The sequence below is a fragment of the Dunckerocampus dactyliophorus genome, chromosome 9 (assembly GCF_027744805.1).
Source record: "Dunckerocampus dactyliophorus isolate RoL2022-P2 chromosome 9, RoL_Ddac_1.1, whole genome shotgun sequence".
Lineage (NCBI taxonomy): Eukaryota > Metazoa > Chordata > Actinopteri > Syngnathiformes > Syngnathidae > Dunckerocampus > Dunckerocampus dactyliophorus.
Window position 1 is genome coordinate 11042216 of NC_072827.1, and position 72089 is coordinate 11114304.

The window sequence follows — 72089 nt, forward strand, 5'->3', positions numbered from 1 at the left end:
CAGATGATTTCATAATTACAGTACGTGGAAAACGTGAGCTCCGTGCCACAAAAAAGGTACAAAAGTGAGGTGTCAAATTCAAATAAACACTTTGTTATCTGAGTTATTAGTAAATGACTCGTAATTAGAGTGATGCCAAGGGGGAAATAAATATTCTTGACTGGAATAAAGTTTGTATGTTTATACTTTAAACCGCTAACTTCTGCTACCCACGATATTCTGGGACCTTTGGTTATTTAGCGTGTCTGCGTGTGCCTGTGTGTGCGTGTGGTGAGACTGTGAAGTACTGTGACCTTTAGATACAAGAGAACGACAAACACAAGTGCAACGTGAGAAAAGGTGGGGTTTTCTCAAGAGCAGATCACCCAAATTCTGCTCATTTTTCAAAATACAGTAGAAGTCACGTGTAACTCTGTTAACGGTGAAGGCACATGACACATGTTTTATCTATTATCATCCGTAATACGTTATTTCTACATTTTAAAAAAGCAAAGTAAAACTGGGATATGCGATTTACGTGTTTTCTGAGCAGTATAGAATACACCAACATTTGTGCAGTTAAAGTAGAGCACGGTTGCTGATTAATGTATTTATTTATTCGATTTTTATTGAGGAAAAACAGTACTAAGGACATAAAAAATACATGTCATATAACTAGGACCTGTATGTCTAACTATGGGCAGTAAATTGGTCTATTGACCACTGAATTAGGTAATATAGGCAAATGCTAAGGGTGCCACAAAGGGTGCCACAAATCGGGGAAAAAAATTAACCTTCAATATAATTATATTAAAACTCGTTGTTACTATTAACTCTTAACATGCAGAAGCTCAGATTGATTCATATTAAAGCAATGCCCGATTGATATTACTACAAATGATATCAAATAAGTCTCAACTATACGATTTAACAAATAGTTGTATATACATACTGTAGTTCCAAGTTTTTGTGTGGTGACGTAAATTGTTGTATTGCTTAATGACAGAATTTTTATTCTTTTGGGTGTTTACATTGTATTTCGGATCGTTTTGTATTAATTTGTCATTTGTTAAGCATGTCAATTGGGTGACACGTTACCTTACAAATTAAATATTCAGTTTCTTTGGGAAATAAGTCGAAGATGGAGGGGGTACCATGTAAAATGTAGGGCTTCTAGGGTGCTACAATTCTATAATTCACATTGTCTGTACATTTCGCATATAATTCCGTTTATTGTAAGGCGCATTTATTATAATTGTCATGTAATGTAACAAAAATGCAGTGCATGTACATGATCAGCGATCAAATCACGGCAAATATTGAAATATGCGGCTGTTTTTCAAGTGTTTTAGTATTAATGTCTTCTCAAAAGGAACTGATAAATTGGTAAGACACAGTTTGGTAGTTTAAATAATTTTTATTATAACAATATGTCTGACTTCTGGTTTTTACTGAACAGGCAAGACAGTAAAATATAGCTTTTTTTCCCCAATAAGAGAAACCCGGTCCTTAAAAAATATACATATTCTTCACAGCAGGGTGCCGTCATTTCATGTTGGTTTTGTTCAAATTCACCCCTCAACACAGTATTTTAGATTTAAGACATTACTAGAGATGCTTCATTTTGTTTGATCATTAAATCCGTAAAAATATACAGGCTATGCAAATACCTGAGCTCCCTCACATCACACATTCTTCATGAATCTGAGCACCCATTCAGTGCCTTAGTATAAAAACAAATACAATACAATAAACCTGAACCCTGTTGTTGTCTTGTTTGGAATATTGTAAGACCTTTTAAAACAACACAGGGACATTTTTTTTTCAAACATTTTGTTGTGCACATAAACATAAAATAAACAGCAGTGACTTCTTAGAGTTTCAAGTAAATTCTTCACTCACAGGGAGAGCTGACGTCTTCCTTTGCCTTTCTTTCTGTTCTTGTAAGCAAGCTTTAGTTGTGACCCTGTTAGATAACAGAAAAGTACATTTCACAGGTACGACACGTAAACAAATTCCTCTGCCATGATTTTGTACACGGTTAAAGACTGATGGTTGCTAAGCACCGGTGAAAAAAAAAGGGGGGGGGGGGGATAAAAGCTGCCTTTTGATCACATAAACTGTAAGAAAAAAAGATGAGGTTAATTAAGTTGAGTTGAGAATATAGTGGATCCCTCGCACACACGATTCAGCATTCACCGCACCGAAAATGTGTGAATTTTTAGTCATTAAAAAAAAAGGGGTTATCTTTTTTATTTATGTGTGTTGTTATTTTTATGATTTTTTTTTTTAGGTGTGTTTGTATTTTTTTTTAAAATAAAAAATAGTTCTCTCCAAAAATAGGCATTCACAGCACAAATTAGCAAATTTTGGTAATTTTTTTTCTCAGAAAATAGGCATCCGCAGCTCAAATTTGAGAACTTTAACTTTTTAAAAATTATTTATTTTATTTATTTATTTATTTATTTATTTTTTGGAATTTGTGTTATTTTTCTATGTTGTTCTTTTTTTCCCCCCAAAAAATAGATCTTTTTTTTGGCCAGAAAAACATGTCATTGAAGTTGCTAATTTATAAACACGCACAAAATGTACATGAAATACCTAACATGTATGCTGAATTGACTTAACCAGGAGGCATTTTTTAGGGCTTAAACCTGGATTGTGCTTGTATGCACGTAGCTTGTTAGCTTCACAGTCAACCGAGCAGCAGGATTTGGAGGGGGAGGAGCGAGCCGTGTGTCAAAAATAGACATTTTTATGTCCGTATCAGTTACTCACGGTTTGCTTTTTCACCATTGGCGGGGATCTACTGTAATAGTCTGCTTCCACTGATACAAAACTGTCATTCACAACAAAACTATTCATCAAGCACGTCAGCCAGCATACAGTACATCTTCATTTGTGCCTTTTCTGTTTCACTCAAAGATATGACTCAAATGGTGCCTGGTCGTGGATGCATAAATAAAGTGCAAAGGTCAACCATACACCACACATTCTTCTCCGTTCAGGCTGCATTGTTGCCTCTCAGAGGTTAAAATTCCTTCAACATTCTAAAGATGATGGACAAGACCATTAAAGGAAAGTAGTCTCTCATGTTAGACCCAACTAGTAAGCTGTTTAGCTGCTGATGGTACCTGCATTTTGTACTCATGACCTACCAGAGTTGGACAATATTCACAGAATTCATTTTTGTTCCTTCAAACAAGTCCCTTTTGGAATGTAATTAACCAGATGACAAAATAAGCAGCCTAATACCAGGAACATGAGGCCAATTATACCACAGCAAGAATGCAAAAGCCAGAATATACACAAATATTTGTTGAAAATCTCATAATTAAAGCTTTCCGAGGCACCATTTAAAGCATTATGTATAGCAAGTCCCCCAAACACAGCGGGAAATGTACATTATGCTTGAATATACAAATACACAATTACTCAAATATACACAACTCCATACACCCAAATGTCAACATGATAAATTAAACCGCATTAAAAAGGCAGAACTGACTAATGTATGAATAAGTTTTCCATAGCCCACCTTATACCTGCAAGTTAATACAGACTTTTTCCTTTAGCCCAATCAAGCTACAAATAGACCTCCACTTGTATGAGCAGTCCACTATGTGACAAGTGCAGGACGATAGTCAAGTAAAAGCGTGTCTAAAAGCAATCCTTCCTAGTTTGGTTTCTGTTTGATTTTAATCAGTGAGTAATTCTATGCTTTAAAGGAAAACTGCACTTTTTGGATTCATCACATCATCATCCACAGTCCTTATGTGAGACATGAACACACGTCTTTCTCTTTTTTTTCCAGATAAAGAGACAGCTCATGACTGCACGTAATGGGATACACCTATGCAGCCTACAAAGACCACGATTAAAACACCTCCAAAAGGTTGTATGGTTTCATACACATGCTGTGACCATGTAGTAACAGGTTCGTTCATAACATGTAACATTTACAGTATTCTGCCGTATTTTGGTCCTGGTTAAGCATGACTGGAATTTCTTTCCTGGGCGCATTGATTTCATATACATGAAGAACGAACGCTGCAACTAGCATTAACTTTTCCAAACTCAAAAACAAAAACAACAGCAGCATCAGCAGCGGGAGCTCCAATATGTAGCGTTACCTTTTGATAGTGCCGAGGCATTGAGAGTGCGGCGCTGATGCACTGCAGGTGAATGTGTGGTCAAGCTAGTTGCTAGCCGGCTAGATGGTGTGGTGTGGCAAGGTGTCAATACGCCAGTAATGTACTTCGATCGGCGTACCAATATTAACAATAATAATAATAATAATAATCTCCTTCCTGAACTACCACCTTTCGTGGTGAAGGAGTTTGCGTGTCCCAATGATCTGAGGAGCTAAGTTTTCGGGGACTTTCTCGCCCCTGGTAGGGCCACCCTTGACAAACAGGTCCTAGAGGAGGGACCAGACAAAGAGTGGCTCAGCACAGCCCAATGAAGAGACAAAACTTTGGACCAAGATTTCCCTTGCCCAGACACGAGTCACTGGGGCCCCCCTCTGGAGCCAGGCCTAGAGGTGGAGCACGATGGCGAGCGTTTCGTAGCCTGCACCCATGGGGTCCGGCCGGGCACAGCCCGAAGAGGTAACATGGGTCCCTCCTCCCATGAGCTCACCACTCGTGGGAGGGACTAAAGAGCTCGGGTGCAGAGTGAGGTAGGTGGCGGCCGAAGGCGGGAGCCTTGGCGGTGTGACCCTCGGTTGCAGAAGCTAGCTCTAGGCACGTGGAATGTCACCTCTCTGGTGGGGAAGGAACCTGAGCTGGTGCGCGAGGTGCAGAAGTTCCGGGTAGATATAGTCGGACTCACTTTAACACACAACAAGGGCTCTGGAAGCAGTCCTCTTGAGAGGGGTTGGACTTTATTCCACTCTGGCGTTGCCAGCAGTGAGAGGCCACGGGCAGGGGTGGCAATTCTGGTTGCCCCCCGGCTCAGGGCCTGTATGTTGAAGTTTAACCCAGTGAGCGAGAGGGTAGTTTCCCTTCGCCTTCGGGTGGGGGGACGGGTCCTGACTGTTGTTTCTGCTTATGTGCCAAACAGCAGTTCAGAATACCCGCCCTTTTTGGAGTCCTTAGAGGGAGTACTGGAGAGTGCTCCCTCGGGGGATTCCCTTGTTTCTGCTGGCGGACTTCAACACTCACGTTGGCAGCGACAGTGAGACCTGGAGTGGTGTGATTGGGAGGAACGTTCCCGCTGATCTGAACCCGAGCGGTGCTTTGTTATTTGACTTCTGTGCGCGTCACAGATTGTCTATAATGAACACCATGTTCAAGCATAAGGGTGTTCATGTGTGCACCTGGCACCAGGACATCCTAGGCTGCAGTTCGATGATCGACTTTGTGTTCACACTCGGAAAGGGGTGGAGTGCCATCTCCAGGTCGTGGATGAGATCCTGCCCCAAGTGGAGGAGTTTAAGTACCTCGGGTTCTTGTTCATGAGTGAGGGAAGGATGGAATGCGAGATCGACAGGTGGACTGGTGTGGCGTCTGCAGTGATGCGGACTCTGCATTGGTCCGTTGTGGTGAAGAGGGAGCTGAGCTGAAAGGTAAAGCTCTCAATTTACCGGCCGAGCTACGTTCCTACCCTCACCTATGGTCACGGTAGTGGCCAAAAGGACAAGGTCGCGTGTACAAGCAGCCGAAATGAGTTGTCTCCGTAGGTGAGAAGCATTGTCACCCGGGAAAAGCTCAGAGTAGAACTGCTGCTCCGCATTGAGAGCAGCCAGATGAGGTGGCTTGGGCATCTGGTCAGCCAACCGGTAGTAGGCATCGGGGAAGACCCAGGACATGTTGGAGAGACTATGTCTCTCTCTGCTGCCCCCGCAACCTGACCCAACCCGATGGATGGAATAATATCAATCTCGCTGTAGCTTTGTTCATATGCACGACACATTATATGTAAATGTAGCGTTGTTAGTGTTTTTTTGAGTATTTTTCAGAAGGCTTTATAGGCGGAATAAGTGTTTCCCATTACTTGGATTCTTAGCTCGGCCTTTTTAGCTGCTCTAGAACTACATCTTGAGAATGCATAGAAAAGAAATAGACATATGTGTTCATATCTCACATAAGGATTGTGGATGATTGTGGATTCCAAAAAAGGACAGTTTTCCTTTAAGTCCAAAATAAATGGAGATTCATTCCTACGGAGGACCAGTAATTAATATGTGAAATTACTCTTACCAAGTTTATTTCTAGTTGACGTTTGCAAATGACCCTAATTTAAAGTAAACACGTTTTTTTCCTCTGTATAACCTTAGCGGTTAGCTGTGAGCTAACACACTTGGGTGGTGTAGGCTAGGAGCTAACAAAATGTTAGCTAACAGACATGGCCAACATAGTTGATTTAAGTAGCTCACCATGACAAAAATGTATCATGTTTTATTTACTTTGATATTGTAAGGCAACTTTTTCCACCATTTTATCCCGTCCCTCAAACAGGAGTAGTCTTTGTTTCTACGTTATTTTTTTAAAGTAAAGTCAATTTACTTTTGCAGATGATACTCACTCAAACTCAACTTGAAAAAGTGAACAGATACCAGCTGCAAAAGTAAATCGACTTAATGTTGTACGGCCTATTATTAGTAAAAAAGAAATCTGCATATTTAAGCAAGTTTAAAATGTTTTTTTCCTAAATTAAACATTTTCAAAAACCGCTAAATGACCTAAAATACAAATATAAGGCATTCAAGGGACACGTTCAATGGATGATATGTAGTATTCTACACTGGTCACTAGGTGTCAGTAATGTTACATTGATAGCCACCGCAGGAAGTACTATAAAAACAGGATTTAAAATGTCATAAACAGCTTTTCTGTGCTCTTAACAATGAAAATATTCCATTTATAAATAAGGAATCCTACTGTGCGGAAATTCACTTATCACTGCCGGGTCTGGAACCGATGAACCGCACTAAACGAGGGATTACTGTATTAGATTAGTTGTAATTCTATTAAAAGCCAACAGAATCATTCATAACATGTATTGATTCACATTAAAGGTGCCTAAATACACATGCAGAAACTCGAGCAGGGAGAAATGTCTAAAAATATTGGTGTTAAGATGTAATAATAGATTATTATGCAATAGAAATTTGATTCTTAAATAATGCCAACATTAACGTAAACACTGTAACATCGCAGAGTTAAATAGTGACGATAATGGCACAAGATTCTGCCAATACAGATGGATACAATGAGAAACAACATTAGCACAAGCAAATCAAGTGCCGATGGACACCAAGCAGCATCGGGTGACCAAACAACTACTTGCAGCACAAGCTTGTCTTTGTTAAGTCCCATAGCGCTGTTTCACAATTCCGTCTGCTTCCGTCTACATATTTCCGACAGATGGTGTCATATGGCGGCAAATTTTTTTTGTCCATGGACGGTAGACAGTACAGCATGAGTAATGTCTAAATGTATCTTAAAATACATCTGCTCATGTATGAATAACGCTTTCACTGAGCCCAGCTTACGGCACACCGAACACCTGAGAAATGTCTGTTTAAAAGTATGAGTCACGAAAGACAGACAAAAACTCGCAATCTTGACTCTTTTGTAGTTTTTACACAACAGTCGCCTTTTCACGATGTGATCCCACGCTCCAGGCATGACTAATCAACTTAAAATCACTCAAACTGTTACAGTAACTACTGTGCGAGCACCATGGCTCATTTCGAAAGTATATTTGGATCACTATTACCTTGGAATACTATTATTTTGGGTAACAGTGGAACCTCAGTTAGCGTGTTTTTCAGTTAACGGCAAAAATTTATAGCCAAATTTTTCCTAGGTTTGCATACATTTTCCCGTTAGCGTACAATGTGGCGCACGTCTTGTCCTGTTATTATTACACTGCCTGAGTCCAAATGTGTTCTCCATGTATATTTATCACAAAACGTTCTTGTTAGCACTTGTGAATACATGGAAACAGGAAGTTAGCACTGTTGCGCCTCCATGGACGTGTATGTAGCCAAAGAAAGTTGCAAGTTGCAACATTTTGATAAAGAAGGTGAGAAACTTTATTGAATTGAAGAAATAACTCATGGCAAAACACGAATGTGGTGTCCAAGTGGATCTCGCTGCCACATCGCCGTCTTTGTCAGCAGTCATGATAAATAAATGTTCAGTTTTCCCATTTATATGCATTTCAAAGTGTTTTCTCCAGGTAAAAGTATAAGTGTAAAACTATAAAAACGTGTTCTGGATTAGCATTTTTGGTTTTCTGTAACGAATGAATTGGATTTATATTATTTCTTATGGGAAAAACTGATTTGGTTAGAGTATGTTTCGGTTAGAGACGGACCTTCTGGAAAGGATTAATGACGGTAACGAAAGTTCCACTGTACTATCTCAGTTCCACCCGTCCGATAGCCATGAATGTCAACAACCCGGTAAGTAACAGTGAAAAACCAATCCAAAGCTTGGTGTCAGAAAGTTTCTTTAAACCAGATGAAAAATGAATAAAAGAGTTTAAAAAACGTACGCCTTCCTTTTTCAGACGGAATTGTAAACATCACAGTGGGACAGAGCTTTTATGAAAGAGTTACTGAAAGTGTATTAAGGTCAAATGGAATAAAAAAAGCAATATCACCATGAAGAAGTTGTAATATTTTGAGAATTAAATTGTAATTTTTTTTTTTTTAAAGTGAATTACAAAATTTCCAAACAAATTTACATACAACAGTCTGAGACCCAGAGCCACTGGTCCTCTCTCTGTAAACTCTTTATGATTGCATGTTGCTCCAGAAAGTACTTCTGGTCAGTAAATCCTTGAGAAGTCTGTTTTAGTAAGCTTTTAAAAAGGTTTCAGAACAAGTCATTTGATCAGCGCACACTGCTATCAAGCCTTCATATGATTGTTCAGCTGTTCAGATTCACAGTAAGTAGCTGAAAAGTCTGCATTCGTGCTACGTACTGTAGGACTGCAGCACAATTAAAGGTCTAGGAATAAGAATGAAAATGCTCTCCTTACTTTAAATCTGTAAGCATCCTTTCACTGGAATGTATGCTCACCACGGACAATATGTGAGGAGAATTCATAGCGGTCTTTGCTGTGGTGACCACAGATGTTACACTCCAGTGGATTTCTGTATCCATGGCAACCCATGTGGATCGTGTACATGACATGGTCCAAGAAGAGCACTTGGCAATGGTCGCACTGGAAAGCTCGCAACTCCCGGCCTTCTCGTCCAAACACCCGCACCGCTTCCTGACTGGCGAGCCTCTCAGTGGATTCTCGCAAGACCCCAGCCCCGATTCCTGACCCACTTCTGGGTGACACCTCTGTCGCATGATCACCCGAATAAACCGCGGGACTTGAGCGCGATCTTTGGCTTGGAGGGAGATTGCTACCGGGGTTGGCATGTCGTTCCTGAGGGCTGCTGCGGGCCGAGTCAGGGGACTCTCCTCCACTGATACTTGGCGATTCTTCTTGTCCTGACTGGGTCGGTCTACCCTGCCGTGCAGCAGGCCCATTGGAGATGGTGTGGCTGGGAAACTCCGAAGATAATGGTGGCTGAGGTGGCAGTAAGTCCATGTTCCCTGTACGCTCCGCTCTGTGGCCAAGAGGCAGAACATGATGATAGAGCGGGTTGACCATGGGCACAACCTCAGTCATGGAGAGAGGGTGCCCTGGGTGTTGGATAATGGGGCGAAGTGTGTCTGATCCCAGGTAAGTGATGGCATTACTCATCGCCTGGTCCATCATGTGAGGTGTGAATTCAGGCTGCTTCTCAAACTTTAGGCCCATTTCATATCCCATTTCAGGGTAGCTGTAGCGCACCATTTTTTCACCTGTATAAAACAGAGCAGGGAGATTACTGGGGAACCAGAGATTCTCACTTTCTTTAACATCAAATCAAAAGTTGGCCGGTAAAATGCAATATTGCAACACGATCGGACAGCGTTTGAGATGTATCGTGTGAAAACTTAATAAGAGATGTGCGAGTCACGAATGAGTCGTTCAAAGCTCGCTCGAGCTGGGCCGGTGGAACATGTTTCACATGTGCAAGTTTCTACAAAGCCCAATTCAGGCAAGTTTCTGCGCATGCGGGTGAACCGAGTGAATTCAATACCTGATTCACGTCAGTGAGTGACTGTAAAAGGAATGGCGTTTCCCATCACTATAACTTAACTTGAATGTTTTCTGCTGCATAACACCTACTTTTTGGATTTGCATTCATATTATCACCAGCTGTTAACAGACGGGATGTCACAAAGAGCTCCTCAAATAAACACAGTTAGGAAAAGAAAAGGCTAGTTGTTTCTCCAACACAAGGGATGAGAAAACAATGAGAAAGCGCTTCATACGCCTGTATCAGATTTAAATTATTTGTTGTGGTTATCCCGACTCCTGTTGCTATTATTTTAACTTTTCAGCTGTACCAGGCCAGAGTTTGTTTGCACCCAGAGCGAGAGCCACCCCTTCAAAGACATCTACTGTATGTGAGAAACAAACCAATCAAATATGAACACACCCTAAGTGTCTTAATTGGCGGGATTAAAATGTGGAGCCAGCCAAAATGCCACAGTTAGGTATGGTGTTCAAAGTTGTCGCTTCTCTGTCCGTTGTTCTCGTGCTGCAGGTTTTGCGCACAATTCATTTTTTGTTTTTGACCTTAGAATTTGTGAATGCAAATGAAATTATCCTTGGTAGCATTTTGACTCATCCCAGTGTTAATCACTGCCACCCTCCAGCACTTTGCAACTCAAAGAAATGTAATCCACACCCTGGTTGTTTGTTCTTAAACCTGATTGGATGTTATCAGATGTATTCAATGAGGCAGATTCTGTGGGAAAGCGTGTTGTCTTGCTGTAAATGACTTAACAATGGTCACGTTTGAATGGACACACACTGTGCTCGACACACTCACTGAAAATCTAAAGTATTTTCAAGTCATTGGACTAAAATCCTGAGTCATTGATGTCAAAGTCCAAGTCTGCAACTCGCAAGTCTTTGATGATATTATCAAGTCGAGTTCGACTCAAATTAGACTTGAGTCAGAGTCGCATGACTTGAGTCTTTAAATTTTGTTCAGTTTGTTGTAGGGATTCACTATATTTTTTTCCCAAACCGATACCGGTAACTTTCTGCTTCCCAAGAGCAGAAACCATTATTACTATACTACTATACTATAGTATAGTATTCTATAGTACTATACTATACTACTATACGATTATATTTTTTTTAAATTTAGATTGAACTGTAATTTGTGCACACCTGGAAGTAAGAAACTCAAATATAAAAATAACACAAGTCAAACAATAGGGTAAAGAAGTCCCACACATGATTGTTTACAAGTGAGCTTAGGGGTGTTGTGAAGCAGGTCACAGAAAAGGAGCACTTGATTTGCTCACCTTAGCACAATGACACACCACAGTACGGGTAATCGTGCCTAATTGGAGAGTTGTTGTTTTTTTTTTTACTATTGGCTATTGGTTATTATATTTTTATGGGAATCACGACATAATTCCTCATATTTGTCCTACTTTGTTCACTTCCTGTATAGAGAGGAAAAGTTTTAGTGCCCGGTCAAGGAAAAGGAAGAAAAACAAGTTTAAATAAAACAGGAGTCCAATTTAATACAAGTAACCAAATAGGAATACATTTAGATTTCATGTTCAAATAAATGATTTGAATAAAATTGAATATAGATACTGAATGTTTGCATAATGTTTGCATAAATAATGACAAGTAAAACAAGACATTGATGTCATCTTCAATATTTGTCCATTTCCTTGATGTCTTTGACAGCAAGTATTCCTCCGGTCCTGAGAGGTTCGATAGGAAGTTTTTTAATAGCCACGAAAGAAGGTACAATTTTAAAAAAGCAACCTAAAAATCCTGCGCTAAATATCCTGCCTTGCGCTAAATATTTGATGGGTGCAAGTATGAGGCTTGGAAAGCCCCATCCACCTACTAATACATGCCAAACCCTCCACAATAGGGATGCGGTGAGCTGTTGTCTCTCAACAAGTTGCAAGTAGCAAAGTTACAGGTGTACCTAACCACAGAATGAAAACCATTTCCTCTCCTCTCGTGGTTGGCCTGCTCTAACGTCCTCAATCTGTGTACCTAATGCGTGCCAAAATAATATACAACGTCGTGTTGAAACACAGACAAACTTAATTTAACTTGTTTAGAAGTTTTGAAGTTACAATGTGTCTGTGATTGGCTGGCGACCAGTCCAGGGTGTACCCCGCCTGTCGCCCGAAGTCACCTGGGATAGGCTCCAGTATACCCCCGTGACCCTCATGAGGAGAATAGAAAATGGATGGATGGAGTTACAATGTGTGCCCGCAAACTCTGAGACAAAAGTTATATACCTAAATTTTAGGGGTGCAACAATATCTGTGTATCACCTGTTCGAATCGAATACTGCAACCCACACATAGACGTCACATGACATCTGTCAGCTGACATGAAAAGCTGAAGCAATCAGCAGCTTCAGTTGTGGCTGGCGGCAGTTCGCGTCTCAAAATGGCATTTTTCAGCGATATGATCCAAATTACGGATAAAATAAGTCAGCGGTAAGAAGCATTTACATACATTAAATACAATACAATATATACAATAAAAGTCCTCATAGCATTTGTAGCGGCTGGTTCCATGAAAAATCTTTTAAAAAAGTCAATTTCACCAAGCCCGCCCTTAAATTCATTACAGAAATTCTTCACTTACTTGTTGTTGCTATTATTTTATGATGGATTGAAAAATGTACGCATTGCTTACGTTTTTTATGTGCTGCCTTGACTTTGTCTGTATCGTCATTTCTAATTGTAATAACAAACTGGATGTGTACATGAAGCTCCGTAGTTTAACTGAAATACGAATCAATCTATGAACAGAACTATCGATCAATTATGTGTAATTGTCTTTATTGCCATGTTGGATTGAATTGTGAAGTCAATGAAGTTAATGAAGAAGATGGTGAAAAAAAAAGAAAGATGAGGAGTACCTTGCAAAACCAAGCAGCGCCAGAAGTCGCATAAATGGTAAGAAGTATTTTATTTATTGTTGGCTAGCTTCAGTGTAACAACGTTACAAAAAGAATAAATTCAGAGACTTATTATATTCTAAAATTGTTGGTCTTATTTACGCATTTAGTTGTGCTCAGTGTTAAAAAATATTATATGACTCTCACGGAACTACAATACATCCCTATGTATTGTATATGTATTGTTATGTATACTGTCATGAAGTTACGATGAAAAATGTATTTTTTAAATTGATCCAGGTTGTGAAAAAATATTACATTTGTTGTCTGGGCAGTCAAATTATTCATTCAAAAGCAAATACTAGCATATTGCTGTCAGCCATCTTTTTGTTTGCTTGACTTTGATGTTTTGAGGTATTGCTTGGACTGAGAAAACTAATACCTCATCCATCCCGAATGAGATTGCCATTTTTTCCTTGAGCAATTTGACATCCAAAGACAGACAGCCAGCGCAGGGTAAGAATATAAAGCCTTTGTTAGCCTTTGGGCCCAAAATGGTCCCTCCCTGCAATAATGCAAATTATTATTCACTCTTTTTTTACTTCACTAATATATAAAGTAATCCCTTGTTTATCACGGTTAATTGGTTCTAGACCTGACTGTGATAAGTGAATTTCTGCGAAGTAGAAGTCCTTATTTTTAAATGGGATATTTTTGTAGTTATGGCATGGAAAACCTGTTTATGGTCTTGAACATTATTAGAGCCCTGTAGACATGAAGTAACACATCTGTAGTCACTTTTACATTCGTATTACCCAATGTAGCAGACATTATAAGACATATAAGACGTATAAGACATAAATAGAATGGATAAGAAGTGATGTTGGGGTTTAGTTTTAGCTAGATTACAGCCACAACAGTAGCCCGTGTTGTTATTATTATCATTATTATTATTATTCATTATTATGTTATTATTAGCCTGTTGTTCCAGCAATTAAGTCTGTTGCTTGTCTCACCGAGTGATTACTGACACCTAGTGACCAATGTAGAATACTTCAACTTCTTAATTCCTTTTATTTGTATTTTAATTCATTAATACCTTAGTCACACTAGAGGTACAATGAGCCAGCCCGTCAGAATGACAATTTGTAGTTTATTCCTGGATATTTAAAGTGCATTCTAAAAATGTTGACTGCATTTTGAGTACATTTATTGGCCATTGTCGTGGCCGGCCCCCATGTTTTGAGCATGCTGAAAACAATTGAGGTGGATTGTAAGTGGAAAAATATTGAACTGCACTCTGACTGCATTGTAAATATCCTTGCGGTATTCCAACAGCATTCCAAACATTCTGATTGCATTCGAAATCCCCCCCCCAAAACGTCACTATGAAGCTCCTTATTCACATCAGTCCATACGCCAAGGAAAAAAGGAGACAAGGTAACTCCACCAGCGGCCACCGGTGTGGACAGTGCAGAGGTGCTGAAACCCAAGAAGCCCTCTGAAACGTCGCTCACGATTGACGCGTCGCTAATTCACATCACACTATGACGCCAAAGAAAAAAGGAGCCAAGCTTACGAATTTCAAATCCTCTCCTGAGTGTGGCGCAAATTTCAAAACTTTTTCATTCCGGCTGATTCTGCTTGATTCGTGCTCAGTGTAATGGGGGCTTTAGCCATTTTTCTGCTTGACTATGCTTAATTTAGGCAGAAAATACATAAAATGTTCTTCAATATGCATATTTTGTGACTAATAATAGGCTGTATTCAACCACGAAACGGCATTATTTATTAATATATGTTTGAAAAAAACGGCATAGACTGAAACCACGAAATTTGAAGCGAGGGATGACTGCATATATACATTTTTTGCAATAGACGGGATCGGGAAATTTTCAAAATAATAATTAAAAAAACAAATTTCCCAATCAAGTTTCACCGAATTAGCCTTAAAAGTGACCGTTAGTTTGAGAATGAACAATCAAATAAGCAGAATGTACAGGTCTGGGGACCTTGGTGCCTAATCAAAGTGGTTCCTCCCCCCCATCCTTTCATTTTCTGCTTGCGCCACTCAGTGGAAAAAGTCTGCATAGCGGTGATCTGGGTGGATGAGGCTGGCGGTGTTGTAAATACCCACCCACAAATTTCTGGGGAGTGGTGCTCTTCCTCTTCCCGACGTTACTGTGCAGTCTTTCAATAACAAGTGGACGATCAAACGTCGTCATGGGCCTCGGGTCTTTAGGAACCTCACCTAGGAAAAATAATATAAGTCATTTTCATAAACATCAAACATGTTCAATCGGCTGCACTGGCTTGTTTCTAAGGCTGATCAGTCAGCCTGTGGCAAGGTTTCAGTCTTAGAAACACACTTTACCTGCGTAAGAGCCCGTGTTGGTAGCTGGCTCCAAGCCGATGCTGTGCAGGTAACTATGACAGCGTTCTCTATGCTCCTCCAGGGAGCTGCGCTGTTTGTAGCTCCGCCCACAGTAGTTACACTTGTGAGGTTTGCCAACTGAAAGTGAAGACGTTCATATTAATTTAAGATGCATTGACAAATGAGTGCCGGTAGTATCAAGTGAGTTAATGAAAACAGTTCAAATACCAAACGTACACCTCATTCTCCTTGTTAATTGGTTCCTCATTTGCATTTTTCATTGCTCTGTTTAATTCTACACAGTCTTTTAAAACTTAATTTAATAATTACTCTCGAAAAAAACTAAATGAGTTGTGTGTTAAATCTACCACTGCCACACTAATTGCCAGTACTTGCAATTATGCTCTAATTATATATCATTGACTAAAAATATAAATGAATAAATTCAATTGAGATGATGCAGCCCTCGAAAGATGAGTTTCAAGACTTTTGCGGGATCTGAAGGATTCGTATTGTGTCATTCAGTAATCTTGTGGTCTGTTGCCATCGACACAACTCGAAACTATTGCTCATTGTGTATTTTTTTGTACGAACAGATACAAAATGCGGTGGCTAATAACAGCAAGTTTCAATATGATTCAAGTGTGGGTTGTTATTCCTGCAGGGCAAGACATTTTTACCTTTGCATATTGAGCAACCCACTGACACACGACATTGTGCAAATGTCAGACAGACCTTGACAGTGAATCTTTCAGATGCTATTCTTAATCATGCGATAGTCCACCACTGCAGTCTTCAGAATCACTTGACTGCACTAAGCTGATAGGGTGGATTCAACATTCACAAACCTGCGCAAATTTGGGGATTTTTTTACTCCACAATATTAATTTTTTTCTCTGAAGATGTTTTTTCCACAGAGCACACATCTTATTCACCCTAAGTTGATAATAATTTATAAATATGTAATACTACAAGTAAAATGTACAGCATTAATGTACCGATGTTAAAAAAAACCCAACACATTTTATGTGTTTATGTCTTCATGCGTCACTGATAATGTTTTTTTCATCAAGCATTGAGATTTTGCACTTTGTTCGTCAGTCCTTGAACGCACCACAGCTCCTATGAGACGTAAAAGTGAAACTTGTATATAACCGTTTCGTTCATTGGTGAGTACATCCACATTTTGTACAGTGCAACCTCCGTTTCCGTCATTAATTCGTTCCAAAATGTCTGACAAACACCAATACGTACAATTTTTCCTTGAGGAAATGATGTAAATCCAGTAAATTTGTTCCAGCTACCCAAAAATATGAACAAAAAATACATTTTTATAGAGAATTATTGTAGTTTTACATACCGAAAACAATGCGAAATAATGATGGCGAATGGCGACCAATAGATGGAACTTATGTTTGATGCGAACTTCCTGTACATCCTGGCGAGATCGAATTCAGTCGTGTTTCTCACCGTCGTTATGAAATTGCTGGCACTCGCAACTTTCTTTGGCTCCATGGCGGGTTATTTAGCAGTCGCACTCAATAAAAAATGCACAGATGGTGTGTCAGCAACACACTGGGCGCTTTGTTTGGACAAAACCGACTGGCTTGTTAAGTGCAATATTGTACAAAAACTGAGGCAACATTTTTGACAAAATAGGCCTGCGCGAAAACCAAGGTTTGACGGTCCAGTAATCCCTCACTATTTTGCGCTTTGAATTTCAAGGCTTCAAAAATATATGAATAAATCATCACTGTTTCGTGGTTGAATGTCGCCTGTTCTTAAAAAAATGCATATTTAAGCACATTGGACAAAAAATCTTAAATCCTAAAGTAAGCATTTTTAAGAATACACTGGATACATGAACGAGAAGACGCGTTGAAAGACCTTTGTATGTAGTATTTTGCTGTACTACAGAAACAGTACTGTACAGAAACCGGAAGTTAAAAAAGGAACAACATGGATCTCTCTCAATGCTGACATGTGTGGCCCTTTTTTATGTCTTATTTATGTCTTTTTTTTCTCTTATTATGTCTACTATATTGGGTAATGAGTGTAAAGGTGACTATAGGTGTGTTATTACATATCTAGAGGGCTTAAAATTGAGATTCGAGCAAACAAAGAATAACCCATACAGTCCCAAACTCACACTTTAGCAGTCCAAAAACTGTGTGAGTAACTCCTGAAGCTAGAAATGACAGCGATGTCTGACCTTGATTTTAAAGATGCAAAAGAGGGGGGAACATATCCTCCCTGCTAGGAAAGTGGGTTACAGTTGAAAGACTTAAGCAAGGCTGCTTTTTTTTTTTTTTTTAACAGACACTTTCCTCCTCAGCAAGCCAAGCAATGTAATGAAACATGTCCTTGGTTCCTAGCAACAAAGCCTCTGCAGTTAGATGATTGCATCTACCAGACCACACAATCAACAAGTACAAATGAGGGTGGGGTGGGGTGGGGGCTAGCGTATGTGATTGTTATGCGAGGGTAGAGATGGATGTAGACATGCAGATAGACAACTAGACTCTGTGTCAAACTATGCAACATTTGTCAGACAGGGTTTCATATAAATAAAGTCTAAACTGATTTGCAAGAGTTTTTAACTGCGTCATACGAAAACTGAGCTTTCATTGCTTATGTTACTATGTGAAAAATGACCACTAACTACAGTACTGGATGGCGGGGCTTCAACATGATCTTTCTAAGTAGTGACAAAGTCATTACGAGAACCACAAAAGTTACTCTTTTTTTCTGAGTTACAGTCACAAAAAGGGAGAGACAGAAAGGGAGGAAAAGTCTTACCAGCATGGGTTCGCAAATGACCCGTGAGAGCATCACGGCGGCGGCAGGCGTAGTTGCAGAAGGGACATTTGAAGGGTTTTTCTCCAGTGTGCAACTTGATGTGTCGCAGCAGATTCCCCTTCTGAGTGAATGAGACACCACACTGGTTGCACTGGAATGGCCGGTCACCTTGAGGAGGCATACGCAGACGATTATTGTCAACATTTTCAGGAAATGTCAACAAAAAGGCTGATTTGCATTTGACAAAAGTTCACCTCTGTCTTTGTGAACATGAAATAATGTATTTTTTAATTATCTTAATGGACATGGAGGAGAGACGAGCTATGTGAGGTGACTAAAGTATCAGTTAAAGATGCTGTTGCGCAGCAGTGGTCGCCAACCTTTTTGAGCCCAAGATCCCTGGTCTCGGGCCGTGAACTTGCACAAGATCTACCCGCCCCCACCGACCAGGATATATGTACACACTGCCGGTCAAAGGTTTTAGAACACTCCAATTTCTTTGGAGGAAAAAGCTACATTTTTAAGTGTTAAGATGGTCTGTCTCTCTTCCATTGTTAATTCCCTTTTTTCTTGCCATTTTTGGAGCAACAGATTACTTTCTCCAGTACAATGCTGTTCAACTGATGTTCACGAGGGTATAGTACCACAGTTTGTTCCGAACAATGTTTTTATGCAGACAGAGGAGGTAGTAAGTACTCCAGAACTTGGAGCACCTGTAGGAATTAGTTGCACCGACTGCCAAGGCTTGATCATCCTCCATTTCTGCAGAACAGCTTTTAAATTGTTGACCCATTTTGTGGTCCCTGAAACAGGCCTTTTTGTATAATTCTGAAATACACATTCTTTTTCAGTTTTGGGTAACCTTACCTTTTTTTTAAGCTCTGGCACTTCACCACTTACCTTTGTACCATTTCAAGCTACTCATTGGACTTGAACGACTTGAATTTCAATAAATAACTGGAAAAATTTGGGTGTTCTAAAACTTTTGACCGGTAGTGTGTACATATTTATTTATTTTGTAGAAAAGTTTACTTTTATTTTGTAGAAAGTAATGTAAAAAGTGATAGATATTTAAAGCTTTGTCTTTAATGACAAAGCTTTGTGTTATTATCGGTTGTTGGTGTCATTTCAGCCTTTTCTCGTGCCTTTTGCTCAGTTTTTAAAATTTTTGCTGCTTTTGTTTCTGCAGTGATGCGATGACAAATGAGCCAAAGGCCACAGTTGGCCCGTGAGCTGCACTTTGGCCACGCCTACTTTTGTGGATCTTCGTCGGGGTCGGGCTTTGCTCGATAAGCAGACAACAACTCGGCTTGTTGGCTCACTGTTGTGTGCAGGCTATGCAGTATATAACTCTATGGATGTCATGTTCTGCATTCTGCTCTGCTGCCCTCTGCTGTTTTTGTGTTGCAGCACATCCCTGAACATGACCCAGACCTAATCACACACACCTGCAGCTCATTACCTCCTCCCTTCTTAAGCTGCAGCCAAACAATCTACCAGTGCCAGATTGTACTCCTTGACTCCCTGACCTCCTGTTCCTTGCTCCCGCTTAGCCCGGCTTCTTGTTCCTTACCCTGCATTCTGGCTCCCTTACCTGCTTGTTCATTCAGCCTTGTATCCAAGATATCTCCTGTCAGGTTTGCCTACAGTGTTTTTTGTTTGTACTTTGGTTTTTGTTCCTGACAGCCTTTTGCTGTCAGTGTTTTTCGTTGGTTAACCGTTAGTGGATTTTCCTTAGTTGTACTTTTACCTTGTGGACTCTTTCTGTTTCGTATTAAAGTATTTTTGTTACTATTTTTGACTCTGGTTGTCTGCATTGGGATCCTGATTCCTGTCGTGGCTCCCACCACGCCTGACAGAACAATCTGGCCAAAATGGATCCCGCAGACATGGAGCACTTCCGCTCGGCCCTGGCACATCAAGGCCAATTAGTCGGTGGCCACGAGAAGACCCTCCAAGGCATCATGGAGGCCATATCGGTCCTATCTGCCGGCATGGACGCTCTAAACCTACGACTCGCCAGCACCTCCTCTCACCCGCCACCAGAGGTCGGTACGTCCCCACACGCCTTAGACGCACCACATGGCGCAGCTGCACACGCACCTGTATCTCATCAGCTGCGAGAGCCTAATATCCCTCACCCTGCTCGCTTCTCTGGAGATTCGGACTCCTGCAACCAGTTTCTACACCAGTGTTCCCTCGTTTTTGACCAGCAGCCCACCACGTACACATCGGACCAATCCAAGGTAGCATTCATAATGAGCTTACTCTCGGGTAGAGCCGCTACGTGGGCTATGGTTGCGAGCACATCTATGCCTGCCATACGCACCTCCTTACCTATGTTCCTGGAAGAAATCAGACGGGTTTTTCACCATCCCATTCGGGGAATGGAAGCAGCTAGCCGACTACTAGACATGAAACAGAAAGGACGCTCGGTGGCAGATTTTTCTATTGATTTCCGAGTGCTTGCTGTAGAGAGTGGGTATCCCGATACCGTTCTCCGAAGTATTTTTCGCAAAGCACTCGATGTACACATTAAAGATGAGCTGGTGGCTAAGGACAACACTACTTCCCTCAACGGCCTTATCAATTTAGCCATAGAGTTAGAGAACCGCATAAGGGAGAGGGTGAGAGAGTACACCAAGGAGGGATACGGCGGCAGGTTGTCAATTCCTACCAGGATATCATTACCATCTCCTGAGGGACAGAGGCTCGAACCAGGGATCGGAGACGCCGTGGCCGTACTACCAGAGGTTCCCATGCAACTTGGGGGACGACGCCTCGCCGCCGAGGAAAGAGCACGTCGTCGCAAGCTGGACCTCTGCCTCTACTGTGGAGATCCGGGGCATCGACTCCTCCAATGCCCCATTCGACCACATCGTCGCCAAGGATCGACTTCTGGATCAGCAGCGGAGTTAAAGCCAAGATCCAGGAGCAACCAACCGGCTACGGAGGACCATCCAGCCATGGGGAGCTGTGAGTACCTCCATGATTCAGCCACTACAGCGGAGGAGGTTTCCTTCAAGAGACTTCAAATTAAGGGAGTAATTATAAAGAAAGAGAGAAGTATTGACATAACCGCACTTATTGACTCGGGCGCCGATGACTGTTTCTTGGACACTACGTTTGTTCTCAAACATAATATCAGCATGATTAAGTTACCTGCTAAGAAGGAGGTCTGGTCTTTGGATAGGCGCTTCCTGGCGGCCATTACACACCAAACCGAACCGCTTATCCTTCATCTCTCTGGTAACCACTCCGAGACCATCCGTTTTTATGTCATGCCCTCCCAGTCCGCACCACTAGTGCTGGGGTTAACCTGGCTTAAGCTTCACAACCCACTCTTAGATTGGAACAAATTGCACGTCTCCAGTTGGAGCCCGTTTTGTCACGCTAACTGTCTCCGTTCGGCTCGATCCAATGTTCCCTCTTCCATATCCCCAGAGGAAGTTATAGATCTTACAGGAATTCCTAGCGAATACCACGACTTAAAGCAAGTGTTCAGTAAGGACCGTGCGCAAACACTTCCCCCTCATCGACCGTACGACTGCGCCATAGAATTACTCCCTAACGCCACATTTCCTAGCGCCAAATTGTATAACATCTCCGCTCCAGAACAAAAAGCCCTCAAAGAGTACATTTCCTCTTCCCTAGCAGCCGGTCTTATTCGACCCTCTTCCTCGCCACTGGGGGCGGGTTTTTTCTTTGTTGCCAAGAAAGACAAATCTCTACGGCCCTGTATCGATTACCGGGGGCTCAATAGCATCACGGTCCGCAATAGTTACTCCTTGCCACTTATGGATTCTGCCTTTTCCGCTTTACACTCTGCACGCATTTTTTCAAAATTGGATCTCCGCAACGCCTATCATCTGGTACGCATAAAGGATGGAGATGAGTGGAAGACCGCGTTTAACACACCGCTGGGGCATTTCGAATATCTGGTGATGCCTTTCGGTCTCACGAACGCCCCGGCGGTGTTCCAAAACCTCATTAACGATGTTCTCAGCGACATGATAAATCAATTCTGTTTCGTATATTTGGATGACATACTTATCTTTTCCAGGAATCTTCAAGACCACACCACTCATGTCCGACTAGTTCTCCAGCGTTTAATGGAGAATAGGCTCTACGTTAAGGCAGAGAAGTGCGACTTTCACGCCACTTCGGTGCCATTTCTGGGGTACATTGTGGAGAAAGGTCAACTGCGTGCCGATCCCGCCAAGATCCAGGCGGTGGTCGAGTGGCCTACTCCCAAATCAAGGAAGCACTTGCAGAGGTTTCTCGGGTTCGCCAACTTCTACAGGCGATTCATACGTAATTTCAGCAGCAAAGCAGGACCTCTGACTAGGCTTACATCACCTAAAATTCCGTTTGTATGGACCCCAGAGGCTAATTCTGCGTTTAACACACTCAAGACCTTGTTTACTTCCGCTCCGGTTCTGGTACATCCTGATCCTAATTTACAATTTTCTGTTGAGGTTGACGCTTCTGATACGGGAGTGGGAGCCGTGCTGTCCCAGCGGTCCCCGGTCGACCAGAAACTGCATCCCTGCGCCTTCTTCTCGCGTCGCCTCACACAGGCTGAAGGGAACTACGATGTGGGCAACAGGGAGCTGTTGGCCATCGTTCTCGCGCTGCGGGAGTGGCGGCATTGGCTGGAGGGCGCAGTTCATCCTTTTATAGTTATCACCGACCACAAGAACTTGTCCTATATCAGAACCGCCCAGAGACTCAATGCCAGACAAGCCCGTTGGTCACTGTTCCTAACACGCTTCAATTTCTCCATCACCTACAGACCCGGTTCACGCAATATTAAACCTGACGCCCTGTCCAGAGTCTTCAGTCCCACGGAGGAGGGAACAGCGCCGGAAACCATCATACCTGTGGCCCGAGTGTTGGGCGCTCTTCGGTGGGAGGTGGAGAAGAAGGTGTCGGAGGCAACTAAAGGGGAGGAGTCTCCAGAGGGTTGTCCTGCTGGTAAATTGTTTGTTCCTGAGACGCTGAGGTCGGACGTATTGCAGTGGGGTCACGCTTCCAGAGTTACCTGTCACCCAGGAACCAGACGAACTCAACTGGCATTGGCGCAGAGGTTTTGGTGGCCTTCCATGGCGGCGGATGTGAAGGAGTTCGTCGCGGCCTGCTCTGTCTGCGCCAGAAATAAGTCATCGAATCGACCTCCGGCGGGTCTGTTACAACCGCTGCCCATCCCGACCCGTCCCTGGTCACATATAGCTTTGGACTTCGTTACTGGACTACCTGCTTCCAGAGGAAATACCACAATTCTGAACATTGTTGACCGGTTTTCCAAGATGGCACATTTCATAGCGTTACCTGGACTACCTACTTCACTGGACACAGCGCGACTCTTGGTGAGACATGTCTTCCGCATCCACGGAATCCCAATCAACATTGTTTCCGACAGAGGGCCCCAATTCACTTCCAAGGTCTGGAAGTCCTTCTGCAAGATGCTCGGGGCATCAGTGAGCTTATCATCTGGTCACCATCCACAGACAAACGGCCAGACAGAGCGGGCCAACCAGGACCTCGAGGCTGCCTTACGATGCGTCTGCCACCGACACCCGTCATCCTGGTCCATCCACCTCCCCTGGGTGGAGTACGCGCATAACACCCTTGTCAGCTCGGCCACAGGTATGTCACCCTTTAAAGTCGCCAATGGATACCAGCCTCCTCTTTTTCCGTCTCAGGAGGCGGAAGTGTCAGTACCATCGGTCCAGATCCACCTTCGCCGCGCCCGAAGAGTTTGGCGAGAGACGGTAGCTGCACTGAACCGCACGGCGGAGCGCAATCGACGCCTGGCCGACCGCCACAGAATTCCGGCACCCGTCTACCAGGTCGGTCAGGAAGTCTGGTTGTCATCCAGGGACTTACCACTGGCCGGAACCAGCCGGAAGCTTGCACCCAGATTTGTGGGACCATACCTAATTGACTCCATCATCAGTCCCTCCGCCGTCAGACTTAAACTACCTCCAGCACTCAAAGTACACCCGGTATTCCACGTCTCCTGCCTCAAACCTGTGTCCTCCAGTCACCTGTGCCCCCCGGCCGAGTCGCCTCCTCCGCCGCGCCTGATCGATGGCCATCCAGCATACACGGTGAAGGCTATCTTGGACTCCCGAAGGAGGGGCAGAGGATTCCAGTACCTGGTCGACTGGGAGGGTTACGGCCCTGAGGAGCGTTCTTGGGTCTCCCGCTCCCTTATCTTGGACCCGTCACTCATAAGCGACTTCCACCATCTCCACCCTAACAAGCCAGGTAAGCCGCCAGGAGGCGTCTTATGAGGGGGGGACATACTGTCATGTTCTGCATTCTGCTCTGCTGCCCTCTGCTGTTTTTGTGTTGCAGCACATCCCTGAACATGACCCAGACCTAATCACACACACCTGCAGCTCATTACCTCCTCCCTTCTTAAGCTGCAGCCAAACAATCTACCAGTGCCAGATTGTACTCCTTGACTCCCTGACCTCCTGTTCCTTGCTCCCGCTTAGCCCGGCTTCTTGTTCCTTACCCTGCATTCTGGCTCCCTTACCTGCTTGTTCATTCAGCCTTGTATCCAAGATATCTCCTGTCAGGTTTGCCTACAGTGTTTTTTGTTTGTACTTTGGTTTTTGTTCCTGACAGCCTTTTGCTGTCAGTGTTTTTCGTTGGTTAACCGTTAGTGGATTTTCCTTAGTTGTACTTTTACCTTGTGGACTCTTTCTGTTTCGTATTAAAGTATTTTTGTTACTATTTTTGACTCTGGTTGTCTGCATTGGGATCCTGATTCCTGTCGTGGCTCCCACCACGCCTGACAATGGAGTTATATTTGTGTCTTAATTTGGAGCCATATTAACGTGCAGTAACTACTGTTGTGTTCTCAGGCACATTGCTGCTCTCTGTCACTCCCTCGCTCCCTCTCGCTCCACCCCCGTGCATGCTGCGCGGAGAGGCGAGCCGGTGTGCATGCGCTAGTATCTCCTGGTTTTGGGGATGGAGCTCCTGGCTGGAGCTTGCGGAATGCTGCCTGGAGGGCGGTGAGGCGTAAGGCCTGTTGGTCACTCTCCGGGAGGGGAGGGCACTGAATGTTGCAGCGATCGACCAGCACAGTCCAAAAGATCGACTAGTAGCTCGCGATCGACGGGCTAGCGACCCCAGCTGTAGCACATAGTAAAAGCCAGAGGTGGGGGCAAGTGAGTGTTTCGCAAGTCTCAAGTCAGTCTCAAGTCAAGTCTCAAGTCAAGACAAGACAGGTCGACAGGTCAAAGTCATAGTCTAATAGATGCATTCAAGGAGGCGGATTCAAAGGGAAAACATGATGTCAATAATGACAACACTTTCAATGGCAACATATTTTACTCAACACATTCACTGAAAATCTCAAGTATTTTCAAGTCATCAGACTAAAGTCCGAGTCAGAACGCGAGTCAGTGATGTCAAAAGTTCAAGACGCATTGCAAGTCTTTAATGAGATTCTCAAGTTAAGTCCAAAGTCATCAAAATTGTCGCATGACTCAAGCCCACGCCTCTGGTAAAGGCAATAATAAATTGATAAATGAACGTTATCTTTGTCACAGTGGAATTTTTAAATAGCTCATTTATGGGACCTCATTACGGTACAACTGCACCTGATGTTACTCATTATTAGTATCAACTCTTTAAATGGAAAATTTCACATTTCCTCACATGTAAAGCAATGCCCAATTTATATTGCTACAAATGATCATACCAAATAAATCTTTTTTCGTGTGCAGTGTTCCCTCACTTTTGCAGATTCGCTCTTTCACGGATTTTTTTAAGATGCAATTTTAGTGCTTTTTAAAAACAATTTTACAGAGTAGGACTACTGTTACAGACCGAGCCTGGCCCTTTAAGAAGAATTGCATTGTGGGAAGTTTAGTGTTTTAATCTTCTGCGTCCTGATTGGCTTTTGTGGTCATGGCTAGGTAGCAAACCACTAGCTATAAGCTAAACAGTAGCTAACCGTGCGACTCTGAATGCTGCACGGCCACAAGCGCTCCCCCCGTCAAAGCCAACAATGCCAGCGAAATGCTCTGCAATGGTAAAAACAATGAAATTCTAAATAGGGGGGGGGGGGGCATATAAAATCTCACCTAGGGCACCACGTGGGGTAGGCCGCCTCCACATTCAACGGGCAGCAGCAGAGGGGGGAGAACGTCAGTGTTTTGCAAGTCTCAAGTAAAGACGTGCAAGTCCAAGTCAAGCCTCAAGTCAAGACAAGACAAGCCGAGTCAAATCCGAAGTCATAGGCTTGAAATGTTCAAGTCCTTACAAGTCAATAAGCACTGTTAAGTGTTTATCCAATAAAATACCACAACCTCATCATTTGTGAATGCAAATGAAATGATCCTCGATAGCATGTTGACACGTCCCGGTGTAAATCACTCTCCAGCAGTCTGGCACCCACAGAAATGTAAGCCACACCCTCGTTGTTTGTTCTTAAACCTGACAGGACGTTAGCAATGCATTCAATGAGGTACAAAACGTGGCGTCTGGCTGGGAATAACTATCACATTTGTTGAATAATTTGAGTGGGGACACATTTCACTCAACACACTCACTGAAAATCTCAAGTATTTTCAAGTCATCAGACTAAAAGTCCCGAGTCATTGATGTCTATGTCCAAGTCGGGTTGCAAGTCTTTGATGATATTGCCATCAATGTCATCAAAATTGTGACTTGAGTCTGACTCTAGTCCGAGTCGCGTGACTCGGGTCCACACCTCTAGTAAGTCATATTTGTTGTACATGGCTACACTGTTTTGCTCCAAAGGAAAATCATTTGCTCAGCAGTCGGTTGGAAAAGAGAAATGCGATCCTAGGCTGTGACAACTGTGGCTGTCATGGCGTCAGTTGGAACAGGTTGCGGGGGATTCCGTGGATATTTTTCCCTGATAATAATTTCAAGTCTAAGCCATTGCCTGGGAACAAAACAACACAATAGAAAGAAAGTACTCCACACCCCGTGTTAAAGACAACAAATGACTTAACAATGCTTTGTCGTGTTCCAGTACCGTTTGGTTGTCGATTGACTGCCTCTGAGGTCATACTTTGTCCAGATATCCTGTCTGGTGTATTATTCGGGCTCCCACTCATGGATTCCCCCACCGAAGTCCCTTCTTTTCCTGTTTGGTCCTCACGCGCTGGGCTTGTGTGAGCCTCCTCATTTGTGTCTTCTTCTTGCTTGATCTGTTTATCAGCTAATTCTTGAAGACAAAAAGGGATACTCTTTAAGGCACACTTTACACGATTTACACAAGTGACAGAATAGAACAGAAAGACAACCGAGTGTTGGGAAGGTGGGCTGAATTTGCTTGTGAGTTGACTTGAACGGCGGATACAGTTTAACTCGGCAACTCAACATGTAGGCAGATTTAGGATGGACTGACACAGTGCCAAAAAAGAGAAGAGAGAAAGAGAAACAGGCTGGTCTGGTTCCTAGCTGTCTCCAGGGAGAGAGGGAGTGTCTGAGACCCGGTGGTTTATTGCTTCTTAGCAATGGACACCGGCTCAATGATGAGGGTAAGACATTGCGAAATTGTGTGTGTGTGTGTGTGTGTGTGTGTGTGTGTGGAGATAGTAGTTGTGCACATAGTGGCTGCCCTCACCTTGAGTTTGAACTAAACGGATAGGTCATATGTGGACCACAAGGGGCGGTGCTTGACTCCAGCCTGATCTGTCATCTACCAAGACACGGTGGACAACTGCATGTTCTCTTTAACTACTTATTTGCTCACATTGTGGGAACAGTTTTGTTGCAACATGACTGAGCACGATTCTTAAGGCAGACTCTAAAAATTGTCCATAGGTATTGTATGTCCATAGCAGCTCAACAAGTTTGGGGGGGGGTAAAAAAGAAAAAAATGCTAAACTGATTTAAAAAAACAAAAAAAACAATGCACTACGTTTAGCACAGTAAGGGAAACATGGCGAATATGCGAATATACGCCGCGGAAGCAGTGATCTAGGGCAGTGGTCTCCAACCCCCGGGCCGTGGGTCATTTGGTACCGGGCCGCACAGAAAGAAAAAAATTCCATTATTTCATTTTTTTAATGTTTTATTTTGAAAAGTGGCCGGATTCTCTCTGTTGCATCCGTCTCACTTGACGCATGTCCATTGTGTGTGTGCCAACTTCATCTCATGTCACAGATAGACTACTACTGTATTTTTACCATTTTTCTTTCACCTCATATTTGGTCTCAAATGCTGATACTATGTGGGAATGCATAAAGGTAAGTTTTGATGACTTATTGAGTGCTAATGTGCACATTTGTCTCAAGTTAATTCATGCTAGCACACTGCCTTTTACCACACATGTCAAACAGGGATGTAATAATCTCTCTGGAAAAACTTGGCTGGAACTTAAACTGGTGGATGGTGGGTCGGCATTCATTTTGTGCTTTTAATTTGATGTTATTCATGTCTTTAGTTTTACACAATACCCCCCCCCCCCCCCCCCCCACCGCCCCCCGCGGGAGATTTGTGGGAATACAAGCCGGTCCGTGGGTCAAAAAAGGTTGGGGACCACTGATCTAGGGGGTGGCTCGCGACTGGCCACCAGGAGTACCGGGAGTTTTCCCGGTGGCCCAATCAGTAATGGGCCGATTGATGACCGTTTATTTATTTATTACCGCACCTTGCCTTGGTAACTAAATCTCATGCCACTGCAGCCAACGCAACAGAGGGGGTGAAGTGACACAGTCAGAACCGCCTCTCCCTACACGCAGAACCATCAGCCCTGGCACCACTTTCAAGAGTAAATCATATAAGCCTTATGATGCACAATATATCAAACATACTGTAAAGTGAAAGTGACTGGAAGTTCTCTTAATACGTTTTTTTCTATTTCTTTTCCATATGGGATTACTCTCTTTTTATCTAATTTATAAATCTAAAAACTAGTGAATTTACATGCCAACAAAGAATTTTAGACACAATCACACTTTTTTCTTTTGAAATAAAAAAAGTTCCATTCACATAATTTGCTTCCTGCTTGTCGAAAACAAGGGTGAAGTAGTAACCAAGCGACAAGACGAGACGGTGACTGAGTGGTTTGCATGTTTGCCCCACAATCAGGCAACCTGGGTTCAAATCTCTGTGTGGAACTTGCATGTTCTGCCTGTGGGTATTCTCAGTGCACTCTGGCTTCCTTTCACATTCCAACAATATGCATGATAGGTTAATTGGAGACTCTAAAAATTGTCCATAGGTATGTCCATAGCGGCTCAACAAGTTTGGGGGGTAAAAAAGAAAAAAATGCTAAACTGATAAAAAAAACAACAAAACTATGCACCATAGCAATGAATGGTTGTTTGTCAAGGAAAATCTCTCTTCAAGAATAATACTCCTACATCTAGAATATCTAAAAACATTTTTGCTTAAATCCAGCCTCATAAAAGCCACTTTTATCTCAAATTAGGAATCTAATAAGAGCATTTGGCTTACTTCCTACCTTGTAATAAAAACATTTTACTTAAATCAAGTGAATATTGCTGGACAAGATATAGAAAAAAGAGATGGTTGCTTAAAATGGGACTTTTTTTTTTTTTTTACTCTCTTGAAATGTAGTTTTTGCAGTGTATATGCTTCTCCTTTTAAAGCCAAATGATTCCAGTTCAATCCCAATACTGAACTGAACCATGGCCTTAACACTGAGGTATGCACCGGTGGTTTGGTTTGTAGCAAATTTTGTGCGGCAAGGGGTGGGGGGGCTCGGCAAACAAAGTTCAGAAGCCACTGCCTTAAGGCATACCTGTCAACACCCCTGTTCTCACTGGGAAACTACTGTATTGTAGTTGTATAAACTACTGCACCCCTTTAGAGGATAAATAGATTGGATCTTGCACCAAGCTGTAAGACTAGAGCTGCCCTATCTAGTATGACTGGTGTGTGTCCCACCTAGTCTTTGAGCATAAACTGATGAAGCCTGCTCGGATGAGAGGCAAAACGTCTTCTCAGACAACCTGAACAGCCCAGTTGCGATCGACTGAAAGCACGGAGAATGACCTGGATGAATGAGAATATTTACAGGCACAGGCTGTTTTAATTGTTTCCCAAATTTTCCTGTATTTTAACCATCAAGAAAAAAAATCCTGTCTGGTTTTGCTGGAGCAGAACAGCTTCCGCTCCGACGCACTCCCCCCATGGAAAAATAAGGGAAAAAGAAGGAAAATAAGGGATCTTCCAGACGAATTTCCACCGGCAGTTGGAAATTGTCTTGCTTCCAGCGGAGGGGATGTGTAAAGACCTGACTGCCTTTGGAAATTCTTCCACACAGCCTTGAGTTTGGTGTAGAGCCGTGACCTTAACCCCCATTAAAACACATTAGGGATGAACAGAAATTGTGAGCCAACGGGCCAAAGGTCTTCCCAGGAGAGTGGAGGCTAAAGCTGCAAAGGGGAGCAACTTCGTATACAGTATTTCCTATACAGGTATAATGGCCCAGTGTCCCAATATTTTTTTTTTCCCAAACAGTGAAACTGACAGGATCTATTCTAGTTGAATTAAAACACACAATATGTATTATAGTAAAAACAAATGTTATTGATATCATTATTAATGTCCATTTGTCCGCTATGACTATACTTTTGACAAGCTTGCTTGATGTGTTATACCATATGGATGGGAGTGTGTAAAACGCTTATGTTGCCTCTGGTGTGAAATGAAGTAAAAAGGGGCTTTGTAGGTAATGGTGTGAAAATGCCAGGACATGAAAACTTACTTGTCCAGATGATCCGGTTTTGGGATTTACAACAGCAAAAATAACGCTGTGACTACATCTGGTTGTTTAACTACAGCTTCCGATCTCACTACATCATTCAGCTGTCCCCTTGGGCTAGCAGCTTCAGTTTCATAACCCTCGAAGGTCGAACAAAAGAGTTTGTGTGAAAGAAATTAGCGCCAGACTTGTCCACGACGCTCCTCCATTCATGATGCTTGCAATGTATGGTTCCACTTTAGGACGAACACCATGAACGAGCCTCGTCCTCATGGCCGTATCCTGGCAACAAGGAGCAGACCTTGCATCTTTATATCTGTCTCCTCCAGTATGACTGAGTGGAATGTTTCAAGCGGTCAGCTGAGGATTACTTGAAATACTTTATATGACAAATGTCACAGCACTGTTCATTGCAAGCACAGTGCAGCAATTCCACATATATTTTTCTATGTAACACATCTCACGTGTGAGAGGAAACCATTTTCTACAGGAGTTTTTGTGTCACAACTCATCATTTGCACATTGGTTTACTTAATAATATAAATTGAATGCAGTGTGTGCATACTGTAGTTGATTTGGGCACTCACCACTGGGGCAATTTCGAACATAAGGATCATTTTGGCCAGTGTTGGTCGGTGTTGACATTCTTGACTTCTCCTTACCAGGAGAGCACTGGCCATTACCTAAAAGTAAAAAAAAAAAAAGTCAAAAATGTTCACTTTGTTGCTCAAAAGGGACCCACAAGGTTTCCGATTAAAGTATATTATTAAAGTAAAGTGCAGGTTTGAATCAGTTCCTTAATGTGTGTTTTTTTAAATAACATACATTTTATTCATTTAAATATATAATTTACTCCAATAACATGCGTACAATATGACTAGTGATCTTGAAAGAGTACAAATAGGGAGTCAGGCAAGACAGTTTCTCAAAAAGAAAGCATTGATTCTTACAGACCTTGGATACATCTGAGGTGAAATATATCAATTGAAAAATAACCTTGCAGGTAAAGGGAAAGACGGTCACTGAAAATGCATTGAATTTGTACAAGTACATCTCATACAGGCATCTGAGATACGGTTTTTCTTAAAAGACAGACAATTCTCAATCTTCTTTCAATTCATGGCGATTCTGAATGCCGAAGGAAGCTAACTGAACTGTCCTTATGTAACTATGGGATCCAAATGTCCGGCAAACATGGATCAGATTGCAACCTCTCAGCAGTTCAGGCTATGGATAGCCCGTGTCCACTCAGAGGGAGAGGAAACAAATGCCTTATCCCCTTACAGTCTTCTCCATCAGGGTCACTTAAACAATACAGTAGCTGCAAACACCCCAACTGACCCACCTGTCCCATCCCTAGGAACCAGAGAGTGAACCGTCAAGAACAAACCTCCACCACAGTTCGTGAGTTTGATGCCTGCGATGAAAAAATACATTCCTGGTCTCCACTTACGGTGTTATTATGACAGCTCAGCTTAGTTTAACTCTACTGTGGCATCGTTCTCTTAAGAGGGGCACCCTGGGCGATGCTGTCCATGATCCATCCTTAGGTTTGGGCTCAGGTTGCAATGCTTGGAGGAAATCTCAGGTGACCAGAGTGAGCTGACCCCTTGGTAATGCTGTCCCAGAGACATGACTGGCCCAGATTTGTCTTAAAGAATTTTCCATGACTGTAGTGGACACTGAGAGCTCAGGTAAACTGTGGCCTTGAACAATTGTTTTCGGTCATGTGGGCTCAAATGTGAAAATAAGGTAATAACGCCCTAAAAATTAACACCAGGCAGACTTGAAGTTGTAGTGGTCTGCAATTACAACCATCTGTGGATTTTCATGTCATAATGTCGATGCGACAATGCTAACATTACAGCCAAGCCAATTGCAGATTGAAAACATTTTATGAGTGGTGCATGGAGGGGGGGTGCTTTTTTTTAAAAATATCTGTGTTCGTGTGGATGTAGCCTTAGATTGTTAGCTTCTGGTCCCTAGCGAACGATTGCAATTAAAGAGAGAAGGGAGAGTTATTGCAGCAGGAAGTCATTGATGCGTAACAATAGTAAGTAGATCCAAAATCGGAGGAGATGTAGGTGGGCTGTCTGCCATTTGAACGAGTCGTACAAAAATATAGTAAATAATGTAATACAAGCCGACAAATCACAGCCTTAACGGCAGCTTGCGGATTTTTTGGAGGTGCACCTCACGCGACATGCAGAGACTGAAGGCTTCATTAAGCTCCGTGATGCCGGCTGGCTGAACAAGGAAACTGAAACGGGAAAATCCATACGAAAGAGCAGCGAAGCGTACAAGTGTATTTAAGGGTCAAAATCCATGCCGTGTAAAAAAAGGGATGTGCATGTTGGCGGGTTTGTAATTGGTAAAGCCCCAGGAGTTATTTTAAGATGTTTAGCGAAGCCTGCTTATTTTTTTATTTTACAAAGCTCTTGTCTAAAGTGGTGGGTGTATAAACAGGGAGAACTCCTCTATCTAGCAGGGTTCCCACGCATCCTGTAAAAACTGGAAAATGACTGAACAATTTTCCAGTCATGGAAAACATATGGAAAATGACAATAAAGATCAAATGTCCTGGAAACGGCAAAGTTATTCTGAATAATTGCTTATCTTCCCCGTGCCTCATGGGCAAATGAATTAAAAGTCCGTTGTCCGCTTACCTTCTGAGCAACATTAAGGCACAGCGCTTTTCTGCTTCTAGCCGGCGCTGTGCCCTACGTGACTACCTGCCAATCAAATATGCATTTTCGCTTAGAGCAGTTCTGCAACCCAGTGCTTCCAATTGACTTTGTCACTAGCTTTAGTGACTTTTCAGACCCCTTTAAGGACTATAGGCAAAACTAGCGATTGTAAGTTAAAAAGTGTCGCTAGGATTGGTCCGTATTACGTTGGAACTTGTCTTTATAGTGGCTGAAAATGTCCTGGAAAATAATTTAATTAGAAAGAGTGAGGAACACTTTCCAGGGGCAGATCAGAGGTGGTATCATGTCCATGAGGAGGTTTTTCGTTCATGACGTCATGAAAACATTGTCTCCCGTTTTCCCCATGAAACTACTGTATTTTGCCCTTCTTTCCCTTCGCCCTACCGTACTTTTCCGTCCATTAAAAAAAGGTACTGCAGGTGACAAGGGGACATGGCGCTAGGACAGGCAGTACAAAAGCCCGGTTATGTACGAGTCGCATGTGACGTGATTCATTCAAATCGATAGCACAAAAGAGATGGAAGGATGTGAAGGCAGAGAGGGCATCCTTGCCAAGAAACACTGTTGCAGAAAACAGAATGTTAAACAACAGCACTGTTTGCGCTTTACCCTCATGTAAAATAAAACCACTCTGGTCCAGCCCGCAAATACACACCTAAAGAATGCAAAATCTCCCACTTATGTGGACAAGTTGCTTGTCAATTCCAGAGACCCACATGATGAGTAAATATAAAAAGCAGTGAAAGAAAAGCCAAGGTCGAATGATTTTCCTACCATATTATTTTTCCTCAAACAGCTGTTTTTTTTCCATTTCTGCTGTTGTTGTTGTTTTTTTTTAACACTGGGTTTCTGCTACATGTAATGGATCGTGGCGGGGCTCCACAGCTCAATCAAAGCCGCCACACCTTGTAAATGTTGAGTAATACAGTGTATGAATGGTCGTACAGTCTATGCTATATCAGGGGTGCCCATTACGGCGATCGTGAAGGTAGTGCTGGTCGCTTCACCTACATCATAACCACTTCGTAGATGTCATATGACATCAGTCAGCTAACATTAGGCCCCCTCCTGATTCGTTCTTAAAAAAAGGGGAGAACAGATGTCGGCAGCCGCACATGGATAATGCAACTTTCATCTTTATTATTCCGATTACGGATAAACTAACTGAGCGGTAAGATGCCTATAAGTGTAACAAAAGTTATCCGCTCACTTGTAGCGGCTACTTATGTCGAAAAAAAGTCAATTGTTTCATGGCTGCGCTTTGCGTCATGAACTCTACTAGTATAGAAACGTGTTTTCTCCAAGTTCGTTTGTATTTCACGACGAATGGGAAAATGTACCCATTGCTGAAAGCTTTTCAATATGTTGCCTTGACGACGGCTGCATTGACTTTTGCATAATGCTTTTCATTTCTCGTAGACAATATCTGTAATTTTGTACAGCAAATGCTAACTGGACGTAATACACGACGAACGCAACGTAGCTATTTTCACTGACATATTACTCAGTTTATGTACACAGCTATTGAGGAATTATGTGTTATTATCTTTATTGCCATCTTGATTTGAATTGTGAATTACTGAATGATATCAACTATTTTGATGACCTGCAAACTTTGAAATTGTGAATGTGAAATACTAATGGTTAGCATTTCACATTGACATGTACACTATCTATACAGCACAGGGGTACTCACACTTTTTCAGCCTGTAGGCTACTTTGTCCCAAAGATCTACCTCCTTCTATAAATATAGAGAATGTTTATAGTATATAAACATAGAATTATATATTTTTTTAATTTAATTTAATTAATTATAGTAGGAGGTAGATCTTTGGGACAAAGTAGCCCACAGGCTGAAAAGTGTGAGCACCCCTGTGCTATATAGACACATGTACAGACAATTATTTCCATATTGACCACAATTAATTTGAAATAAAAGTTCATAAAAACGTTTCACTACACTTTAGTTTCAAAAACATGCACTGGAATCACCCGTCTGCCTTGACAGATAAGGAGTGGAAGAAAAGGCCAAGAGAAAGGTATTCAAAGTTCATTCATGAATTTATTGTTCAAGCCTGTGGAAACGACCCTAATATTGACATTATTACCAACAGTAAATTAAAATCCTGCCACAGCGACACAGCAGCAGCACGACCCAACGGCGGCAGTCTGCCTCCCACGCAGCCCACCACCACAGCTTCAAAAAATCCTGTTATCTATTTCAACTTTGTTGAAAATGTTCTTCTCATAATTCTGACTTTATTCCCATCATATTTGGACTTTATTCTCTGAACATTTTCCACTTTTTCTAACTTTTTCTAAACGCTAATTTGCTAAAACTTAGGACTCTATTCATTGTTTTGTTTGTTTTTCAGAATATTACGACTTAACAAAAAACAAACTGTCACGTTCTGGTTTGAGCTGTCGAAAGCTTGACCCCCAGTGTGCAGAGACGAGGCGATGGACTGTAAAAATAAATGTTGTTTAATAGTGTAAAACAGGAGCAAACAAAAGGCGACAGAGAAAAGGCTCTGTGACAAGGAATGCAGGTAGTCCAGGTAAGTGGATAGTTCAAGTTACAGCACTAATAAGGAGACGAGGTGCATAGGAAGCACAGACAATAACCACAGTAACGACAAAATCAACAATGAACCAGCGCCGCACATTCGACCACGCTGGCCTTTTATCCGCCACAAATGTTAATTGGCCGCAGGTGCGCGGCCACCAGGCGAGACGCGGCTGTCTCTTCCTCCCCGGAGAAGGCACAGCCCGCCAAAATAAGAGCGCAGGACAGGGGACGCTCGCTCCTGTCCTGCAGAACGTCACACAAACGTCATTCTTTAAGATTTCAACTAAATGCTACTAAAATACCAGCATTTTTTCTCAAATTATTACGTTGTCTCACGACTTTTTCTCACTAACTTCCACCTTTTTTTGTAAATATTTATTCTTGTAGAATCACTGCTGATTTTTACATTTTCGCTGTTTTGTCAAATTTTCCAACTATTTCAACATCCTTGTAAATTTTCTTCTAGTAATTGTGACTTTATGACAACTTCAATGACAACTTTATTGGTTGTTTTGTTTGTTTTGCACAATATTACATCTGTGTTTAATATTTCCACTTCATGCTCCTAGAATGATGTTATTTTTCCTTGTAATACTACAAATGTATTATCTTAAAATTAGGATTTTCTTATAACTTTTTTTTTTCAAAAGTACAGATGATTTTTCCATTTTTGCTGGGGTTTTTTTTTTTTTTTTTTTTTTAGTTTTCTTGTTTAATTAGATTTTTAGAATGTGGCCAAAAGAAAAGAGCCGCAGGTTTGGACACCCTTGAAATGCATGGTTTCAAAAGCTACGTTTCAAGCAAGCAGTACATTACAATAAATTGTAACCATTTGTTGTTGATTTGTGTCAGATGTGTCTCTTATGCATGATTGTAAATCAGGAAGCACTGATCCAAATGTCCCAATATGAAAGCCAACCGTACTCCTGCTGTAATGCTACAAGCATAGGAGTCACTCGCCTGTTTGCACACACTCTCATAACATCTGCTGGTTGCAAGGACACAATTATTCTCCTAAGTGGCAGGGATGTGGTTTTTCCTGTCAAACCCCAACCCTTCCGAGGACTCAAAACACACACAGGCACACACACGCACACATATGAACAAACACCACTGGTGCCGCAATCAACACTGCTGATGAATGCAGTATTTATAAGAATTAACCATAATTTGCATGTGTAATTATGATCATATTAAGAAATTTGTCCTAAAAGATTGTGGTTGGTATTTGTCTCATTCACATTCTGATAGAAATCCTGACGAAAAGGATTGAATGATTCTGTGCACAGCATGTAAAAATAGTACAAATTCATATCTTTTCCTGTATCAAAAAAAACTTCTGTTATTTCAGAAGGGCTGAAAGCATTCATGCGAACTTGTCACGAGCAAACTGAAAGCATTGATGATTATCTATCAGAACATGCGACAAAGCAAATGAAGCACTTCATTTTCGTGGTTTTCCTCCCTCCCTCCAATGCTAAAAGCACGCCTTCTCAAGGTTCGGTCACACAAATATATAATTCCCATGCAATTCGATACAACTGTTAGGCTGCATATCACAGTTCTGAGTCATACTCACACGTTAATTTGATTATAAACATACAGTAGATACTGTATACTGTGTATACTATATACCCCACAAATTAGCATCGCTGTTATTAAACGCATTATTGTTTTATTTGTTGGAAATCCCGCTGTTCTGTGCTTATAATCTCCATGATTAGGCCGTTTATTGGACGAAAACACATCTCATTTGCCCTACATTTGTATATCGCTCAAGTTGCAATGAAAGTAGTCCGAGACAAAGTTGAGCAGGAATATCATCTTGATAGTTACACCCTTACTCACTCATCAAAAACCAACAGGAGCTTATCAACCCAAGTTGCTTACCTCACTCACGGTGCAACCAAAAATAACACAACAAATAACACTATGCAGGTATGGAAATAGATGCTTACACACTAATATACATGCAAACCAATGTTATATTTTTTTGTGAATTTGTAACACATTTGTACGAAATAATAGTGTTTTTAGGGGTATCCGATATTTTGATATCGGATATCCATCTGATATCAGCAAAAAAACTGATCGGACTATAGCGGTTTGCATTTTAAATCTTCGATACAAGCAGTCCATTCCAGATGCCGCCCCTGCACTTCTTCACTGCAGTGCCCAGACAGAGCCCACGTGATCACAACAACAGTGTGTGTTAACAAAGTAGCAAGAAGCAGAGGTCTGAAAAAGTCCTCTGCGGGGCTTCAACATATCTAAACATACAGTATCTGAACCACGCGTCCAAAGCAGCACCACGAGAAAAAGCATGAGGATCCTCGCAAGACCATATAAGCGAAAAACAATCAACGCAGTCCGCAAAGTGTGAGAGAGTGAATTTTTCTGGTTTCCCTCTGTGAGTAATATCACTTGATCAAGGCTTTTCTAACATTCCACACTACCGGGCCTGTCACAATAACAAATTGTGCTGGACGATAATTGTCCTGCAAATTATTGCCAATATCGTCAGCGTTATTTTGAGACCATTCTTACCGCTGCCAAACGCAAGCGTGGAGGTAATTTTTTTTTTACCGGTGTTTATCTGCTAGTTTGTTTGTTTGTGTTCAAAATAACCTGATAAGTTCTGAATGGATTTGGATGAAATTTTCAGGAATTGTCGGAAATGGGATATGGAAGAACTGATGAAATTTCGGGAGTGATCCGGATCACCGTCTGGATCCAGGAATCCTTCAAAGGATTCTTTAACATTGCGAGATACGACCATTTTCGGCATTTGTGCATATAAATCCACAAAAAAAATTGTCAGAGCATTTGGAAAAAAATACAAGACAGGTTTCCAACAGAGTCTACAAAATATCAAAGACTGATTAAAAAAAATGTAGGATTATTATTTCGGTGTGAATCACAATATGGGGAGAACTATGGTGCTTGGCGGAGGTCTGCGGTCTCCGAGTGCTTTTCGAGTTTCATTCATGTAATGATAATATATGGCATAATAATGCAAGTACACCATGTAAAAAGCAATACACTTTAAACTTCAAACCTTCAAAAATTTCTCAAGAGTGTTTAACATTGTAATTGGAATGTCAAGTGCTTTTAAATGAAATAAATTAAACAGAAACAGAAACATGATATAAAGCAATAGTTCCCCAAAGTGTATTGATTTGAAGAAACCTGACACATAACGCATGTCATGGACACTCCGCCGTATTTCTCATTTTTAATCAGAGTTGCTTTCCTTATTGTCTGAATATTGACAACAGAACGGACAAATAACCCGTGAAATACCTGGAAGTTCACATTGTGTGCCAATGCAGACATCAGCTCATTTGCATGAACACTTCCTTGATTCAATTTTGTCAACATGGTGCGTGAAATACGATGTTCACGTTTACTGGAGTGTAATGTTTTGTCGGAATTCGGTCAAAGTACGTGTTTTGGAGGCAGCAAAATAGGTGTGGTGCACATTGAGGTGTAAGTTCCACCGTCTTTGTCACAAATTTTTCATGTCATAAAATGATGATGCGCAAATCGGCTGGCTGACATCAGACCGTGTTTTATACACAACAGGCACAAAGAAAGTATTGGATCGTGTAGCACACGACACACACGGCTAGCGAGTGCACACACAGAATGCTGCAGCGCTCGCGAGCACCCTCCTCTCCCCACTGGGACAAAGAGACTGAATGACTCCATTCATTCTGCTAGAGAACCAACACGCTTAGGTGTTGAGGCAGATGCACAGAGTGAACTCTCTTGTCATCTAGCCTGTTTGGTAGAGAGAGCGGAGGAAAACAAACACGCATGCACATGTCAATTTATCGGATCGATTTATTGATTATCGTGACAGGCCTACACGCTACAAAATAAGTCATAAAAATACATATGCTTCATACTGATATCGGATGGGATTGATATCGATACTCAAGGCTGCAATATCTGTATCGTAACAGAAGCGAAAAAGTTGTATCGGGACACCCCTAATGTATATTAGTGTCCAAGCGTTTATTTCGATACCCGTATAGTCCATGTGGTGCAGTTGCATTGTGTGTTCCACATTTTAATTGTGGTATTTTTGGTTGCACCGTGAGTGAGGGAGGAGTTTCGTTCGATGACCTTCTTGTGTTTTGTCTTTTTTCACTATTCGTAGGATCTAATAAACACGTGTGTACGCACATTAGCGTGGTTGGAGTTTGAAAATAAAAATGTAAGAATACACAGTGATGCTGTTAGCGAATGACTCAGCTCCTACTTGATATCGACAATGATATATAGGTTATTCCACAGCGTTAGCGCAGGGAAGCGGGGGTGTTTTGTATGTACAGTAGGTATCATTAGGTAGTCTGCAGAAAGAGATAGCAAGGACGACTCCAATTGCTTAATAGTGAGATGTAATGTGGCAATGCGCTGAGCATGAAGCCCAATGAATGAGTGTAATGAGGACAATCTTATGCGTTTTCCAGAACATAAAGCTTAACAAAAAGCTGACAGACGCACAACAAAACCTTCCATATTTTCAGCATTTGTGCCCACATGTTTAGCACAAACCCATACGAGCGCTAAAAGTCCTAACCAATGTCATGAACAACCGACTAGCAGGTTTCTATAACACTGAGCTAAAAACCTGCTGAAAGGAAACCAGCAAAGAGTGATGGAGCGCCACAAAGTACGCATCCAGGCTTTGCTACATTAAAACAGGATGTCAATAATGCTTGTTTTGCTCTCATTTTGGTGTGAACAGGAAAAAGGCTGCTTCGTGGGAAAATCCCTTAAATTGTTGATGGTGGTGACTCTCATTTGCATCTACTAGATGTCAGTCGTCAAGAACAATCAATACGATGGTTTCACGAAAACTCGAAAGTAGGATTGTTCAACATAAACTTTCTGGAGAAACATGCTTCAAAAAATCGTGCAAAGGAAATACAGTGCCGTGATGAAAACTTTCAACGCAAACCGAGATTTGACTGTACAATCGTCCTTCGCCACTTTGCGGTTCAAATTTCGCGGATTCACTCTACCACCGTTTTTAAAAAAATATATGAATTAATAATTCACGCTGTTTCGTGATTGAATACGGCTTATTATTAGCAAATCATATTTACATTAATGTTACGTATTTTCTTGCCTAAATCAAGCATAAAAATGGCTAAATGAATTAAAATACAAATATTAGGCATTCAAAAGATACATTCAAAGACGTTGATGTAGTATTCTAGTCACTAGGTGTCAGGAATGTTACTGGAATGTTCAGTGAGACACACAAGCACCAGACTTGATCACCAGCTTTTATTCCAGGTACGAATTTTCCTCGCAGGTTTGAATGATGCCTAATAAAAACTCTAGCTACTGCTGCAGCTGTAACCCACAGCAAGATAAAACTCAACTCTGAACCTCCAACATCACTTCCTGTCTGCCCCAAACTCAGTTCCCACAGGAACACATTTACAGCAAGTCTTAAATGTCTTATTTTGTCTACTATATTGGGTAATACAAGTGTTAAGGTTACTATAGGGTTGTTAGTTCATGTAGAGAGGGCTCTAATCATGTTAAAGTAGAAGGTCGTAAACAGGTTTTCTATGCTCCAAGTATGAAAATATTTCATTTATAAATAAGGAATCCTACTTTGCAGAAATTGACTTATCACAGTGGGGTCTGGAAGCAATGAACCACAATAAACGAGGGATTACTGTACTAGTTTATACTTATTTACATACTAGCATGCCAGTTAAGAATTTTTGTGTGAAGTGTGATCCACCTTGATGATCTGTTGACCTCACTTTTTAAACATGTAGTCTAATTATATGCAGATACCACAGCACTTATGTTCATACTTTGCTTCGCAGTTACGAATTTGCATTATTATCATAGAGTTAATAAAGGTTTGACTCTGGAACATATTAGTTCTTGTTCCATCCGTCCATTTTCTATGCTGCTCAGGGGCGGCATGGCTCAGGTGGTAGAGTGGTCGTCTACCAACCTAACAGATCCTCCGTCCTCCCGTGATTGTGTCGAAGTGTCCTTGGGCAAGATAATGAACCCCCAGTTGCTCCTGATGCTGCATCATCAGTAGGTAAGTGTGCTAGCATCTCCCCTCTTGCAGGTGGAAAAGCTAAAGACCATTTACCATGATCCTCATTGAGGTATCGGGGGTATACTTTGGGCCAATTGCACATATAGACAAACAACCGTTGACACTCACATTCACCTCTATTGACAATTTAGAGGCACCAATTGCATGTCTTTGGAATGTGGGAGTATCCGCAGAAAACCCATGCACGAGGAGAAGATGCCCAAGCGGAGATTCAAACTCAGGCCACCGGGCGGCCCTAGTTCTAGTTCCATTATTTCCAATGGGAAAATTTGCATTGACATTTGAGTAACCTGGAAGACGGCCAGCATCACCAAAAGGATTGTTTGTCAGAATGAAATCTTCACATAACTTTTCTTGTGTCCTTGCGATGGATTTTGCTTGACACTGAATGGAAAAAGAAAAGAATTTAAGCACTTACTAGCAGAGTAGCCATTGGGTGCCTCCATTTCCCACGCAGAGATCCAGCAGCTGAGGAAAAGAAGACATTCACACTTACTTTACTTTAGACTTTTTGCACAAACACATTAAATCTCTTAGATTTTTTATTTATTTAAGGGAACATGAAGTAGTCATGGACTGATTTAACAGTGGGTATGCACTACAACGGGGTGCCTTAGTAGAAGGGCCGCCAAAGCAATGGGGGAAAATGATTTAGAGTCGACTTTTTCTGTATTTAACAGCTGTTTGTGCGTGTGTGAATGATATGATGGATAACAGAGGCATGCCATTGATGAGGCGCCCCGCCGCTTGTTCACCGATAGTGTATAAATCGTACGATATTTCTTGTTTTTGACTGAGCTGATCACCTGCTGTAATATGTAACTTCAAATAAATGTCTGTAGTTAAAGTCTTATATTTTATAAACCATGAATAAACAAGATTTATACACGTAAACATTAAAACCAAAGAAAAAGGAGCTCCTGTAATGTAGTCAAACTATCAGTAATACAGTCAAACAATTTACACCAATTGGTTGCATAGCAACAGAGACTCTCTTATAGGGATGTCCCGATCCGATCGTCAGGATCGGGATCGGCTGCCGATCCGCTGTATTTGCGAAGATCGGATAATATCGGTTTCCGCCACAAGATCGGGCTGATCCCGTTGCCATATCACGTTCGTACTTGACTCCCGCCACCCACAAGAAGAAGAAAACATAACACCACCATGCAGACATGTCTGCGGGTTACCATGGTGAAGTTAGTTTGACATTGGACGTTGGATATTCGGCTCCGTAGCTACAGCGCTGGTTCCCTCTCACTGTGCCCGGACTGCTGTGTCATGGTGTAGGGAGTTCGTACAGGAAGTGTCGCTCTGGTTGCTAATAAGGACCGCACGGACACGACTAAACATGCCAAAACAGCGGCGAAAAACCTTGGAAACTCCTCTGTTACAGAGCGTGAATGGAAGCTAGCGAAGTTCACTTAGCTTAGCTCGTGCAGCTGTGTGTTCACGAATCAGTCGGGAGGAGTATGTTGGGTGAGTATATTTTCACCGTGTTGTGTTTTACTGCTTTAATGCAAGGACCATTTTACAATGCCCACTGACGACGAGCTTCTAAGTGAAAAAAGACGAGAGGCACGTTTATTCTTGCACTAAGCGCGTATCAACCGTCAATTGCCATTCTCGACACCCACACAACACATTCAGGCCTTCAAAATAAGAGCCCTCTTCGTCACATTTGTCTAATTGTGTAAACAAAATAAGGGTGTCATTGAAATATCTTACATGAATAACGACATCGGATTGACATCTGTGACTCCATCTTCCTTAATCCCAAGCACGGCCATTACAGTTTGTTAAAGATTTTGTATCAATATGCGCTGAAGCTGACATCCCATTAGGAAAGTTAGCAAAGCTACGTCCATTTCTCAATTACTGGACAAAATTGGCCAATGATGTATCGCATCAATAAAAGTGAGTGAATTTCCCCGCTGTGGGATAAATAAAGTACAAATACAAAAGCAGGGGTTTTGGCATTTTATTCACCAACCCAAATAGAACATACTCTATGCTGGTAAAATAAGTGGAAAAGGTAAAAAAAATGGATTCCAAAAAATGTAAACAGAAAAAACGGAATTTGGGAAAAAATAAAACGTATTTCATCGGGCCCAGAGAGAGTTTGTAAAAAAAAAAAAAAATCTAAATCACTCCACACATTGATCTATAACCATGTCAAATAATTAGTGTATCTTTTATTGGATCTTTTATTGGATTAGGGACCTGACTCAGAGGTTTGTTACAAAAGCCAAACAATATTATCGGTCATGCTGTGTCATGAAAAAGTAAATTCAGCAATACTTTGGTTGCAATATTTTTAATGCTTTGAAGAGCTATTTTCATTACCATATTCAGTTCCACAAATTCTCGTTTGTAACAAAAGCTTATTATTATTTAAAAAAACAAACAAACAATAAAAAAAACATCAGTACCGGATCAGATGGGATTGGCAACACTGTAAAAAAAATTGGATCGGAAGCCAAAAAATGGCTCTTATATACTCTATAGAGTATATAACAGCTAAATTTGAGCAATTTCTGAGGTACAGTAATAAAGTCGTTACAGGAATATAAATATTTATTAAAACCTCCAACTTAAGTAAGAAAGCATTTCACTTTACTGCGTATTCTGCAGACTAAAAAATAAATAAAAATACATTAAAAAATTATAAAATAATAATAACAATAAAATAACAATAACAATAATATATTTCATACATTTACTAGTACATTTTGAGTTTTTACACTGAAATTAAAGTAGAATGGCCACAATTTAACTCCGTGTCAGACCCACCATTGCTGTTTGTTTGCATTGCCAAGAATGGGATATATTTTGTTGTAGTTACGACATGATTCCAAACATGAACTGGGAAGAATATGAAATTATGAGAGACTAATAAAGCTGAAAGAAATAAAGTTGAATTGATATAGTTACCTTTAAGTGTCTCTCCCGGGCAAAACTGGCTGGTAATTTCAGTCAAGGACTGAAGGACGGGATGGTCGGTCGTCTCCCACCACCCTTTAAAGCCCACCAAATTCAAAATCACTTATTATTTCTAGTGATTTCTGAATAATGCAGGGAAACGCTGCATTTTTTAATCAGCATCATCTCACAGGTGACCCACGTTGCATCAGAGTCTTCTTCTGTGCCCCTTAAAAATACAATGTCTGTCCGGGAAAGTTCAACGCAGACCTGACTCGACCCAAAGAAGGAACGCCGGAAAGGGAAGAGTCGACGGGCTTGTAAGAAGGAAAGAGGCAGAGGGATGGATCAAACTGGATCCACCGGTTCCTAAGGAATTAGCCATCGCGACAGGGAGCAGCCAGGCTTCTTTAAAGGGACTGGAAAATTCGTTGGTAGTCTGTGTTGAAAGAAACTTTCGTGTTGGAAACATGACTCACTGGTGTCGGAGCTGCGCGGTGTGCTCGCCTCACATGTTGCACTGCAAGCTGGTAATGATGGGGAATGCATGCAACAATCGGCGGCAAAATATTAGGCACACCTGCACGATACAAAATCCACAGTTTTGACTGAAAAATGCCTCATTATTTGAGTACATTTTAATTATATTGGGCAGTTTTGATTAAAAATGATGAATTAAATATTGCTTTACTTGCAATTTAGTCCCTATTCTCACGCAAAAGGGCTTACAATGTTCAATATGTGAGGGAAACTTTGCTGTGTTTTGTTTTTTTTGTTGTTTTTATTTTACTGTCTCCCTTGTTTTGTGTTCCAGCCAGAGCGCCTGCCAGGCAACAGGTGATTCGAGCTAACCGAACCCGTCCAGCACCTCCTTGAATTCAAACATCCATACATTTTACGTGAATATGTCTTGTATATATATATATATATATATATTTACCTGAAATTCGCATACGGTATTTTATCCCATGAGGTTGCACATCGATCCACAGTGAATTCCTCGGTTCGGATCAGACGTCATTCTTGCGTCATGCTCGGTTCCGTGACTGCCGCAGCGAAGAAGAAGCTCTTTTCTTTAAGATCCACCACCGCCTTCCTCCTCCATCTCCTGCAGAGAAGAGTTGCAGAGTGACAAGACACCTTTGAAGAGCTGATGATGCTCTTCGAAAGGTTTACGTGTATGACACGGAGAAATGGACCGGTGAGTACTTACTTACGTCCTTTAGTTTGGACCAATAAACCCACGGTGGGCTCACTGGCACCCCAGGACTTGGACACATTTGTTGAAGCATTTAATAATAACTGTCATTTAGAAGAAGTTGGGGAGCCGTCATCAAGTCAAAAGCAACTCACATGCTCATAGTCCCCTGTACGAGCGCTCCCTCTTGGGGTTGGTAACGGTTATTACAGTTCCGTTTTATTATATGGTGCGTTTGTTTTTCTTTTGTAACAGTTAAAAATAGGGAAAAGTCGTTGTACATGTTTATACCACCAAATATAAATCTGAAAAAAAATATGATTAAGATCTATATCAAACACAAATGTGGACAAGCTCCAATACTAAGGCTTCTTAAGTGTCTGTGTATATGCACAGTGAGAGCTAATGTAATGTTTGTGTAGGCATACTTGGCCAATAAAGCTGATTCAGATTCAGATTAACACTGGGGAAAAAATATTTAATTAATAATACTACAAATAACACGGGTAGAAATGTACAATTATTAACCATGGAGACATTGACTCCAAACGAGCTTCAGGTTTACTCCAGTGACGTAAAAGTACGAATAGAGTACCTCTCTGTCCTTCAGTTTACACTCATTTATAACAAGACATGTCAACTGGTGTGTAGTGAATGGAAACCTATTGTTGACAAAAAAAGGATCAACAGTACCTGCACTACTGCTTGACGCCGACAGAGGGCAAGAGTGCTCCATTTAATATTACCATTCATTCATTTTCTATGCTGCTTGTCCTCACGAGAGTCGCTGGGGTAAGCTGGAGCCACATCAGCTGACTTTGGGCGAGATGTGGGGTACACCCTGGACTGGTCGCAAGGCACATATAGGCAATATTCACACTCTCATTCATACCTATGGACAATTTAGAGTCACCAATGAACCTAATAAGCATATTTTTGGAATGTGGGAGGAAGCCGGAACAACCCACACACGCACAGGGAGAACATGCAAATTCCACACAGAAATGTCCAACGGAGATTCTTGACTGTGTGGCCAACATGCTAGCCACTAGGCCACCGTGCGGCCCATTTAATATTATATTTAAGATATTTAGCCCTCTAATAATACTTTTTTATTGGAGCTTTGCAAAGCCCAGCATTCCAGCATTCAACAGTCCTGCGGGGATTTAGACTCATTCTTAAAATGCCAAAATCTGTGACTTCAAACCAAGATGAACCAATGACATGTGTGAAGGAGGCATGTGCAATATTGCGCAATAGTACCTGGTCTCTGTTAGAGTTGACTAGAATTAGACAATAGAAGTACGGTAGAATTAAACAGTGGATGCACTGTCCCTTGGATTTTGCACTACTTTAATTTTGCAGAGGCAGATTGCCTGGCAACCTTATCAAGCCTGCTGCAGCTTGCACACATAGAACGCACACACCCACACTCTTGACTGACACAAGATGGAGCCAATTAGATGCAGACGTAAAGGCACACTTTACTGATCCACTCAAGAAAGGGTACCACCCATGCATGGGCGGGACGAGAATAGCATAACAGTGTAGGCACTCTCTAGTTTGAGACCTTCTTCTTGCTTGTTACTTGATGGGCAGAGGTCCAGCGCTGCACTTTGTAGCATCTTCCCAACAATTTCCTCACAAAAAAATTGGAAAGACAGAAAAGTCTGTACGACTAATCTCTTCTCAGGGTTAACAAACCACAAGCTCACCACTAGCTTTGTTGTTTAATTAATTACCTTTTTTTAGACACAGAAATACTAAACTGATAATACCACAAAATATTTCCACAAAAGTTTGAGTAACTTTGGTGCATTAAAGAAAGAAACACTTGAATTTTGGTGAGGATCTGGATAAACGTGAATATACAAGTCAGTGCGGAGCAGACTCCTTCCCAATGTGTAAATCTACAATTCTCCTTCTTTAACCTTCAGAGTTCCTTGGACTTTCCCACTGTTCTGGGTTGTGATCGATCCAGTCAGTGCTGTCAAACAAATCGTCTTCATGATGGGAAAGAGAAACAGCTCCAGTCAACCATGGCCAATCATCGATTTTTGTATGATTTGGTTTCCTTTTGGAACGGATTACTAACAAAAACCGTGGTACCACTGTAACTGTAAGGATAATCTCATGATTAGTGCTAAAATCCAGGTGCTTGGTCTAGCTTTACACAATACGCAGTACAGCTGACATCGGTGGCAAGCTTATGTTGTCTCAGTGTGGCCCTTTCGCCCCGTTGAGCTGTCAGTTGTGTTACAAACTGACTGTTCCTATCAATACTGAGCTGCCCATCATATAGCCAATTACAATATGTCTTACATATAGAACAGTCGCAAGTGACCTATAATGTAACAGCGGCACATGGTTAACATGCACTATATCATTAAATCAATCAAACCAGACTCCGGACAATTCTAGCCACCATGTTTCATCATGTATGATGATGGTTTGAACTCCAAGTTTTGAAGTACAGTTGCCCCTCACTGTATCTTGTTTTTTCAAAAATTTATTAATAAATGTTCACTATTTTGTGGTAGATTATGGTCTATTATTAGTGAAAACATATTGAAATAGAAGTGATATGTAGTATTTTGGTCACTAGGCAGCAGTTATGACACACAACATTGAGACATTACCTGGCATGACATTACCTTATTTAAAACTGCATGAAGTCATGAAGTCAGCCATGGCATATCCGACATGACAGAGTGAAAAAAATGTTCTCCTCCCATTCAGTGTGGAAGTGGTAAGCTTTTGGCTTCTTAAGTTTTGAAGAAATACATTTGAGGCTAACTGGTTAGCTTGCTAGTTAGTGGCTGTCTCGAGTTCTTGCAGCATAAGAGTTACACAATGTGTTATAAACAATGAATAAGGTTCATAAATACACAGGCCTTGATGGAAAATGTCCTTTGTGGCAATAGATGGTCATCACACGAGGCGTGGATGTTGAGAGTGGCATGGGAACGGGAACTTTATCTCAGCCATGGGAAGGATGTACATTTTGGGACACATCATCAGTAGTGTACCTTTGAATCAGCGGGTGTTTCTGCCCTTCAACATTAGACACCCTCATCAAAGGCTTCCAACTACAGGGTGATCAAGCCTGAGCCTGTGAGTAAAGGAGTGCCTGGAAAGTGGAGTGAGATGAGCTGGGCAGTACGGTCCTGCCTTGGGACCAAAAAACTGCCCTGCCTGCCGGGTTGTTGCGCCAGCCTTCCCCCTTCATCCCACACCGCACCCTTAGGTAAGGGCAGGAAGGAAGGGGGTGGATTCAAAACGTCTTTAGGGTCGTTAGGTGGGTACCCTCCTTCATTGGTGTTTCAATGATAGGCCCATGAAACCTCCAGAGAGCTCATCAGCAACACCTGGCGTCCCAGGCGCAAGTGTCCTTGCACTTGATCCATAGCCACTGGCTGCTTCTTTCGTGGCGTTTCAGAGACTGATCTTATTGTCTGTCGCAGACCCTGTCCATGAATGCCAAGGTCTTTCATAAGCCTGAGTGGTAGAGGAAGCCACAAAACCTCTGCATCCTACTTCAGCTGGATAGACCTTGGCCTTCCATCCCCGTTGTTGTGCATCTGCTGCCATATCTGTGTAGTGCAGTTTCTTTCGTTCGTTCGTAGGCCTCTTCGGTAGATCCTCCCATGGGACCATGAGCTCTATGATGTAGACCACCTTTAGTGAAGGGGACCATGGCACCAAGTCTGGCCTGAGGGTGGTGGTTGCAATCTCTGGGGGAAAGATTAGTTGCTTGCCAATATCAACTAGCATCTTCCAATGGCCATGGCTAGCTGTCCAGTTTCTGGTTTGGTAGCTGGGTGGTTAGGCCGTTTCTGTCCCTCTCGAATGAATGTTGGCACAGAGATGGAATTGGCAGCTCTCAAGGGCAAGGAGTCGATGGTGTTCCTCTTGCTCTCAAGGGCTGCTGCCAGACTCTTGAGGACCTGATTGTGCCTCCAGGTGGAGCGGCCTTGTGTGAGGCTGGTCCTACAACTGGTCAAGATGTGTTTGAGAGTCGCTGAATTTGGGCAGAGGGTGCAGGTTGGGTCCTCACTATACCACTTGTGAATGTTTTTTGGGAGCACATCATATGTAGCTCTTGTAGTTTCTTGCTTCCATTTCCCATAGCTGCCTCCAGGTTAGCTTTCTCTTCTCCACCCCTTCCCACCTCATCCATTGTCCCTGTTCGGCAAGAGAGACAGCCTTTGCACTTCTTTCACCCTCCTCCTGATGGCGCACTTCCTCTACCACCATTTTCCCCCTTTGTGAAGCTGAAGCTAAGTTGTGCAAAGGTGGTTTATTCACTGCAACGCCTAATCATCTTCTTCCCAGCTGGACATGGTGAAAGTATCTCTTTTTAATCGAAATCTCGTTATGCTTCAGGGCTGACGTAGCGTGCTGTACTGCGTCGGATGGTGTCCATTTCCTTCCCATTAACAGAGGTGGTGCAGCATTGCTGATGGTTTGATCTGTGGAGTCCTTCAGTGCCATCTGTAGTCCCACTTTAGAGCACTTGCATTCTTCAGTGAGGTGATAGGAGTGTAAAGATTACTACGGGGTGTTATTTCATGTCTACGGGTTTTTAATAATGTTAAAAACCATATTTAGAAAGTCATAAACGGGTTTTCTATGCTCTAACTACAAAAATATTCCATTTATTAACATTGAATCCTATATTGGGGAAATTCATTTATTTAATTTATCATGGTCGGCTCTGGAACCAATTAACCACTATAAACAAGGACTGTGTCTACGTGTACTTCAAAAGTTGCACCGATTTTTCAACTGTAGTTTCCACTACAAGCGGCCACTAAGGTACGTCTTTAAAATATAATTCATAACACTATTTCTTCCTGTGGTATAGATGCACTCCTCATTCAAATGAAACATGACCCACTCATACATTGCTATAAGATGATTACTTTTGGATAGATCGCTGTCATTGCATCCATCAGTCATCCTTAATGGTGCTGCTGGTGGATCCAAGATGAGCAGAAAGTAGTTATATACCTGCCTTTGGACATGTTCTTATCTCAGCATGACCCCCAATGGGATGTGATGACTGAATAAAGTGGATTGAGGGAATGATGGGAAGATTGTTGCTGTGGTTGATGGGGGGAGCCTTAGGGAAATGGCATCACGTCTGGACACCCTCTAAAACAAAACCAAGCCATTTGATCGCCATACTGATAATACATGGATTTATTTATATATTTAAGAATATAATGCATTGGAGCACTCAACATCAGACACAATCTCTTCTGAAAAGCAGGTTGATCTTCTATTTGTTCAGATTCTGAAGCAATTTTCCAAACTGTCACAATCACAATTGACATGTTGTACAAAGATAAAACCACTGCTGCGAGGGATACAGCACCAGGTCACCTCTGCTAACCACACTTGTCTTGTGTGTTTGTATCTGCTTATATTGTTCCGGACAGTTTTGTAGCGCAGTATGAGTCGATATGACATAGATGGCTATTTTGGGACAGCTGGACTCTGCTGTGACCCCCACCCCACCCCACAAAATCCCTACTATACCCCATTGGGGAGCAATAGTACTTTCAGTTTGCTCACAATCATTTTCAGACAGAATTAGTCTGCCTCCCTAAAGCGAGACACATGCCAGAGCAGACTGTAAATGAGCCTCAACAAAGCTCTGTGCATTCTAGTTCTGGCAGGCGCACATCTAAACGCTTCATATTGTTGTTGTACAGGGACACCGGGATAACATTGAGGATTTTCATCTGTCAGATAACAGATAATATGCTTGATTTTTATTATTGTCATCCGATTATGCATCTGAAAATGCTGTCGAAACACCTAAGGATTACAGGCTTGTGATACCAGGACTTAGGATATCATAAAACTCCAAGGAAACAAACAAATGACAAAGACTGGGGATTAAAACAGAAATATGAGTGTAAAATGTAAAAAAATAAAAAATAGAAGTCAGAGGATGAACAGGAGATACAGTGCAGAACACAAGGGCAACTGGACGCTTCCTGTTTGTTGAAGATCTTTCAGCTTTTCTCCAAAAGGCTTCTTCAGTTCTAAAATTAGGTGTGGATTTACCCTATTTATGTCTCTGGTGTGTGTGTCCCCAGGGGTTGACGACACAAACCTCTCGTCCATCACCTGTCGACTGTTTACAACAATGTCCTAACATCTCTCCCCCAAAGACTGTCTCATTTCACGGAAAATGAATTGTTTTGCCATTACGCAGACAAACGACCTATTGTTAAGGAGGACAGTCACTCACCAGCCACAATAACAACAACAACAACCCCATTGTGACTACCCCCAGGGGACACACCCACCGGAAACATTACTGAGGTGACTCTACACCTGAATTTAGAACCAAAGAAGCCTTTTGGACGAAAGGTGAAAAGAGTCCAGCTACCTCGATTCAACCTTTGCGGATTGCCATGGCCCGGATGACTGAGAATTTCCTGAGATATACTGTGTAGTGCTTGGAATGATATAATTTATTGCGCTCAAAACCTAGTTATTTTTATATTCTGAAACTTAATTCTTATGTAAAAAACAACCTGTATGAAAAGCTCCCATCTGGTGTTCAACCAGTTCACAGAGAGCCTTAGTTAAAGTTAATGAAGACCTTCTCATAGGCGCTTATTCTGGATTACTAGATAGACAGATACTTTATTCATCTCATCCTGATTTTGACACATTATTGCTGAGTATTGACTTCTCTTGGAAAGACAGCTGCACTCCGTTTGTTAAACTCCAGTTTTTCAAACTCCGTCCTTTTCCAGTCGTATCAGGCGTTCCTCAAAGTTCCAACTTGGGGCCCCTTCTTTTCATCATTTATGTGCTTCTGCTTCACCACAAATTCACCATCAACTTACTTCACTTATGCAGATACCTCTCCACCAAACCAAACTCCGCATACCCTACATACAGTAGGTATACAATAATACGACACGTAAATGATGACGTTTTCCACAGAGCAACAAGCTCAGTACAGTAATCCCTTATTTATTGCAGCTCAAGACCCGACCGTGATAAGCGAATTTCCACCAAGTAGGATTCCTTAATGATAAATCGAATATTTTCGTAGTTACAGCATAGAAACCCTGTTTACGGCCATCTAAATAAAGTTTGTAAGATCATTACACCCCTCTAGACATTAACTAACACTCCTATAGTCACCTTTGCACACCTATTACCCAGTATAGTAGACATAAAAGTAAATAAGCCATTTAAGACATAAATAAGACTCGTATTCGTGTGTGTTGCTGTAAATGTGTTTCTGTGTTAGGGTAGCCTGTTGTCATGGCGATAAAGTCTGCTGCTTGTGTGTCTCTCACGGATTATTACAGTAACATTACCGACCAATGTAGAATACTGCATATTATCACAGTGTCTTTGAATGTGTCTTTTCATCACGAAATGATGAGGTTTTACTGTGTGTCCGCGGTCAATAACTATTTCCAAGTTTTGCCTTTGGATTGTAAATATTCAATCTGCAATGACTGTGAAGTGTTATGGTTTGCGCTTTGTGCTTAATGGGGCTCCATCTTAATAGTAGCGCTGAGAAACAGGTACTGCTGCACGCTCTTTCCAGCGACCGCAAAGCGGGCACATCATGCCAAACAGGAAACAGAAATCCAAACTAAGAGGACAAAAAAGGAAACAACGTGAAAACTAGGAAAAACATCCAACCTGTCATGCGGAACATCATATAAAGCGCTCGTTTTGCAAGGGAGGAGTAAGGTGTCTTCCTTCGATGCTTCTATTCTAAGATGCTAGAGTGGTCATCTCCCATTCTGAAGGTTGCTGGTTCAATCTTCCTTTGTCCCATGACCATGTCTAAATATCCTTTGGTAAGATACTGAAACCTCAAAGCGCTTCCATTTTGATTAAAAATACATACTTTCACCATTGACATTTTGTGCCACGATGCAAAGTGGTACAATGCACCCAAAAAGAGTTCATTGTAATTGCGTCTGTATTTATGACAAATAAATACAAATAATCCATGCATTTCAGCACAGTCATTATAATAAACTCTCACTTACACCACTAGGTGGTACTAACATCATGAAAATAAACAGTATGTTTGGGGAGCTCAAGACGGAGGGGTGGTCAGTGAGAAAGGACAGACTGACATCTTGTTAATTCCATGTTGCCAAGGTGTGTTTGCCGAAGAGGAGAGTGTAGAAAAAGCTCTTTTGATGGAGATGCATTAACATTGTCGCCTGGAGACTTAGTGGAATATGCTGTAGGTGGTGTGTGTGTGTGTGTGTGTGTGTGTGTGTGTGCGTGTGTTTCCTGCCACTGCTGCTGTTGTGTGCGCTCAGAATTTGCCTCAGCAGTTGACATACTGTAAGTCTTGAGACTGTTGCATGTGAGAGGAGAGGCATTGTTTTGATTGGTCGTTTAGTTAGTTTGAGTGTATGGAAACAGATTTCCATGAAACCAATTAAACTGCACATCAAAATGCAATTTTGATGTAACCTTTTGTGACTTCTTGTATAACCGAGAAGGAATCGCTGAGTGTGTTTCAAATATTAAAGTTGATCGAATAACCTTTCTTTGGCTTAATTTACTTTTTAAACCTTTTTTCCCCCCCTCTATCTCAACTAACCACATTTTTATGTTCACAATAAAGACCCTATAAAAGTGAGCATTGGCTGCATTCATTTGCCAAATCACATTTTGCAAAGTGGCGATATACCGAGGTTACAAGACAAGTGTGTCCCATTTTGACATGAATCGGTTTAGATGGATGCGGTTAAAAGCTTATTGTGTCTCATGCAAGCAATAAGTGAGTGTCTGTAAAAAAGGCATGAGAAAGGATGAACAAAAGGACAAGTGATTAAACTTGCAAGCAAAATTCAAATGTCTGGCTGGAATCAATATCTTCCTCTCTTGAAACCTGCTTCCCCCTTTTTCATATAAACACATTCACAATAAGAATAGAAATATGTGAACTTGCAACAAGGAGTGGAAACTTACCAAATTGCTCTTTATTCAGTAAACAACTGACTGTAATGGCAAATATATTTTCCAAGTGCCTTCTTATTTTCTGTAGTCAGAACTCTGGTTTTTGCCTGCAAAAGCTGGTCACAACCCTTGTGGTCCTAAAAGTCTTGTTAAATAGAAGTACAGTACCAACCAAAAGATTCATCACCCTTTATCATTAAATGAAATACCCGTATATCTGTATTTTTCCCAGTTTTCGTGCACCCCGATTTTCGTAGGATTCGGTTTTTGACAAAAATTATTGTTAGAAATTGATCTCAGTTATCATACCGCTGAACATTGCGCCTACCAAACTAGTCCTAGCCCTAACTAGGAACCGAGTGGCCAAACAAAGCATCCATGTGTAGGTGACTCAGTCTCTGTCAAGAATGCATAGCGGTTCTTTTAGAGTTGGGTCACAATAGACAAATTACGGCCAAGGAATGGACTTGTATACTTGTATAGCGCTTGTCTACCTTACTGGTACTCAGAGCGCTTTGTCACTGTTGACACAAATACTTACATCGCTAGGCTCAGTATCTTGCCCAAGGATGCATCACCATGGTTACGGGCGGACTCGGGATGGAATTAGCAACCTTCGGGTTGGAGACGACCGCTCTACAAAGTACGTAGAGTTTGTGCGGCTCTGGAATTCGGAAGGAAAAAATTCATCTATGGTTTAGCATTTAAATACCAGAGGCGGGGACTTGAGTCAGGCAACTTGGACTCGAGTCAGACTCAACTCACAGTTTTGCTGACTTTGCATGATTTGACAGTATCACCAGAGACTTACAACTCAAATTGGACTTTGACATCAGTGACTCGGGAGTTTAACCTCATGATTTAAGAATACTTGAGATTTTCAATGTGTTGAGTAAAACGTGTCCCCATTCAAAGTATTCACGTAACGTGACCGTAACATATTTTCCCCGTTGAATCTGCCTCATTGATGTTCAATCAGGTTTAGGAACAAACTGCATTTTTTTTTATTTTAAAAAAACATTTCAAAATGCATTCATTGTATTTGTCAAATGAAATAGACATTGTTAAAAAGGCATTTTATTTGGGAGACACCAAACAGTGCTTATGACTTGTAAGACTCAAAAATTTCAAGCCTATGACTTTGGACTTAATTCGACCCGTCGTGCTGTGACTTGAGATTTGACTTGGACTTGCACGTCTTTACTTAAGACTTGACTTGAGATTAAAGACTTGAGACTTATTTTAGACTTGAAACACTGACTTGCTCCCACCTGTGTTAAATACTATAGAATACATTAACAAGGAATTAAGCAGGGGTGCATAGGACAAAGTATACCACGTAGATATTGTGATTCAGACTTAATATGAAAAGCAAATTAGACATCTATCTCTCACTATCAGCGGGTATTTATTCACTTGCTTTCCAAAGTTCCTCAGAATAGCCAAGAGCTAAATCTGCTCTCTTGTGTGTTGCAGGCCATGGCACCAACTTTTCACATTTCAGCGATGTGAATTATTGATGTTTCCTCTCCAGCCATTCCACCGCTCACTCAATTTTGTCTACATGAGAGTAACTGCGCCAAAAAATGTCGGATTATCTGTGAGGGTGAAATACACACACTGTGAAAAGCATCAGAAATGACATCCGCAATCTTAAAAGAACTCTTAAATAAAACACACTACATCAGTCAGACTCCAAAATGAAACAAATTAATCCGCAGCAATGAGGGCTTTCTAACAAATTTTTAAAATCAGTTTTAGATAAAAGTGGCCGTTTTATTTTTCTATTTAGAACTCTGCAGCCAGTAAACAACATGTGCAAGATGACTGCATGCTTTACTGCATGTTTTACTGCTTATAAAAGCATTAACATCTGGTTAGACAGAGAAGTTATTGCAATTAGGGATGCTCCGATCAGGGTTTTATGCTGCCGATTACGATACCAATCACATGGATTAACTGTACATTATGAATTTATTTCTGATGAACGCTATTGGCCAGGGCCGCTGTTAGACAAATCTAAGGGCCCCTGGCAAATAGGTAATTATTTTAAAAAAACAACTTTTGGGTAGATATTTTTTTTGTGTGTTTTTTTTTTCCTTTATTTTTGTGAAATAATTTTTGTACTATCTGACGCAAACCTGAAGTTAATTTGATGTTTTGGAGCAATAATACATGGGGAAAACATTTTTCAAAAATGTATCTCTTAGTTAAAGACAACAAAATTAAAAGAATGAAATAATACAAATAAATATCTTTATTAAATAGAAACCAGTCCTGCTTAACTAATCAGGGGTCTCCCACTTTCATCACTAATAGAGCCATACATTATTTGTGTTTTATTTATGACTGGCAACATTTCAATGGTACACTACTTTATTTACCAAGCAGATCTCCACTCAAATAGTGTGGCCATCGTCTTTATGCTATTTTTGTGGTCATTAGTCATTATATAAATGTATAAAGTCTGAATTTAACAGTTATAATAAAAACAAAATACTAAGAGTTGAAGCAAATATTCTTCGACCCGTTAGTGAGCTACTCAAAATCACCTGGCGAGATAGGAGGGTCCTGTGATAACATCACCATCATAAGGCTGGACACACTATGTGTTTATGTTCATTAAACGACACACAAGTAGTGTTTTGAGGACATAATTAGTGTAATGACAACAAGAGAGCAAAATTGCTCAGTGACACTTGACAAAGTGAACCTAATATCCACTCCGAACCAACCGCATTGCTTGTTTGTTTTAAAAACAAAATGTCACCGTGTTAAAAAGTCATATTTGGTGTCCGAAGACGAGACGCTAGGTGGATAACTCTAGCAAGCTAGCTATCTAGCCGATGACAGCTAGGCAAACAGATATGTAAGAAAAATTGACCAGCAATAGGTATGATAAGGGAGGGATCAAACACACTGACATCAAATGGTGTAGCCTGTATCAAGCTGTCAGACTGAAGCCATTGACGTTTTACAGACTGGTGTTGATTCTCGCGGCAATGCGGGGCAAAGTGAGTCCCTTGACGGTTCAGTATGGGTGTTGGCAACCCGACGTGACACAGCAAACATGTAGGGTGTGACGCCGCACGCTGCTTTTGTGATCGGCTTTGAAGGCATTTATCGGCATATGCCGATCACATGTTTTTTTACGGAAATCGGCCAATACTAATCGGTGGCCGATTGATTGGAGCATCCCTAATTGCAAGATTGGCCAGTCGTGTATAATTCGAGTTGTTCCCCATAGAATAGGGTAGCACTGCCAGGTGGTCCAGGCTGTGACCTTTCTTTGTGGAGTTTTTATATTCCCCATGCGTTTGCATGGGTTACACCTGGTACTGCTACTGTCTTTGTTAAACTGCCCATTTTTGAGTGGCCTTTTATTGTAGCCAACCAAGGGCACACTTGTGCTCGCTAATCAGCCTCTTTACATGCCACACCTGTGAGGTGGCTGAATCATGAACAATGAATGCTCACTAACACACATTTAGATGGATATTTGAGAGAGATGGGCCTTTTGTGTACATATACAAAAATTAGATTTTTGTGAGTTCAGCTTCTAAGAAATGGGTGTAAAAACCACTGCTGTGTTTATGTTTTGGAGTATTTATTCCCATATTAGTTCATCTTTGTGTGCCCTGGGATAGACAAATAAAAGACAAACCAATACTGGCCACGGACTCTGGAACATGGTTTGCATCAAGCAAAGTCAAAGCTGACTTTTACACATAATGGCAGGGAGTCCCTCTGGCTAGTGAGAGCAATTTAGAGTCTTAATAAACTTTGCAGTGATGTAGCCCACTATGTCACTCTAACACCGTGGACATCAGGTATAAATAAGAACACTAATTCGTTCTTGTTGCTTCAAGCGTGGTGAAATACAGCCAATTTCAGTCACAAACGAAGAGTGTACACCAAAAAAGCTGCACCCTCAAAACAGAAATATAAACGACAGCAAGACAAAAAGGTCACAGCAACAACAGTGAAGTAAATACTGTACATTCAGGCGAATCACAAAGACTTGAAACTGCTTGGAAAACACAAGGACACGCACGCAAAAAAGTCTGAAAACATAAAACTTCTACTGTAGTGCAACTGCTGCATGGCGGTGGCAGCATCGTGTTATGGGAAATATTTCCTTCCAGCTAAATACAGTCAAGGTGTAGTGAAAGAATGTTACAATTATATGAACCAGCCAATTTGAACACAAATGTTCCAGGTTGCACAAATATCCCAAAAACGTACATCCAAATCAACGAACTAATGGATTCCTTTACCTAAATCCAACTGACAATTTAAAGAGCCTTGACTGATTTCAAAGAGCGAGGAAGAAGGAAGGGAGGCCAACATGCCGTATTGATCAACTTCTACTAGAAAGTGCAGTCATGCTCAAATTTAGGGTCCCCAAAAAAGTACCAGTTTCCACATTTCCTGTCTTTATTTTTCAGTTTCAAAAGCCTTTGAGCAGATATTTAGATTTTTTTCAAGCTATTCTCTCATATCTTGTTCACACTCATATGCTGTCTATCTACAGCTACCAGTAAGTAGGTGCTCCCGCTTCCACAATTGTGGATAACAACGCTGCTAATACAGTCATGGAAAAAAATTAGTAGGCCACCGTTATTTCTTCAGTTTCTTGTTCATTTTGATGCCTGGTACAACTTAAGGTGCAATTTTAGACAAATATTATGACAACCAAAATAGCTCAGAGTTTAATATTTTGAAGGTACAATGCTATACGTACAAGTGATTTGGTTATTATCAAGAAAACCATTTAAATGGCTCGATATCAGCTCTTTAATTAAATTAATTCCATTTTAATTGGTTATAATCATATCCCGGTTACTGCTATTGCTACTATTGTTGATCCATGTTAACGCATTTGATTCCCTTTCTCTCTCCCCTCCAGTAGTAGGCGCTCCTGCTTGCAGAGGTGCAGGTGACAGCAATGCCATAACATTTTCTACAAGAGGGTACCTCGATTTTTGTTTTTAATTCATTCCAGAAGGTCAGATGAAAATCCAAACGTACAAAAACCGAGGCAATTTTTCCCATAGGAAATAATGTACATCCAATGAATCCGTTCCAGACACCCAAAAATATTTAAAAAATAAATGCTATAGAGAATAAGTATAGTTTTACATGCATAAATGACAAATGGATGGAACTTATTGTTGATGCAAACTTCTCATACATCCTGGGGAGATGGAATTAGAATGGGTAAGGTGCTTTGTGTATGCACTCGATTTTGTGGAATGATACCGTACAGCGCAAATAGACTTATTTTGTTACGCACAATATGGCATCTGAAAACTGAGGCGAATCATACGAAAACCGGGGTGTACATAAACCGAGGTTTGATAATATTGACTTCTCTTGACACTAATATTCTATCAATCACATTAATACAATAAATGCTAACCAGATTTAATATGGAGGATAAGCGGCATTGAAAAAGAATGGCTTTAATATAGGAAAACTGTGTTGAAATTCAGTCCTAACAATCTGTCAAACAGATCACAAGAATCCCAACTGATCATCTGTGAAGAATTTTAATTGTTACATACAGTATAAACAAGTCAAAGCCATGCCACATGGAATAAACACTCACATAAGGTAAAAATGTTAACAAAAGATACAATGTACACTGTACATATTGCCATACACAAATGTAACCAATGAATTTTGCCCCGTGTATTACACACACAGTGTGTAGTAATATACTAAAAGTATAAAATAATAACTTTTGCAGAGAAATGTGAGTGCTGAAAGTCACAAACAACAAATGCATGGACTATACCCGAGATATCTGTGTCAAAGAGTCCGTTAAGTGAGCACCTTGGATCCTCACTCTAAATACAAAATGTCTGGATGCATAAATGTGATCTGAGGTGTTTTCCTGCAGAAACCCATCATCATTTCCTCTGTCTTCCTGGTATTAGATGGTTAAACTGGGTATTTGCAGTGAGTTTCCGAACTGATCTAGAGGCAGCCATTATGTTTAGGTTCTGGAGTATCTGGACAGCGCCTGTCTTTGTTGTGTTGAGAGAATTCAGTGGATGATCAACAGATGACACTAAAAGTAATTACAGTACATTTCGGGGATTGCTGTGGATGCTATGGAGACATCATAACTGGAAATTCTGTTCCGAAAAGGGAAGTCATGGAAACTGACTCTCTTGGGACATTTGGATATCACCTAACCTGCAAGGTAGACATTTTAACCAATGATCAGTCTGTGTCGACGCAATAATGTCAAACAAGAACCTTCAAAAGAGTGATACAATACCGATATGGTCCAGGTGGTGAAGTGGTCATCTCCCAACGTGAAGGTTGCTGGTTCGATCCTCCGTCCTCATGTCAAAGTATCCTTGGGCTAGATACTGAACCCCTAGTTGCTAACGATGCTGTGTTATCAGTAGGTTAATGTGGTAAAACGCTTTGAGCACCTTGAAGGTTGAAAAGCGCTATGAGAGTGACAGTCCATTTACTTGGACGATCTTTCACCAGTGCACGGAGTGAAATCCTTCGTGCCTCATGAATTTAATTCTTGAGTCCCTTTAAACTTCTTTATTTGCCACTGTCGGCCGCAGCGTCAAATTCTCGAGTTGGTAAGCCATCATTTTGGTTTTTGTTCGCATTTGACCAAAACTGCATTGCAGCCATATACATTTACCATAGCTGGGTGGGCACTGAAGGTTTCTCTGACGTTGCACCAATGACAATCCCGTTAGGTAAGTATAAGTCCACTTTTTTGACGATAAGGAATGTGCTGCCAAAGTCAGTCTTTAAACAGCTGAACCTTGTTCCTCCAAGTTGGAGAGGTAGCTTGCCTCTTCATCACACCTGCATATTTGTCTACTGCGACGTCTACTCGGAACTGGTGCTTGAGCAGTCTTCTTTCATGCAGAACTTTTTTCTGCCGCTCCTTCTCCTCTAAGTCAAGTTGCATATATTTAGCTTTTTCTTCCTCCACCATCACAGTCTGTGCAATCTTTGCCCTGTGCTTGTTTTTGTCCAAAATATCCTCCTGTATTTGTTTCAACAGCTTCTTCTTCGATTCGTCTTTTTTCTCTTCCTCAATTTTGAGGTCTTGCACGTACAAATCATGAAATTGCAGGGCTTCGAACAGCTCTTGCTTTGCCTGCTCTTGCCGTGCTTCCTGCAATTTTTGTTTCTCCTTTATTTGCATGGCGTTGTAATCGCACAGAGCCTTTTTATTAAGGCGTTTTTGGCGAACTTTCTCCTCTGATTGTTTCCAAAATACCTCGAGTTCTTGCTTCTTATCCTGTTCGATGGCTTCGTTTCGTCTGCACTCTATCGCCTGCAAATCTTTTTTGTATTCTATGAGTCGCTCATTGGTCATTGTCTCCTTGCCAAGCACATTGTAGAAGAGGGCGCTGTCGTCCTCGTTTCTGACAAATGTAAAAATTTCCCGCAGTTTTTCCAGCTCCCTCTGTCTTTCCAGCTCATGCTCCTTCGCCAGCTCCTTTGCTTTAGCCAGCTGCTTTGCTTTAGCTGCCTCCTCTGTTCTGGCCATTTCCTTTCCTTTGTCCAGTTCTTTCCTTGCCAACTCTTTGGCTTTTGCCAGCTCTTCCGCTTTGGCCTGTTCCTTCGCTTTTGCCAGCTCCTTGGCTTTGGCCAGCTTGGCATTAGCCAGCTCCTTTGCTTTAGAAAGCTCCTTTGCCTCAGATTGCTGACTTGCTTTTGACATCTCCCTAGCTTTTGACAGCAATTTGATTTTTGCTGCCTCCTTCGCTCTTGACAGCTCCATTTTGTCAGCCAAAGAAACATTTTGCTGCGATTTTACCGTCGAAGACCGCTCCTGTAATCTTCCTTTTGTATCCTTGTGTTTTGCACCTCTTGATGCATACATCTCTGTGTGTGGTCACTGTTTGTGATCAACTTTCAGCATCTGTAAGATGAATGTCACAAGTGTAACATTTTTTAATCAATTTATCTGTGCTGTTTTATGTTAGAGCCACCGTGTGACAGCACTAGCTTTTTTGTTCAGGGCTGTTGATGACATCGCGAAGCAAATCACATCACTTGCCTTTAAATCAGAGCAAGTGAATGACATCATAGTGTGATATCAGTTACATAACCTGCCCTTGCATCCTTGCACAGTTGGTGACATCGCTGTATCGTCTCATCTGTGTAGAATACTGTCGGTGTGTGGCAGGTGAGGTCACGCTGCACCACACGTCAACAATGAATGCAAGAATAGCATGACTGACTTGAAAAGCAGCACTGACTTCTGTGACACTTCAGTGAGGAGGATGTTTTGGGTATGCATGTGTGTGGCACACAAATGATGGGTCTTTCTTCATGATTGGTCTTTTAACACTGACAAGAACTGTTTTCCAAGTACTACTGAGCAGCAATATCACAAGTCATCTTGTGATCAATTAAATAAAACAAAAATCCCTTTCTGCAATTAACGTGCATCAGCACATCTTGACAAATATTTCATAAACAGCTTTTGACTTTTGAAGTGAGTCCATCAGGTGTGGTGTCGTGATAATCTGTTCAGGCGTCTCCCTGTCACACAAGGGACCTTGTTCAGCAAATACTGTAGATGGATTGTTGGCTTATTAAGCCAATTAACACTCATCCCAAACTTAAACAGCTAGCTTCATGTGATGTGAATATGTTTAATTCTTTGTCTACGTTGAATAAGGTTGTGATTTGTGGTCTATCAAACCTATCCGCTTTTCCCAACTTGTTTACATCATTTTGCCTTTAGAGCAGGCAAATAGTTGTTTCCCTGTGCTTGGTGTCTACTGCTCAATAACACTGAAATAATGGTATAATGGCAAGTCATACCGGACTTCAGGGGAGGAAGCAGCTTGAGAAAAATGAAGATAAATATTTGGAAAATCTGTAAAATCTGTAACAGCATGCGCTTCAACAACAGCACATGTGTATTTTTGACAAAATGTTGACTGATGCCATATCAATAGCTAAGATTACAACAATTATACCAATCTACATTTTTTTATATTGTATATAGCGGGATTTGGGGATTGAGGTTAGGGTAACCAAACGTCTTGTTTTCCCAGGACACGTCCTGTGTTTACGTCCTGTAATGGTAGTCCTGGGTTTTTTCATGTTTGTCATTGGGCCATTACATTGAGCGGCATTAGGGACCTCTGCTGCATGTGATGTAAGAAAGTGGCTGCCATGTGGGCAGTTTTTTAAATGAGTGTTGCCAAAAAGCCACAAAAGGCCAAAGAAAAAGCAGTTAAATCTCTGAGTTGAAGTCTCATAAAACCGGGGAGATCATGCACAACGGCGGTTCAAATTCCCACGCTTTTTGGACTTGGGAATTTTGGAGGGCACGTTTTTCCCGTAAATATTGGTTACATTCCAAACCTTAAGATTTTGGTGTCATTTTCGTACCGGTTTTTGAACACTCGTCCTTTGGAATTTGTGTCTTTGGTTATACAGTCCTCCCTCATTTACGGCAGTTAATTGGTTCCAGACCGTGATGAGTGAATTTCCACAAAGTAGGATTCAAAATTAAACTGAATATTTTCGTAGTTAGAGTATAGAAAACCTGTTTATGACTTTCTAAATACTGTTTTTAACATTGTCAGAGCCCTGTAGACATGAAATAACACCACTATAGTCACCATTACATTCCTATTATTCTTTGTTTACACTGCACAGGCTACGGGATCACTGCAGGGACAAAAGAGACAGCCATCGCTAGCATAGCACGCTACTGAGCTAACTAGTTAGCTTACAATTTACTTATTTTAAACTTCGTGTTTCAAAAGGAGTGGGGAAGGACAAAGTAAAAAGCCAAACAACTTACCACTTCCACACGGAATGGGAGGAGAACTGTTTCATTCTATCATGCCATGGCTGACTCCATGCAGTGTGAAAGTAATATAATGTCATGTCCCATCAGAGTAACTATATTTTTGAATATAATAGGCCATAGTCAACCACAAAACAGTGATAATTTATTCATTAATTTTTGTAAAACTGCCATAGAGTGAGGGAGCAATATTCGAACTGTTGCGTAGCGAGGGACGGCTGTAGATAGTATTTAGTAATATAACAATTTGTTTACCCATACAGAGGAGGCATACTTTAAACGTACTGAAATTATAAGGCATCTTTGAGTAAACTTCGCAGTATCATTTGAGTATCTCATTTCCGGGCCAAGTGTCCTGGTTTTTGATAATCAAAATGCTGTCACCCCGGTATGTTCTCAGAAGGGAAGCTCACTGTCCCTGTTTTAAAAAAAGCCAAAGAGGAAAATATACTAGGACGTGAGCATGTCCCTGTTTTACAAAAAGCCAAAGAAGAAAATGTACTATGACGTGTGCAAACGAGGGAGATCAGCCGATGCAGAGCCACTTTGTCTTGTCCTGTCTTTTGTTCAGGTGGCTTTGTAGGTTCTAGATTTATGAATTGTTGACGATACAGTATTTTGCCAGTCCAGGCAAATTAAATCCAATTGATAGCGCTTACGAATGATCACACACATTTGTTACACATGCTTTTGTGTAAACGGTTCATTCTAGTGATCCTTAAGCTAACAGATTGCCTGTTCTGAATTCTAACCCCTACGAAATTGCTGAGCTAGCTAAAAAAACACCTTTACTTCAATTTTTAAGAGTTCTATGAGGGCGCAAGCTGAGAGTCTACTTTATTACCACTGTATAAAAACTGTGAAAGATTTGTCTGCTACGACGTCGACTCGTAACTGGTGTTTATGCTGTTGCATCGCCGGATGAGTCTGCAGCACCTCTCTGTCCGATTCAAGTTGTACGTTTGCTTGTACGGCCTCTTTCGGAACATCCTTTGCCAGCGTTGTTCTTTGTTGTCGTTTGTCTAAAATGTTGTCCGTGATTTGTTTTAACAGTCTTCTCTTCAACATCTCTCTGGTGTCTTGCTCACGTTTAAGCTCATCCATGTAGAACTGAAGATAGCGCTTGAGTCTGTCATGCTCCTGCTTATCCTCCCATCGCTGTACTTGTAATTCTTTTTTTTCCTTCAGCGGCTTGGCATTGTAATCATTAAAAGCTTGGGAATGAAGTCGCCGCTGCCGAGCTGCGCCACGCAGCTCTTTCCCTAACTCAGGTTCTTCTAGACGGCTGCCCTCTTCTAACTCTGGATTAGTTGGTTTGTCCTCTATCACGTTCTGATTTTTGTTACATTCTACTGGCTTCTGATTAGCAGCTGGCTCCCTAGCAGGCACAATGTAGAAGACAGAATTGGGATGTCCTTTCGCAAATGAAACAGGCTTGTGCACTTTCTCTGCTTCCTTGTCTTTTGCTGGCTCCTCATTTACTAATGACACGTGCCCTTGTGTTTTTTCCAGACAAGAGCAGTCCACTGGTTTTGCCATTTTAGCAGACTCTTTGGTTTGACTGGGTCTGGGGGTATTGCATTTTTACAAATTCTTGCTGCGTCTGATAGGTGTCAAGTGTTTGAGTGGCAAAAGACAGCCGCAGGTGTCATATTTTCCTAGTCCTGGTCTTCTGGTGTCACAGTCACTTTGTGATATCACTTTTTTGTGTGTCAATGTGGTTGATGATATCGTGTCATCTCTGCAAGATACCTCGTTTTCTTTTGACAAGAGCAAGTTGTGACTTTAGGTTATGCTATGTGAGTGGGGGTGTCATGAAAGCTTTCCTATGGGAAGCTAAAAGTACCTAAAAGTATAATAATAATATCTAACAGACACAAAACAACCTGGTCTGTGGAAAAGTAGCCAACAAGCTGGCGGATGTAAATGTAGGCTACATGCCCAAAGATTATGAGAAGTTGAAAAGTTGTAGTGGTCCGACTGCTGTACTACTGTACTACAAAGATGTATGACCAGCTTAGCATACTGCAGCAACAATACATATGAGCTTGTTGCTCGAGGACATATGGTGAAATAGAGGAAGCCATAAACAAGTGGAACGCAGGTATATCACATCAAATATTCAAGATTTAGTTACATACTGTAACCCAAAGTCAAGGGAACTGAATGCTAATGCTAACCGGTTAACAGGCTAACGCTAAATCAACTAGATGTGTTTGTGTTGTTGCCCTGACCTCAACACTGATATTTATTTACAGTGGTGTGAAAAAGTACTGATTTCTTATTTTTTGCATGTTTTTCCACACTTAAATGTTTCAGATCATCAAAGAAATTTAAATATTAGTCAATGACAGCACAACTGAACACAAAATGCAGTTTTTAAATGAAATCTTTTATTATTAAGGGAGAATCAAATCCAAACCTACATGACCCTGTGTGAAAAAGTGGTTGCCCAAGCGAACCACAGCCATTATCCACAAACATAGAAACAGTGGTGAACCTTCCCTGGAGTGGCCGGCCAACCAGAGTTACCCCAAGAGCGCAGCAATGACTCATCCAGGAGGTCACAAAAGACCCACAACAACATCCAAAGAACTGCAGGCTTCACTTGCTGCAGTTGAGGTCAATGTTCATGACTCCATCATAAGACAGACACTGGGCAAAAACAGCATGGCAGAGTTCCAATACGAAAACCACTGCTAAAAAAAAAAGAGGATTCAGGCTCATCTCAATTTTGCCAGACGACATCTTGATGATCCCCAAGACCTTTAGGAAAATACTCTGTGGTCTGACAAGACAAAAGTTGAACTTTTTGGAAGGTATGTGCCCCACTACCTCTGGCATAAAAGTAACACCGCATTTCAGAAAAAGAACAGCAAAATGTGGTTGTGGTAGTGTGATGGTCTGCGGCTGTTTTGCTGCTTCAGGACCTGGAAGACTTGCTCTGATAAATGGAACCATGAATTCTGCTGTCTATCAAAAAATCCATCTTTTTGTGACCTAAAAGCTGAAACAAATTTGGCTTCTGCGGCAGGACAATGATTTAAAACACAGCAACAAGTCCACCTCTGAATGGCTAAAGAAAAACAAAATGAAGACTTTGGAGTGACCTAGTCAAAGTCCTGACCTGAATCCTATTGAGATGCTGTGGCATGGCTTTAAAATGGCGGTTCAACCTCAAAAATCCTCCAATGTGGCTGAATTACAACAATTCTGCAATGATGAGTGAGCCAAAATTCCTCCACAGCGCTGTAAGAGACTCATTGCAAGTTATCACAAACGCTTGATTGCAGTTGTTGCTGCTAAGGGTGGCCCAACCAGTAAATCGGTTTAGGCGGCAACCACTTTTTCACACAGGGCAATGTAGGTTTGGATTTTTTTTTCCCTCCCGTAATACTAAAAAGTTTAATTTAAAAACTGCTTTTTGTGTTCAGTTGTGTTGTCATTGACCAATATTTAAATTTGTTTGATGTTATGAAACATTTAAGTGTGACTAACATGCAAAAAGTTAGAAGGGGGCAAACACTTTTTCACAGCACTGTATTGTTATTTACAGCTGAAATGGACCAGAAGATTCACTTTACCCTCATGAGCTCATCCTTCACTGAGAGCACACCTTTCTGACTGTGCTGGATACTGTGGACACGCGAGTAAGCACTTGGTAAGAAAGCCCTAACCCTTCGCTGACTTGTTTTTTGTGCAAAACTTTGAGCACTTTGTTTATAAATCATCTTGTTTTGTATCTCATTAGTGTGTCTAGTTAATAATATAAGGCATATGGCCTACCTTGATTTGTGTTCCCCTGATTAAGAGCAGCTCCATGCTTGGCAGTGAAGTGCCTAATCATGGAGGAAATATTCTCATAACACTTCAGTTCAGTTGAACGCGCCAAGCAGTGGACCTGCAGAAAAAGCCTTGTTTAATAAAAAAGCAATTTGAGTCTATAAAGTGAGCCGCACAGTTGCCTAGTGGTTAGCATGGTTTGGGTATTTCTGTGTGGAGTTTGCATGTTCTCCCCGTGCTCCCACATCCCTTTTTTCTGTAAAGTCATAAACCGGTGTGGCGGCAGGTGTTGTCCATGCTGCAGCATGTGATGGAGCTTCTACATCTGTGCAACAGCCAGCGCTAATGAGAAAGTGCAATGAAAAAAATTGGAATATGCCACTATATTTCAGACATCCCAGCTGCTCAATATGGATTCACTGCAGTCCAAAATATTTTCAACTGTCATGGCTGCTACATACTGGCGTTTCTAGCTTCAGTGGCGCCCTGTGCAAGAAAGGATTTTGCGATGTTTGATGAAGCCAATTCTATTTCAAACGTGTCCCTGAATCACACAGACACACGTCCACACGTCCTCACTTATGTAAATTGTTGGAGAGGTCGACCACACTCCTGATCAAAATTTTACGACCATTTGAATTAAGATTGGATTAACATTTTGCACTGTTGGGTCTTAAGTAGGTTCTAAGTAGAGCTTCAAAATGCAAAAAGAAGAAATGGGAGTGAGACAAAAAATAAACTGAGCGAGCAATTTATTGTAAACAACCATTAAACTGAAACAGGCTGCTGTTCATCAGCTGATCAAAAGTTTAAGACCATAGCCAAAAATAAATCTCCAACCCATCTTAAAATATAAATAACATGTCCAAAGAAAGGACTCAGTAATGAGTAGCTGCACCGTTCTTGTTAATCACCTCAAAAATGGGTTTGGGCATGCTTGATGCCAGTGTTTCCAGGAGGCTAGTGGGAATGTTGCTCCAGGTGGTGAAGATGGCTTTACTAAGGGCATCCATTGTCTGGAGCTGATGTCCATTTTTGTACACTTTCATTACCATCCATCCCCAAATGTTCTCAATTAGATTTAGATCAGGGGAACATGCAGGATGGTCCAAAAGAGTGAACTTATTCTTCTGTAAGAAGTCCTTTTTCAGGCCGGAATTGTGAACTGCAGCATTGTACTGTTGAAAAATACCCTTATTACCACACAGGCGAGGGCCTTCAGTCATGAGGGATACCCCCTGCAGCATCTCCACATAGCCAGCTGCTGTTTCATGCCCCTGCACAACTTGAAGCTCCACTGTTCCATTGAAGGAAAAAGCACCCCAGATCATGATGGCGTGTGGAAAACATCTCAGGTGGGCTGTCCTTGTCAAGGTTACATTAATTGTCATCAGAGAATAAAACGTTTTTCCACTTTTCAGTGGAGTGCATGTTTGGTGCGCTCGTGCAAATCGTAGAAAAGGCTGTGGTTTTAAACCTTTGATCAGCTGATGAACAGCCTATTTCAGTTTTATAGTGGTTTGCAATAAATTGCTTACTCAAAATTTTATTTGTCTCCCAAGTCTTCTTTTTGCATTTTGAAGCTCTACTTATCAAATCTCTTTAAAGGGATAGTTCAGATTTTTTGACATGAAGTTGTATGACATCCCCACCAGCATTAGTTTACTCGCGTTCATGTGAATGTGACGAAGACACTCGCATCTTCTTCCACTGTGGAACACATACGTAAACAAGATGGCCGCGGCGCTCCGTCGCGGAAGTAGATGCGAGTGTCTTTGTCACATACACATGAACGCACAGGAGACAGTGCGCAGGGATACGGCGGGAGACAGATGTGACACCAAGCGTTTTGTGAAGTCTGATATTTTTGAGAAGGCATTTTTGTGATGCAAATGTTTTAATCTTTTGAACGCATATTGTTTTGAGAAGCCAAACTCTTTACTTAACTGTCCACAGCAACTAAGTGGAACTATGTTCTTCATCACGGATATCTGACCAGAACTGCACTTAGGAGACCAAGTCGGGGGTAAGTCGCTGTAATTTGACTACAATGCTGATGGGGATGTCATACAACTTCATGTCAAAATATCTTAACTATCCTTTTAAGATCAAACAGTCACATTGTAAAGTCTTCAGCTGGTCTTAAAATTTTCATCAGGATTGTGTCACAAATCTCCATCAATGTGAACAAGGAAGTGAGGACATGTCCGTCCGTGTGATGCAAGGACACGTTTGAAATAGAATTAGCGTGATCGCAACATCGCAAAATCCTTTCTCACAGGGCGCCATTGAAGCTAGAACCGCCACTGTATAGCAGCAATGACAGTTTAAAGTATTTGTGTAATCTCGCATTGGTTTGGCTTTTATCCACTTCATGCGAGCAGTATGTGGGTGCTCCCCCCTCCATCCTTGCACTGCCCCCAGATAGAGAATGCCGTCCTGGGGTAATTGCCCATGTGGCTTAATATCTAAAACCGCCTCTGCCACGATAACCGATGGAGGTAAGAAGGTCATCTCAGAAGGAAATTTCAAGTCTTTATCCAGAACACAGACATAGGGAGGAGGAAGAAATCCAGTCACTTGAAATGGTGTCTAAGAGGGAGGGTTAAAGATGACATCTTTTGGCATGTTATGTATGCAGGGAGGCAAGAAAATCTCAGAAAGATGTACAGTAACTCAGAAGAAAGACTGAACCGAAAGTGATGAACTGAACTGGTGAAATTCACAGGCAAGTTGGTGCAAAGATGGTGGAGTACACTGAAAAGACCAAATCAAACCAATAATAAAAGTGTACACTAGACAAGGAGCAAAATAGACACACAAGTAAACTGGGGCAGCACAGTGAATTAGTGCTTAGCACACAGCAGGAAGGTTATAGATTTCAATGTCGCTTCAGGCCTTTCTGCGGTGAGTTTGCATGTTGTCTTTGTGTGTACAGTACGGCTGTTCTCTTCAAGAGGTACAGAATGGATGAGTAGGCGAGTAAACTATCAAGAATCCACAAAAAGAAATTGAAAACTTGCATAATAAACCAACAAAACCCCAAATCCCAGAAGGACGCTAATTAGTCTGCATGGTAGAAACTAATCCAAACTGTCAGCCATATCCTCTCAGTTGTTTTGGACCAGTGCATGAACCCAAACCAAAGCCTTTAAAT

General features: G+C 41.5%; 1 protein-coding gene across 3 annotated transcripts; it reads right to left on the minus strand.

Moving 5' to 3' along the window:
- Positions 1-5319: 5319 nt before the first annotated feature.
- Positions 5320-46433, minus strand: ikzf2 (IKAROS family zinc finger 2). 3 transcript variants are annotated; one of them, XM_054787047.1, is made up of 9 exons: positions 46366-46433; positions 46093-46260; positions 42649-42698; positions 31434-31529; positions 27142-27333; positions 18114-18281; positions 15315-15452; positions 15078-15191; positions 5320-9797 (listed from the first exon to the last, which is right to left on the minus strand). In XM_054787047.1, the coding sequence occupies exons 3-9, from the start codon at positions 42674-42676 to the stop codon at positions 8998-9000; spliced, it is 1536 nt and encodes a 511-aa protein (XP_054643022.1). In that variant the 5' UTR covers positions 42677-42698; positions 46093-46260; positions 46366-46433; the 3' UTR covers positions 5320-8997. The 3 variants fall into 3 exon arrangements, with proteins under 3 accessions (XP_054643022.1, XP_054643023.1, XP_054643021.1); XM_054787048.1 differs by lacking the exon at positions 46366-46433 and having other exon boundaries at positions 46093-46267; XM_054787046.1 differs by lacking the exons at positions 46093-46260; positions 46366-46433 and adding an exon at positions 45165-45605.
- Positions 46434-72089: the final 25656 nt, after the last annotated feature.

Coding starts and splice junctions, on each gene's coding strand:
- ikzf2 (XM_054787047.1), bottom strand. CDS start 42,676: ATGGAGGCACCCAATGGCTACTCTGCTA. Junction 31,530..42,648: donor ACCCAATGGCTACTCTGCTA/GTAAGTGCTTAA, acceptor TTTTACTTTTAG/GTAATGGCCAGTGCTCTCCT. Junction 9,798..15,077: donor CACTCCCCAGAAATTTGTGG/GTGGGTATTTAC, acceptor TGTTTTATACAG/GTGAAAAAATGGTGCGCTAC.